Here is a 68,626-nt window from a genome sequence, read left to right as displayed (position 1 = left end):
AATATAAAAGAATCAAACATCTATCATGCGGTACTCTTGATGAAGAAGGAAACAAGAAAGGATCAAAATCAATGAGGCACAACCAGATTCAATAACAAAATGTTTCTTCCTTGGCAAAAACCTGGTGCCTACATTACCCACAATGCAACTCCACCTGTCCTGGTAGTGAGGCTGCAATACCACGTTTGACCACACTCACCGGCCGACATGTAGCAGCCGTTACAACCCAGAGGGGCGCTGTTTCGCACGTTTGAGGAAACTACGTTTCCAGTACTTGACAAAGAAAACTGATTACTAATAGCAGTGGTGGAGGAAGTATCCAGATCCTTTACTTAAGTAAAAGTAAAAATACCACAAGGTAAAAAAAGTACTTCATTGCAAGTAAAAGTCTTGCATTGAAAGTATATAGTATCTATATATAATAAAGAAAATGTACTTAAAGTAATAAAAGTAAAAGTACTCAGGGCAGAAAAATGTCCCTGTATTATTTACATATATTATATTAATAGATTTTTTAAACGTATGTATTAATGTAAACTCAGAGTTTTCCTGTTTACTTATTTTTTAACTATTATTATTATTATTATTTTTTTGTTTATTCTGCAGATTATTGTCTTAATTTCTATCGACTGCAACTTCAACATTATTTTAAAAATAGGAATTAATAAAAGGAAAAGCATAAAAGCTTCTCTCATTAGTGAAGCTGGAGCCATGAAATATTTTGGGCATTTTAAATGACTAAAACAATCAAATATAGTTTATTATTTAATGTATATATATATATTATATCAATATATATTGTTTTACTCATGTATTAATGTAAAAGCTGAATTTAACTGTTGTAGTTGGTTGAGCTGAACTCCTTTTGAACTATTAACTAGTGATTATGTTTACAATTAATCTGCTGATTATTTCCAAGATTTCTATCGACTGCAAGCTCCAAATTATAAATAATAATAATAATAATAAAAGGAAAAATCTTAACATGAGTGAAACTGGAACCATGAAATATTTGTTTACATGACAAATGACTAAAACAATCAAGATAGTTTTATTATTTCATTTTCTGTTTATAAACTTATCAATTCATTTGACTAATCATTTCAGCTTTACTTGTACATGTTGCACGTGTGGCATTAACTGTCAACCAGGAAATATATTATTGGTCATACCTAATAGGGATTTATATAATACATATGGATCTATATGAGAGGAGTTCATAGAGAAGACAAAACTGTTTATTATATATTGATTTCAAGCTGTGTTGTTATTACAGTAAAGGATCTGAGTACTTCTTTCTTTATTGACTACGTGTTTAAGAAACTTACAATGGACAGAAAAACAGCATGAAAAAGGTTTATTACATTTTATTTTTGATACAGAATACACGTTTCCATAATTTGACACAGAGAACAAAACCAAATCCAGGAATCTGTGTATGAAAACCGATTGTTGTCATTGGTTTGAGCTCAGGTCTGTGTGACGTCATCGGTTCATAACGCAGCGACACCAGTTCAGAGGAGACGGGAAAAGGGAACCCAGTGAGCATTTTTCCGTTGAAAAGACATCTAAAAGTGGTTCAAAAGTGAAAGTTTATTCAACGTCTATTTGTAGACGTCTAATAGACGTTCACGTTTAGACCACATTTCAACGTGATTTGCAATAGTGCATTTGTAATCCTTTACGTTGTGCTCCACGTTTAACAGCTGCCACACTAATCAGGATAATCTAGTGATTTAATAAGAAGACAGTGATTCTCTGGAGAACATTGAGGAGCAGAGCCAGTGTTAATGGAACAGAAATGAGTCTGACCTGAGAGCAGCTGGCGATGGTGCTGGTGGGGAGACCAATAGAAGGAGCCCAGCCGACGTCTCTCACCCAATCACTGTGAGCCTCCAGCTTCTGGTCCTCCTTCCACTGACCGTCCTCCTCTCTGGAGGCAGGAGGTGAGAAGTTAAGACATAACTCTCCTCCAACAAGAGAAGTCAAACGAGTCAGCGTTTCTCTCCTCTAACGTCGTCTGACTCTTCATGGACAGTTTAAAACTAAAAGGACATAAAGCGAAGCAGCAGAACCAGAGACTTCCTCTTTTTTATTCTGTTCAACTTCCTCCTCAAAGCCTGACACCTACATTACCCACAATCCAACTCTACCACAGACAAAAGGCTTTTCTAACATATGAAGACATTCTCCTTACGACCTGTAGACAGACTGATGTGTAATGCTGTGCAGCACACAATCTATGCGTTTAAATTAACTTCCAAAATGACCTTTTTCCAACATGTTTTTATTTTATTGACACATTTATGTTTGCTGCACATAAACAAACATCCATCACATTATTGATGCTTTCAACTACGTTTCTGTTAAAGCTGTGAAAACTATATATATATATATATATATATATTATATATATATATACACACACACATATACATATATACACATACATATACACATACACATATATATACACATACATACATATATATACATATAGATATATATACATACACATATATATATATATATATATATATATATATATATATAATGTTAAATAAACAGTCTGTGAGTCTGAGTCTATTATTCTCTGCCCTTTAAATATTCATCAAAATAAGCAACAAATACATTTCGTATTTTTGGTTATTTTAACTTCTTCCATATTTTATTTGTTTGATTCTTAGACTTTTTTACTTGTGTGATTTTCTTTTTATTCATATTTAATTAGCGTTGCTTGAGGGATATGAATATTACGGCTGCTTCTCTGCAGCAGCTGTGCACATGGCAATAAACACATAACTTCTATTGATAGTTAATAGTCTGTTGAACATGAACTTACTTCCAGAGTTTCTGAAGCACAATGACAGCGGGGTTAATGAACCTGTGAACCAGCAGGAGACGGACAGCTGGACGGAGGAAAGAACAGCATGAAGGAACAGGTGAACTGGACAGTATGTCACTCAGTTGCTGTTTATGTTGAACAGGTGAACTGGACAGTATGTCACTCAGTTCTGTTTATGTTGAACAGGTGAACTGGACAGTATGTCACTCAGTTCTGTTCATGTTGAACAGGTGAACTGGACAGTATGTCACTCAGTTCTGTTCATGTTGAACAGGTGAACTGGACAGTATGTCACTCAGTTCTGTTCATGTTGAACAGGTGAACTGGACAGTATGTCACGCATTCATGGAAGGAACCTCTGAGACTCCGAGGTGTCTCTCAGACTCAGTGTGTGTGTCGCTGATCTTCTTGACGTCACACTGACGTCACAGCGTGTCTGACCTGCTGGACGGTCATCTTGATGGGACCACTACACCACCACTACAGGACAGAGAGCTAGCGTTAGCTGGTTAGCATTAGCTGGTTAGCATTAGCTGGTTAGCATGGGTGGCTGGTTAGCATTAGCTTGTTAGCATTAGCTTGTTAGCATGGGTAGCTGGTTAGGGTGGCTTCAGATGTAAATTAAACAAGAATTAGAAAAACATATTCACTCTTGAACCAGTCTGTTCACCGGTGACCATAGTCGTTTTTTAAAAGTCTTTTCGAAAAGGTAACTTGTGTACTTCAGTAACGCAGTTCCATGTTTTTTTTAAAAACCAAACTAAGATCTTTTCCTTAACCTAACTAAGCGGTGTTGTTGCCTAAACTGAGATTCCTGTGAAGAAGGAAGTTTATTTTGAAAAGAAACGTATGCATGTTCAAAGTGTAAATTGACACGTGTTACTGAAGTTTCGTAGTAAAACTCAGATCATAAGAACCGTTGTTTGAGGATACGTTGCAGGCAGAGGTGCTTGTCATTAATCAATTCATTAAAAGTCACTTTATGATTCAACAAAACCAAGAAACTTTCATCAATCCATTAATTATTACATGTGAACCCTTACAGACATTATTCATTACTGCACATACAACCCTTCAGTAACAATATTCCACATTAACCCTTTCCCTTGATGTTCCACGGTTCCTCATTCAAAGAATACTCTCAGGAGTTTACTATATTATATTTTAACTCCTCCTCTACATTCTAAATACGTTCAGACTTCCTTTGAACACAAACATAAATGTTGTAACAGCCTGCTGCACTCTATCAGTCCACATATCCAGCAATAAATCAGTACTTTGGACTGAGACACACCCACCCCTCACCTGACTCACCTGAAACAAACCAGGAAACAGTTTATTATTCGTCCTCACTAAAGAGAGACACACAGACTGAAAACCAGACGATCAGATTCATCTTCAGAACAAACTAACAACTTCATCTGAGTGAGTTCAGCTACAGGAGAGAAAAGAGGAAAACTACAACACTGCTGCTTCAACCTGCTGACACTCCACACACTGAACGTGAGTTTGACTAAAAACACGACTCAAAGTGAAAGTAGATTTCAGTGAAGTTAGTAGAGGAGGGAGGTGGAGCCATGACTGACTGTTCTTTCTGTCTGCTGTGTTTTCAGCTTCACTCAGAGACAAAATGGCTTCCAGATCAGAGGAGGATCTCTGCTGTCCGGTCTGTCATGAAGTCTTTAGAGATCCTGTTCTTCTGTCATGTAGCCACAGCTTCTGTAAAGACTGTCTGAAGAGCTGGTGGAGAGAGAAACCAACACAGGAGTGTCCAGTTTGTAAGAGAAGATCTTCAAAGGAATATCCACCTTGTAACCTGGTGTTAAAGAACCTGTGTGAGAGTTTCTTACAGGAGAGAGATCAGAGAGCTTCAGAGGCTCTCTGCAGTCTGCACTCTGAGAAACTCAAACTCTTCTGTCTGGACCATCAGCAGCCAGTGTGTCACATCTGCAGAGATTCAGAAAAACACACCAACCACAGATTCAGACCCATCGATGAAGCTGCTCAACAACACAAGAAGAAACTTCAGGAAACTCTGGAGCCCTTAAAGGAGAAGTTAAAGGTTTCTGAACAAGTTAAAGTGAAGTTTGATCAAACAGCAGAACACATGAAGGTCCAGGCCCGACGCACAGAGAGGCAGATTCAGGATCAGTTTAAGAAGCTCCACCAGTTTCTAGAGGAGGAAGAGGAGGCCAGGATGGCTGCACTGAGGGAGGAAGAGGAGCAGAAGAGTCAGATGATGAAGGAGAAGATGGAGGCTCTGAGCAGAGAGATAGCAGCTCTTTCAGACACAGTCAGAGCCACAGAGGACGAGCTGAGAGCTGAAGACGTCTCATTCCTCAACAACTACAAGGCTGCAGTGGAAAGAGTCCAGCAGCGCCCCCTGCTGGAGGATCCACAGCTGCTCTCAGGAGCTCTGATAGACGAGGCCAAACACCTGGGCAACCTGACCTTCAACATCTGGAACAAGATGAAGGACATGGTCTCCTACACTCCTCTGGTTCTGGACCCAAACACTGCTGATCCAGAACTCATCCTGTCTGAAGGTCTGACCAGTGTGAGAGGAGGAGAGAGACAGCAGCTTCCTGATAATCCAGAGAGGATTGATAAATACTGGTCTGTTCTGGGCTCTGAGGGCTTTAACTCAGGGACTCACAGCTGGGATGTTGATGTTGGAGACAGTATATACTGGTTTCTGGGTGTGTTAGCAGAGTCTGTCCAGAGGAAGGGAGACATAGAGTCTGGATTATGGAGAATATGGTTCTATGAAGGTAAATACTCAGCATGGTCACTACCAGGTCCATCCACTGATCTCAAAGTGCAGAAGAAGTTCCAGAGGATCAGAGTGAATCTGGACTGGAACAGAGGAAAGCTGTCGTTCTCTGATCTTGATACTAACACACACATACACACCTTCACACACACTTTCACTGAGAGGATGTTTCCATACATTTACACTGTTGATGAACTGAAGATATTACCGATGAAGATCAGTGTGACAGTGGAACAGAGCAGTTAGAGATAAAGAGGATGATTATTATCACTATGTTTATGTTTTAAAGCCTTAAAGGGTTATTATTGTTTTCATTCTCTTTTAGTTTTTTATATTGACAATCAGCTTTTTATTTCTATTGTCTACCTTTTAATACGTAACAATATATCACTTAGTTTCTCATGTTGTGGTTTGTTTAGCCGTTCTCGTCCTCGACAGCCGAGGTCAGAGACTTTATGTTGTTTTATTGTTTTCATGTTGTTCGTCCGGTCCATTCTCATGAATGTGAAATATCAGAAACTTCCATTCATTGGTTTAAGAAAAAAAACAGCATGGCTTTAAATTGCTTTTCAGACAATCATAATCATAACCGCTGCTCTTATTCTTCAAGAAACACCTTTTTTGCTCTTGTTTGATAAATTCTGACTTGCTTTCAGCTTGGGGTTAATTATGAGTATGATGATATACTTTAACGTTTAATTCCATAACCTTTTAGAGTTTAAAATTCATGAAGGCAAACAATTGTTTAAACATTCATTTTTGTATTATTTTGCTGCATTGCTCAGTCTTTTGAAAAAATAAATTTGACTCTTACTGCAAAAACCTGTGTTATTTTATTGACTACTTTAATATCTCCAGTGAAATGAACAGGAAACATATTCTACTTAAATACAGTTTTTGGTACTTGTACTTGAGTATTCATAATAATAATAAATAATAAAAAATAATATATATGTATGTAAGATAAATATCATAAGGGGAGGTAGTAGCCTATATGAATAAATTAAACTGATCACCAAGTGATGAACACATTAATGCATCAATAATTATAATACAATAATATCAAACATTATTAAACTGAAATGGGCCTTTTTGCTTAATATATTGTTTTTCTTACTTAAGGTACTCTGAGTGTAGTTTGATGCTAATACTTTTGTACTGTTACGTAAGTAAACCAAGATCTTATTATTTCCATCGCTGCAGTAAATATATAAATAGGGAGGAAATAAAAACAATCTTTACAATATAAAAGTTTAATTAAGCAGTAGAAAGTATTCTTAGCACCAAAGAAATTTGAAAAAAAATGTTCTTGCTTTGTATGGAAGCCCATTTCTTTCACTTGTTTCTCGAACAAACAATGAAAAACTTTCTCATTATTTTGAGATATTTTGTCATTAAAATGAACTATAGGATCTTTTTTTTCATCCCAGTGGCAGAAATGGGTTTCAATAGCAAACAGATGAACGGTAAGTTTCATAAATATAACTGGTTAACAGAACGGTGAATATTCAAAATATACACATGCCAAAAAGTAAACGCAAATATCTCTTTATTATCCAACAAAACCAAACAATGTTCTTCAATCCATTAATTATTATGTGGGAACCATTCCTTGTTACCACTTACATACATTATTCATTACTGCACGTACAACCTTTCTGCAATAATATTCCACATTAACCCTTTCCTTTGATGTTCCACGGTCCCCCATTGTCAGAATATTGCCAGGATTTCATTTAAATCGTTTTTAACAGTTTTACTGGTCTATATACAACCGTCGTTCAAACTACAGTAGAACCTGAACATAAGTTTTGCAACAGTCTGCTGCAGGCTTATCAGTCAACATATCCAGCTATAAACCTATACTTTGGACTGAGACACTCCTCAGTCCTCACCTGACTCACCTGAGACAAACCAGGAAACAGTTAGTTATTCTTCCTCACTAAAGAGAGACACACAGACTGAAAACCAGACGATCAGAACATGTTGTTGGGTGAATGCACAAAGAATATGTACCACGTCCATTATTACCTAAAAGAAATACGTACAAAATAAAGGGTAAACGAATGCACTAATAAAGCACTTCTCTACTTTAACAGACGAGCGTAGCAACCTTCATTTCTACCTCTCCAACGATTCACACACACATAACCAAAGACTTCATCCTCTGATGTGCACACTCATGGCAATCAATCAAAAGAGTTGTTGAGATACGTCAGTCTGGAGCAGCAGGAGGTGAAGAAGAGGCAGAGACCAGAGACACTGCTGCTTCTGGGTCTGCTGGTGTGGATTTCTGCTGCGTTTGATGTCGATGTGGGATTTATATAATTATGAAACAGGTTTAGAATGTGTTTTTTACCATTAGGACAGTAATAAAAACTATTTTTTATAATTATTTAAAATGAAGCAATTCTTAATCTTTGTTTAAACTAAGTCCCCACTGCAGGACTAATAAAGGGTTATCTTATCTTATCTTATCTTAAGTTTATTTTATATTTTTTTATTTGTTTGCACTTATTAAATAAAAATAAAGTGTAAATATGATTTAATTCAAATGTATTATATTAGCATAGCCCAATATCACAAATTTGCCTCAGAGAGTTTACAATCTGTACAACGTCTGACATCCTCTGTACTTGGTTCCTCCAATCGGAAGAGGAACAACTTCCCAAAATAAAACTTTAACAGGATAAATATGATGCCAGAGTGAATAAAAAAGCATAAAAATAGACCAATTAAGATAGTTATATCAAAAAAGCATGCCCCGGACCCCACAACAGAGATGACTATAAGCTGAAGAGGAGCAAAAGTTGCACAGGAATTAAGATAAATCTATTATTATTATTATTATTATTATTATTATTATTATTATTATTATTATTATTATTATTATTATTATTAAACATTATTTACTCCTCCAGTAAGTAAGACGGACCTTAGATATGACGAAGCTTTGGCTGAGCTGAGAGCCACAATGCTAACGTTATGCTAGCAGCATTCAAAGTCAGTAAAATTGCGTGGGGTTGACAAAGAGTAAATGTTAGTCAGAGTCAGTCTGTTTAACATAAAGACAAACTAGATATCCAGCCGATTCATTGTCCCCAAATCAACATCGAGATTTTCACTAAATCTTGATTAGCATAACATTAGCATAATAATTCATTTAAGACGGTTAACTGACAGACCATAAAGCAGGGTATGCTTTAGGGCGGGGCTACACAGTGATTGACAGGTCTCTACCAGAGGCCTATACGTCGTCTATACGTCACTCCTCCTCAGACCAAATATGGTCACTTCCTGTTCACTGGTTGCAAAAAGTCAAGATGGCGACGGCCGTAATCACTCAAAGGTGGCCGTAACTCGAGGCTTCATAACGTCAGTCCAGTAACCAATGGGTGACGTCGTGATGACTACGTCCACTGCTTATCTACAGTCTATGGTTAGAACTGAATACAGTTGTACAGTACAGCTGAGGCTCCACCCAGTTCAGTTTCATTCCACCTGGGTTGGCTGAGGCCCCTCCTCCTGCACTGTGGCGGCCCAGGTAATGAAGAAGTAGGTTGGCTGTGGAGAATAACCTGTAACAACCAGAGATATTTCAGCCAGGAGACAACTCTTTGTTCCCCGTGAGTAACAAGAAGTCAGAAGTCAACCTAACTGAGGTTCCTGTGAAGACGGAAGTTTGTTTTGAAAAAGAAAACATATGCATGTTCCGAGTGGAAATTGACACATGATGCCGAACCTTTGTTGGAAAACGCGCCAAAATTGGTGGAATAACTTTTGGTAGGATATCGTTGAATGAGGAGACGTTTCATGCTGAGTTACTTTTCATTCATCAATTTAGCAAAAATTGCTAATCAAACAAAACCAACCTAACAAAGTATTTCAATTAACAACAGCAGGTGCAAGCTGTGAAATATGATCACTTCTTAAGTTGAAATGGGATATGGAGGAACATGTATGATTGTAAGTTCAATATTCACCCTCCTCTGAAGCAGTTTTTTTGTTTGCTACTAGCTTCTGGGGAAAAACAGGCGTACGCAGTCATGACTCCTATTGATAATCATGCAGATAGTTGACTGATATATGATAGAGAGATGTACAATAACACTGTATATATGTCTCTCTAGTTTATCCAGGTCACCATGAGAATATGAAGAGGAAAAGACAAATCAGAGGGGACACACCAGCCTTTTAAAATCGTCTCGTATTAACAGCATGTACTTTAATTTCGTGTTTTTTTATTGCTTAATCATTGTTGTAAAAAAAGGATCAACGTGTCACTCTCACATTCCCTTTTACAAGGATTTCTTTTGAAACAAAGTCATGTGTATTGTAACAAACTAAAAAGACTTGAGTAACCTAACCTCTGTACCAATGAAAGAAAACACTGCATTAACCGATAGAGCTCCATGTATGAAATAAATAAACATGTTCAACACAAACTGGCTCCTTTTTTACTCCCTTCAAGAATAGTTGAGTTGTATTGTTTTTGTTTGTTTGTATTTTTGAACTCTGATGCAGAATGATTAAAACATGACAACAAAAATCTCCCTTGTCTGTCAAACCTTTGTGCAACCTCTAAAGTTCCTGTCAAAATATCCGCTGTCCTAAATGAAGTAACAACTCATTTCGGTAGTCATAGCAACAGTAATTCTGCTTTTTTTAACAAGTGGATCTAAACTGATTAAACATAGATTCAGCGGACATATTTAATCCTTTGATAATTGGCTGAGCTATAAGGTAAAAATAGATGAACTTTTATTGATTTGTTGCAGCAACACAAACACAGCGATGCAGATATATAGAAGAATATTAATTAATAATAAGAGGTATATTAAAAATAAAACTATAATGCATATAGAAGAAAATGAACAAAATAAAAAGCCAATGTGGAGACAAAAATGTCAAGATGAAGCGATTAATATAGAGATGTTATATATTATATATTTCTTTCTACATAATTATTACAATATTTGTCTACCATTTATATATATATATAATATATATATTTATATTTATTTAACAGCCCTTTATTAATATAGAGATGTTATATATTATTATAAATAAATAACATGTAAAATGTATAACATATATATATTCAAATAAAATAAGGATTATGATCAGTAACATAGAAACAACACAGTTTAATAAGTAAATTATGATATGAAGTATAGCATAAGGTCCAAGGTATTAATATAATATTACATATCATAATAATACTACAAATACAAAATACAGACTTCTCCCATGAGATACTGAGCAGCACATCTTTGATTTAACGGTTGTTTGACTGATTTTGAGTTAATTCAGATCAATCCTGTATTTCTTACTTTACACCAGACTGGAAATCATTAATATTTAGCTCCCTAAGAAGACGACTATTACTCCAACGGGTTATATGTTGAAACTAATTCACATGACTTATTTTGTTTATGCCTTTTCATATCTCGTTGTGTCAGAATCAGATAGAAGTGATGAACAAACCTCCCCCTCATGTCCTCTCATACTTTCACTTTCTCCCTCCTCCGGGTCTCGCAGCATAACACAACTGCTTACATAAAGAAAAGGTAATGTAACACACATTTAAATGTTTCCTCTTTGATTTCTCTGACTTACTACGTATTTAATGACACTGTCGCTGCACTGCGTCGGTTATCAAGTTTAATAACACTTTAATATAATAAGAAGGTTTATGACCTTTATGTTTTTTTGTGTATTCAATGGAAGAAATCTAATTTATTAAACACACGTCGAGTGAAGGTTAACGTCAAGCCTACTGACGGCGTTCCTGTAGAAGTAAACTTGGAGGTTAATCTTTATTTCATGCGTCACTTTTGGATACATAACTCATGAAGCTTCGTCTGACAGATTGAGAAGCTTGTTTTAAAAATAGAACGGTTGGTAACAATGATAATAATATAATATTTTAATACCACATAAAAACATACATATTCGTCTAAACTTGCGACGATAATGGAAATTCATTTCCATCGATGCCATAACTCACATGCTTTCACTTGATTAACATTTTGATTTAAACGCAGGACTTTTACTTGTAACAGAGTATTTCTACACTGTGGTTACACTATGGATACTTTATTTATAAGAACAAAATCTGGGTTCTTCCACCCAGATGTGTGTGCTTAATGTCCACTTTATTTAGTTAGCAAACCGGACAAACAAGTTAATAAAAGCAGTGTGGGTCTCAACACACAGAGAAAATGTATTAATTATTATGTTTAAGAAGTGAGAAGTCACAAGAAAAAATGATAAAGAAAACAGAGAGGAAATGTGAACATGGAGACCGGACATGATGACAGACGCACAGATAATCACAGACAGGAATGAAAAGCATGCAGGACTAAAAAAAGGATGAAAACTTCACATGGTTAGTCATTATTATGAGTTAAAAGTCATAATTATGAAATAAAGTTATAATAATGAGATAAAAAGTCATAATATTGAGATAAAAGTCTAATAATGAGTTAAAAAAGTCATAATTATGAGATGAAAAGTCATAATAATGAGCAGGAGATAGCAGATAATAATTATAAAAAGCAGTGAAGAGCTTTGTCATTGAAGTAGACAATTTCTACCAGAAGATGGCAGTAATGTCACTGTGAGATCACTGCAGTAAATACAGGAAGAAGAAGAGTTTCAGTTCTGTAATGCTTTATTTACGGCAATGAACACATGATTCATCACTTCTGCAATATTAGGGGATGTTTTGTTGTTCGGGAAGTTGTTGAATTAACTCAATCAGTAATTCCTCTCCTGGTCAGCAGGTTTTTATATTTTCCTTTATTTTCTTGATTGTTTTAATTGTAATATAAATGAGTCATGATTTTTATTAACATTATTAACCGGGAGACAACCGAGGTCGGTAAAACTTAAGAGCACCAGTCTGTATAACTAAGTACTTTTACATTGAATTTTGAGGTGCTTTCTACTTTACTTTAAGGGTAATACTACAAATACGTACAACTAAAAACTACTGAATGTAATCCACTACACATAATCTATAGTTGCAATAGACTGTTACTTTGCAGTTAAAGAGTTTAGGTACGAAACCTATATTCAGTTTATAAAGTTTACTTGAAACTTTGACAATATTGTCCTTGTTTGATTCATGCCAAAAAAGCTTATATGTTATTGACTATATAAAATATCTAACGTCAGCTACATTATTATGCAACCATAATCATAATCCCGGAGCTGGAACTGATAAATATCCTGAATATTTTTGGCACAAAACAACCACAAAGAGACACAAACCAGGAAACAGTTTCATATTTGACCTCATCAAAGACACACCGACTGAAAATTAGATGATCAGATTCACCTTTAGGACAAAATAACAACTTCATCTGAGTGAGTTCAGCTACAGGAGAGAAAAGAGAGCGTGAGTTTGACTAAAAACACGACTCAAAGTTAAAGTAGATTTCAGTGAAGTTAGTAGAGGAGGGAGGTGGAGCCATGACTGACTGTTCTTTCTGTCTGCTGTGTTTTCAGCTTCACTCAGAGACAAAATGGCTTCCAGATTAGAGGAGGATCTCTGCTGTCCGGTCTGTCATGAAGTCTTTCGAGATCCTGTTCTTCTGTCATGTAGCCACAGCTTCTGTAAAGACTGTCTGAAGAGCTGGTGGAGAGAGAAACCAACACAGGAGTGTCCAGTTTGTAAGAGAAGATCTTCAAAGGAAAAACCACCTTTAAGTCTGGCGTTAAAGAACCTGTGTGAGAGTTTCTTACAGGAGAGAGATCAGAGAGCTTCAGAGGCTCTCTGCAGTCTGCACTCTGAGAAACTCAAACTCTTCTGTCTGGACCATCAGCAGCCAGTGTGTGTCGTCTGCAGAGATTCAGAGAAACACACCAACCACAGATTCAGACCCATCGATGAAGCTGCTCAACAACACAAGAAGAAACTTCAGGAAACTCTGGAGCCCTTAAAGGAGAAGTTAAAGGTTTGTGAACAAGTTAAAGTGAAGTTTGATCAAACAGCAGAACACATGAAGGTCCAGGCCCGACGCACAGAGAGGCAGATTCAGGATCAGTTTAAGAAGCTCCACCAGTTTCTAGAGGAGGAAGAGGAGGCCAGGATGGCTGCACTGAGGGAGGAAGAGGAGCAGAAGAGTCAGATGATGAAGGAGAAGATGGAGGCTCTGAGCAGAGAGATAGCAGCTCTTTCAGACACAGTCAGAGCCACAGAGGACGAGCTGAGAGCTGAAGACGTCTCATTCCTCAACAACTACAAGGCTGCAGTGGAAAGAGTCCAGCAGCGCCCCCTGCTGGAGGATCCACAGCTGCTCTCAGGAGCTCTGATAGACGAGGCCAAACACCTGGGCAACCTGACCTTCAACATCTGGAACAAGATGAAGGACATGGTCTCCTACACTCCTCTGGTTCTGGACCCAAACACTGCTGATCCAGAACTCATCCTGTCTGAAGATCTGACCAGTGTGAGACGAGGAGAGAGACAGCAGCTTCCTGATAATCCAGAGAGGTTTGATAAATACTGCTCTGTTCTGGGCTCTGAGGGCTTTAACTCAGGGACTCACAGCTGGGATGTTGATGTTGGAGACAGTATATACTGGTTTCTGGGTGTGTTAGCAGAGTCTGTCCAGAGGAAGGGATTCATACAGTCTGGATTATGGATAATAGGGTTCTATGAAGGTAAATACTCAGCATGGTCACCACCAGGTCTACTCACTGATCTCAAAGTGCAGAAGAAGCTCCAGAGGATCAGAGTGAATCTGGACTGGAACAGAGGAAAGCTGTCGTTCTCTGATCCTGATACTAACACACACATACACACCTTCACACACACTTTCACTGAGAGGATGTTTCCATTCATTAACACTGATGATAAACTGAAGATATTACCGATGAAGATCAGTGTGACAGTGGAACAGAGCAGTTAGAGATAAAGAGGATGATTATTATCATTATGTTTATGTTTTAAAGCCTTAAAGGGTTATTATTGTTTTCATTCTCTTTTAGTTTTTTATATTGACAATCAGCTTTTTATTTCTATTGTCTACCTTTTAATACGTAACAATATATCACTTAGTTTCTCATGTTTTGGTTTGTTTAGCCGTTCTCGTCCTCGACAGCCGAGGTCAGAGACTTTATGTTGTTTTATTGTTTTCATGTTGTTCGTCCGGTCCATTCTCATGAATGTGAAATATCAGAAACTTCCATTCATTGGTTTAAGAAAAAAACCAGCATGGCTTTGAATTGCTTTTGAGACAATCATAATCATAACCGCTGCTCTTATTCTTCAAGAAACACCTTTTTTACTCTAGTTTGATCAATTCTGACTTGCTTTCAGCTTGGGGTTAATTATGAGTATGATGATATACTTTAACGTTTAATTCCATAACCTTTTAGAGTTTAAAATTAATGACGGCAAACAATTGTGTAAACATTCATTTTTGTATTAATTTGTTTCATCTTCTGCATTGCTCAGTCTTTTGAAAAAATAAATTTGACTCTTACTGCAAAAACCTGTGTTATTTTATTTGACTACTTTAATATCTCCAGTGAAATGAACAGGAAACATATTGAACTTAAATACAGTTTTAGGTACTTGAACTTGAAATAATATATAAGTATGTAAAACATTTCTGTTTAATGTAAAAATAATTATAATAAATAACAAAAAAGAATGTATACTGTATGTATGTAAAATAAATATAAGGGGAGGTAGTAGCCTATATAAATAAATTAAACTGATCACCAAGTGATGAACACATTAATGCATCAATAATTATAATCCAATAACATCAAACATTATTACACTGAAATGGGCCTTTTTGCTTAATATATATACATGTTTTACTTATGGTACTTTGACTGTAGTTTGATGCTAATACTTTTGTACTTTTACATAAGTTCCATCGCTGCAGTAAATATATAAATAGGGAGGAAATAAAAACAATCTTCAGAATATAAAAGAATCAAACATCTATCATGCGGTACTCTTGATGAAGAAGGAAACAAGAAAGGATCAAAATCAATGAGGCACAACCAGATTAAATAACAAAATGTTTCTTCCTTGGCAAAAACCTGGTGCCTACATTACCCACAATGCAACTCCACCTGTCCTGGTTGTGAGGCTGCAATACCACGTTTGACCACACTCACCGGCCGACATGTAGCAGCCGTTACAACCCAGAGGGGCGCTGTTTCGCACGTTTGAGGAAACTACGTTTCCAGTACTTGACAAAGAAAACTGATTACTAATAGCAGTGGTGGAGGAAGTATCCAGATCCTTTACTTAAGTAAAAGTAAAAATACCACAAGGTAAAAAAGATACTTCATTGCAAGTAAATGTCTTGTATTGAAAGTATAAAGTATCTATGTATAATCAGGAAAATGTACTTAAAGTAATAAAAGTAAAAGTACTCAGGGCAGAAAAATGTCCCTGTATTATTTACATATATTATATTAATAGATTTTTTAAATTTGTGTATTAATGTAAACGCAGAGTTTTCCTGTTTACTTATTTTTTAACTATTATTATTATTATTATTATTATTTTATTCTGCAGATTATTTTCTTGATTTCTATCGACTGGAACCTCAACATTATTTCAAAAATAGGAATTAATAAAAGGAAAAGCATAAAAGCTTCTCTCATTAGTGAAGCTGGAGCCATGAAATATTTTGGGCATTTCAAATGACTAAAACAATCAAATATAGTTTATTATTTAATGTATATATATTATATCAATAGATATTGTTTTACTCATGTATTAATGTAAAAGCTGAATTTAACTGTTGTAGTTGGTTGAGCTGAACTCCTTTTGAACTATTAACTAGTGATTATGTTTACAAGTAATCTGATGATTATTTCCAAGATTTCTATCGACTGCAAGCTCCAAATTATAAAAATAATTATAAATAAAATGAAAGCAAAAAAAAGGAAATATCTAAACATTAGTGAAACTGGAACCATGAAATATTTGTTTACATAACAAATGACTAAAACAATCAAGATAGCTTTATTATTTAATTTTCTGTTAATAAACTTATCAATTCATTTGACTAATCATTTCAGCTTTACTTGTACATGTTGCACGTGTGGCATTAACTGTCAGCCAGGAAATGTATTATTGGTCATACCTAATAGGGATTTATATAATATATATGGATCTATAGATTATAAGAATATGAGAGGAGTTCATAGAGAAGAGAAAACTGTTTATTATCTATTGATTTCAAGCTGTGTTGTTATTACAGTAAAGGATCTGAGTACTTCTTTCTTTATTGACTACGTGTTAAAGAAACTTACAATGGACAGAAAAATAGCATGAAAAATGTTTATTACATTTTCTTTTTGATACAGAATACACGTTTCTATATGTTGACACAGAGAACAAAACCAAATCCAGGAATCTGTGTATGAAAACCGATTGTTGTCGTTGGTTTGAGCTCAGGTCTGTGTGACGTCAGTTCAGAGGAGACGGGAAAAGGGAAGTGTATTCTGGGTATAAAAAGGGTTATTTTTTTATTTTCTTCAACAGTATTTTGTACAAAACTTGTATATTTAAAGGCTGTGATTGGTGCCGTGATGAACAATCAGCATGTTATGTTACATGACCACATTTATTTATTTATTTTCATTTCCATCTGGGTTTCAGGAGGACAAGTCGAAGCTTTTCAGCTGATTATCGTTCACAGTTTCAACCAGTCCACATTGTTTTTATTCATATATTCTTCATAACTATTTTTTTTTAAATCAAAACACAAATTTGCGCCACAGATCCATAACCGCTGGAGCAACTTTCAAACCAAAAACAAAAAAATTAGACACTGCATGTGTTGAGGTGACTACAACAAAAAGAGAAGTCAGAAGATAATAATTAATTAATTATTCAGAAATAAACTAAAAACATCAATCCATCTGTGAAAATGGTACTTCCAGTGGTGGAAGAAGTGGTATTACTTCAATTTAATATTACTTCTTCATAAGTAAAACCCATAAAATCTTACTGTTATTATGAATTACAGGATTATCAGAGATTAATTTATCTGTGAGTAAGATTGTTTGTTGCAGTTTGTCAAAGTTTTAACGATCAATAAAGTTTTTCATCTGCAGTAGCTTTATTCTTATGAAGACTTTTCTGTCTGTAATTGAGTCCTGAAACTTTATTCTTGCAGTGAGAATATTTCAACCTGTTTCATCAACGTGTTTTCAAAATGATTGTTTTTAAAATTGATTTTTACAAAATTATTCCAGTTGATTTATAATGAAAAACAGATTGAAATATTCCAACTACACTCAGCAGATGTTAACATTTTTCTATGGGAAAACTTTAAGACTCATTTCCAGACTAAAAGTTCTTACTTTTTTCCACTGAAACATCCTTTTTTTTTATAAGCATTTGTGTTTATATGACAAATAATCTGCAAAAACAATTAACAACTATTTCTGTGAGATAAACAAAGAGGATTAAAAAAAAGTACAATTAGTACCTCTGAAATGTAATGAAGTAGAAAACTGAAATACCAAAATTACAAATATCCAAAAGCTGTAATTAAATATAGCAAATTATTTTCCACCACTGGCAGTAAACTCTGACTGTAGCAGACGGGGTGTTAATTAATTAACACTTTGAAAAAACTGAATGAAAAATGGAAAATTGATGTTCATAATTAAGATATCCATTAACAACAGTGACATTGCTTCCAGTTCAACTTGTCTACATGAAGATTTGAGAGCTGCAACTAACGGTTATTGTTGATTATTTTCTCATTTGATCTATAAAATGTCAGAAAATGTTGAAAAATGTGGATCAGTGTTTCTCCAAAGTCCAGCATGACGTCATCAAATGTCTTTTATTATCCACAACTCAAAGATATTCAGTGAACCGTCACAGAGGAGGAACGAAACCAGAAGATATTCAGAAGCTGGACTCCAAGAATTTTGACTTATTTTCTTTAAAAAAAGTTTGTAAACCGATGAATCAATTATCAAAACAGTTGATCAATTTAATATCTGACAACTAATGGATTAGTTGTTGCAAATCTAGAGAATATTACTTCAAATGTTTATTTAAATCTTGTCGCTGTAATGTAATTCCTATCCTCCTGTTACTGCTTATTTTTATGTTTTATTTCTATTAAACTCTTATAAATTACATCTTTTAATGTTGCCTTGTTTTTTTTTTCACTTCTGAAAGCCTCATTATGTTTCATGTGAAGCATTTTGATTTGTACCTTTGTTTTATGGAAATTATGATGGGCAAAATGCACTTTTCTTCTGACATTTAATGACAAATCAATTAAAAAAGATAAATGTTTAATACTAACAGTTGCAGCCCGAGTCCTTTATTATTTGTCAGAAAACATGAACGTTAAACTCTAGATGTGTTGTTTGTTTTTAAGCTCATCATACAAGTCTTCTCTACTAAATAAAAGAACAGCAAATATGGGGAATCTATAAAAAACATGTTTAACTTCAGTCCAATTCTTCTTTATTCTTTTTTTAATCACTGAACAGAAACAGTGTTTACTGATAAAAACAGACTAAACTGTTAAAATTTGATTCATTTTCCTCGTGAGTTTTAACAGAACCAACCTGGCTTTTGTAAGAAACAAAACAATAAATGTAGTAAACAACATCACATGTAGCTGAAAAGCAGCCGTGTGACGAGAGCTGTCACACGTCTTCTATACGAACTACATACATTCTCATTGAGTTGGTGCAAACTGCAAACCACACGGAACGATATAGTGTCAAGGATCATTACATTTGAATTGTATTTCTCTGAGATTTCATTCATTATCATCTGGCTGGGAGTATTTCTGTTTTTGTGTCTAAAATATCATCTTGGAACAAACATTTTAACATTGAAGTTAAAAAAAGGAGCTCAGCGTCGGGTCAGTTACAGAAATCCCAAAAGATTAGTGATGAAGACAAAACTTTCTCTGGAGGGGTTTCAAAAAGACTTTGTGAATTCCTGGAGTGAGTTTGATTGAAATGACCACGCATGTGTTGTTTGAATAATTCTAGAGCTAATTAAAGAGCTTTTCAGGTGTGAATGATGTTTGCATTAAAAGGGTGAGTTGTGATGTTTTTAAGGTGTGTTTGTATGATGGTTCTTCTCCATAGTCAGTGTTTTACTACAGAAGATGGAGCAAAGCAAAGTGCTGCTGTGGACGTATTTAAGACGCCTAAAAGAATCAATATCAGTTCAACTGTACACTATATTCAAACTATATTCACCTCTTTACCTTGTTGTCTGACGGGGAACATAAGCCATCTCATCAATCTATACTCTCTTTAAAACCAGCAGACTCCTTTGACAAAAACACTCATTTTAGCGTGCAGAACACAGACGTTGCTGGTCTACTGATGCCTCCATCAGTTAGTTTGTTGGTGTTATTTTGTGACTTTGGTGAATCTGACTTAACCCTTTAAAAACACCAACGTCACACAATAACACAAACAAACTAACCGATGGAGGCAGCAGTACACCAGCAACTTTGAGCTTAAATCACTGTTTTTCTCAATGGAGTCTGGTGGCTGTGAAAATATCCTAAATACAGCGTACACTCACACTGATATTGATTCTTTTAGTTGTCTAAAATATGTCCACAGCTCCATCTACTGTAGTGAAACACTGACTATGGAGAAGTTCCTCTTACAAACACTTCTACACATCACTACTAACTTTTTAGGAAACAAAGTAAAGACATTGCTGGATCTGAAGTAATGGCAGATGAAAATAAAAAAAGGAGCAAGGATGGATAAGAGATGGATGGATCGATGTATTCAAATCAATTAAAAGTCTGTATACAATATAAAATCCGAACCAGTCAATATGATCAGACCTCGCACCAGTATGACAGATGAACACGTTATCGCCAAAAAAAAGACAAAAACTTTTTTTTTCTTCTTCCTCTTTTCCTGCATGCAAACAGAACGAAAACACACTCACACACCTTTCAAAAAACAACTGGAATGGTTCAATTGATAAAAAACAAACACCTAGCTATGTCAAATATACAGTCACAGAGGACGGGGGGGGGTCTCAACCTGCCGAGTAGAAGCCAGTAGAGGAGACAGATGTCACGATCCCATCCAGCTTACAATCACTTTGTATAAAAAACCTCAGAGTATATATTGGATACACAGAACAACTTGGTATCTTCGGATAAAAAGGGAAAAAAGAAATAAAGTAAACGAGCATATAAACAAAAGGTTTAGTGTTTTGTACGTTACAGCTTAAGAGTATAAAAGCGACAGTGCTGCCTGTGTGTGCGTGTAGGCCTGCACATCAACGTCCTCTCTCCTTGAAGTGTTTTTAAAACGACCCGTCATGTAAAATCATTTCCTGTAAATGTGACAATAAGTTCAGTGAGAGATAAAGTAACAAAAGAGAGATGTAGTGTCCTCTGTCATATTTCATGTGTAAGATGAATAAAAACAACATGGAAGTATTTCATAGTAAAGCGTCTGTTCACCAAAGTGTCAGTTAGTGTCATTGACGATAACGATGACCATGTGCTCCTCGTCCAGATTACCCACAGTCCTCTTGGCGGCCTGCAGGTACTGCTGGGAGAACACCCCGGGGGGGAAGGCGTACAGCATCGCCCCGGGCCCCCCCTCTTTGGCGCCCGGCAGGCTCACGACGCCGGCCGCCTCCTTGTTGCGCAGGTAGGTCACCAGGTGGCGAAGCAGTCGGGCCTGGAGGCCCGGCTCGGGGCCCGCGGCCTGGCGGTCGATGGGGCCCTGGAGGGCGAGCAGGACGGCGTACCCGTCGGGCCGCCCGAGCTTGACGCGCCGCGACACCTCGTCCAGTCGCGTCTGGTCCATGCGGAGCCGCTGGGCGATCTTCAGCTGGCCCGGCTGGCTCTTCAGGGTGTCCTCATCACGGCGCCGAAGAACGACGACCCCCTCCAGCATGTACAGGTTGGTGGGGAAGCTGCTGTTCTTCAGCGCGAAGAAGCCGTGCCACGATTTGGCGAGCGAGGCCTGGGCGAACTCGGACAGCGTGCCGGGAGGGGAGGAGGCGTTGTCCGTGTGGACAGCGGGGGAGACGGCGACGACGGCGGCGGCGGTGGCGGGGGCGACGGCGGCGACGACCTCGCTGTTCCGATGGTGGTGGTTGTTGAGATGCTCGCCGGACCGTTTGCTGTGGTGGCGGCTGGACGGAGGGTCGTCCTCGGTGGCGGCGGAGTGTCGCCCACCTCCGCCGTTCTCGGGGTGTGGTCTGTCGGCTCGGTGGTGGAGTCGGGGCTCGGACCCGTGCTCGGTCCGGGCTCGCGTCGGGGGAGACGGCCCCCCCGCCCTGACCTCGAACCCTCGACCTCCCCCTCTCCTTCTCCCTCTCTCGCTCCCTCTCCTCCGTCAGCCGGTCGGTCGACGCGCTCCTGCTCCTCCTCCTGCTCCTGCTCCTCCTCTCCTCCCTCTCCTTCAGCCAGCGCTCCCTGCTCCTGCTGCGGCTCCGCGCTCCCCTCCCGCTCCGCCCGAACGCCTCCACGCCGCCCGTCCTCCTCTCCAGGCTGCGGGTCGGGCTGGCCGGGTACTCCCTCTCCAGCAGCGCCCGCTCCCTCTGGGTGAGGAGGCTGTGGGAGGCCGGCGGCGCGGGGGCGAGCGGTCCCTGGCTCCCCTCAGCTCTCGCTCCAGGCTGCGATGGCGGCTGTAGGCCTCCCCGAGGAGGTCGTAGTGGGAGGGGGCGACCACGGGGGCTGGTAGCCGGGGGGAACGCCCGAGTGGGGCTCTCCTCCACTTTGGCAAAGTCCACCCTCAGGCGCCGCTCTGGACCCCCAAAGGGAACCCCCTCATCTGGGTGCAGGCGGCCTGGGAGGCGTCCAGACTCTCGTACTGAATGTACGCAAAGCTGTCCCCCTTCACATAGTCGATATTCCTGATGCTCCCAAAGCGATCGAACTCCCGAGCCAAAGCGGCGAGCGAGTTCCCCGGCCCGAGCCCGCCCACCCACAGCCGCGTGGTGGGGTTGGCCTTCCCGTAGCCGATCTTGATGGGGTTGCCTCCCATCAGGCGGCCCTGCATGGCCACCTTGGCTCGGTGCGCCATGTCCAGATTCTGAAACTTCACAAAAGCGTACGCGCCGCCTTGCCCACGAGCCGGCCGTTTGATCACCACGTCCTCGATGACGCCGTACTTATCGAACCCCCGTCGCAGCTCCGCCTCCGTCACGTTGCCGTCCAAGTTCCCGATGAACAAGTTGCTGGTCGCCCTCTGATCGTCCTCCGGCTTCAGATCCTCCACCACCGGCATGGGGGGGAACCCGTACGGTCGACCCCGCTCATCCAGCATCCCGTAGTAGTCCAGCAGCCGCTCTCGCTCCCTGCTCAGCCCCTCCAGAGCGTAGTGCCGAGCCCGGATGTCCCTGATGTTGCTCCCTCCGGGCGGAGACAACGACCGCTGCCTGTACGCGTACCCAGCATGCAACGCGGGCAGGAACCCGGCATCGGGCGGCGTCACGCTCCTCCTCCTCACGTACATGGGCTCTATCTTCAGCTGCCGGTCTCCCAGCAGCAGCCTGGAGGACTTGGCGTGCCGCGCCTCCTTGGCGTCCTCGGGGTGCCTGAAGTTGACGTAGGCCACGCGGCCCAGCTCGGGCGTGTGAGACAACTTCACGCTGACGTCGCCGAACTTCTTGAACTCGTGGAACAGCGCGTCCTCCACGTCCTCGTCCGACACCTGAGAGCCCAGGTTGCTGATGAGCAGCGTCTTGTACTCCAGGGTGCCGGGGCGAGGAGGAGGAGGAGGAGGAAGAGGAAGAGGAGGAGGTGGAGGAGGAGGCTCTGTGGTGGTGGTGCGCAGCGGCGGCCTGTGGAGGAGCTCCTGGTGGTGGTGGTGGTGGTGGTGGTGCTGGTGGTGGAGCTTCTCACGCTCCCGGCTGCGGCTGCGGCGGTGGTGGTAGCTCCTGCTCTCCGCCAGCAGGAGAGCCAGAGGAGGAGGAGGAGGAGGAGGAGGAGGAAGAGGAGGAGGGTGGAGGAGCTCCTCTCTGCGCTCACGCTCCCTGACCCGTTTGGCGGAGGCCCTGGACGGACTGGCCTCCCGCCCGGCCTGCCTCTTCATCCTGGAGGAGGATGGAGGAGGAGGAGGAAGAGGAGGAGGAGGAAGAGGAGGAGGTGATATCAGATCAAACCTTCACTCGTGGTGTCAGCGGTGCAGACGTGGCCGCAGGCGGCTTCCGTAACGTTGGATATTCGCGCACACGTCCGAATGAAAGCGTGAACGCGCTCAGGAACATCAGCCTCGGAGCGTCCGCGTCTGCGCCGCCATCTTGGACAATAGGAATGTGCGCTCTCTCTCTCTCTCTCTCAGGGGGCGGGGCCTGCTGCGATGACGCGGCTGACGTCAGGACGCGACATAAAAACGCGACGGACGGACGACGTCGTGACGCGAATGACGGAGGACGTCGTGACGCGACTGACGGACGACGTCATGACGTTACATAAAGACAATGCCTTTGTTGAGTCGTTTAAAAAATATATATTATTATTATTATTATTATTATTATTATTATTATTATTATTGTTATTATTATTATTATTATATTACTATTTTTGTTTTTTAAAATGCATTTATTTTATTACTTATGTGAAAAGTAGAGTCGTTTAAAAAATATATATTATTATTATTATTGTTATTATTATTATTATCATTTTTATTATTATTATTATTATTATATTACTAATTTTGTTTTTAAAAAAATGAAATTTTGACAGAAAACGTGTTTTAAATGTCAACTTTTTAAAATGCCTTTATTTTATTACTTATGTGAAAAGTAGTCGTTTAAAAATATATATCATTATTATTATTATTATATGACTATTTTTGTTTTTTAATAAATAAGATTTTGACTTTTATATTATTATTATTATTATTATTGTTATTATTATTATTGTTATTATTATTATTATTATATTACTATTTTTGTTTTTTAAAATGCCTTTATTTTATTACTTATGTGAAAAGTAGAGTCGTTTAAAAAATATATATTATTATTATTATTGTTATTATTATTATTATCATTTTTATTATTATTATTATTATTATATTACTAATTTTGTTTTTAAAAAAATGAAATTTTGACAGAAAACGTGTTTTAAATGTCAACTTTTTAAAATGCCTTTATTTTATTACTTATGTGAAAAGTAGTCGTTTAAAAATATATATCATTATTATTATTATTATATGACTATTTTTGTTTTTTAATAAATAAGATTTTGACTTTTATATTATTATTATTATTATTATTATTATTATTATTGTTATTATTATTATTATATTACTATTTTTGTTTTTTAAAATGCCTTTATTTTATTACTTATGTGAAAAGTAGAGTCGTTTAAAAAATATATATTATTATTATTATTATCATATTACTATTTTTGTTTTTTAATAAATAAGACTTTGACTTGATTTTATAAATATATAGTTTTAAATGTCAACTTTTTAAAATGCATTTATTTTATTACTTATGTGAAATGTAGAGTCGTTTAAAAAATATATATTATCATATTAATATTTTTATTTAATTATATTTTTGGGGTTTTAAATGTCAACTTTTGAAAATGAATTTATTTTATTACTTTAGAATCGTTTAAGAATATATTATTATTATTATATTAATATTTTAGTCTTTTAATAAATAAGATTTTGACAGAAAACGTGTTTTGTTTTTATAAATATATAGTTTTAAATGTCAACTTTTTAAAATGCCTTTATTTTATTACTTTACTTTAGTGAAAAGTAGTAGTTTAAAAAAAAAATATTATTATCATATTAATATTTTTATTTAATTATTATATATTTTTTGGACAGAAAACCTGTTTTGTTTTTATAAATATATTGTTTTAAATGTCAACTTTTTAAAATGCATTTATTTTATTACTTTCCTTATATGAAAAGTAAAGTCGTTTATTATTATATTAATATTTTATTTAATTATTATATATTTTTTGTTTTTTAAGAAAATACGATTTTGACAGAAAACATGTATCGTTTTTATAAATATATAGTTTTAAATGTCAACTTTTATAACCATAATAAATGCAAAAGGTCTCAAAGGATTATTTTTGAAACAATACATGAAAAAACAAAAGAAGAAAGCTATCAGGATTATGATTATCTACATTGCCTGAAATCCTCATTTTCATTAAAATATTCTTGCACCCTTTTTTTCTTGTTTTTCCTTCAGGGTTTTGTATGACACCGCTCTAAACAAATACAGTTGGAAACAAAATTATAACAATAAGAAAACATCAAATGTTCTCCTGACCAAAGGATGTCAGTTCACGAAGATGGTGACAACAACTCACATGACAAGAAACATTTCATTATCACAATAAAAACAAAACAACCAGTGGGTGGAGAAGTATTTAGTTGGTACTCGTAAAAGTACTACATTCAAAGTAGTACAAGTATTATCAGCAAAAGCATCAAAATAAGTCAATATGCAGAATGATACCTGTCGGTGTTAATAATGGATGGAGGGATACTCGATTTTTTATTGTATTATTAGTACTTTTGTATTTATGTTCAAGCAGCTGGATCTACTTATTTTGAACAATGTATTGGTTGTCAAAATCAGATCATATGGTTTGTACGTAAATATTAATCTGTTAAGAAACTAGTCAAACTAGTCAGTAAAGTATCTTACAATTGTACCTAAGTATAGTAATTGAGTAAATATACTTTACACCACTGTGAATATTGAAAATATTAAATATTGTTCATAACAAGTTTGTGGCCCATTAAGCTTTTATTTATTATAATGCAATTTTTGCTCTAAAAAGAATTCCTTATTGTTGATATTAAATATGTTTATGCAGAAAATGATTTAAGGTAGTTCAAAGCTATTAGGAATAATTATTTTAGACAATATTGTATTCAATTAAATTCAAGTGCTAACACATGTAATTACAACTTGTCACTTAACTGAAATGTTTAATGAGATGTTTAATGAGATGTTTAATGAAATGATACGATCCTCTACACCACATGGGCTTTTTTTTTTCATATTTTAATGAAAAAGTATAATAGTACAGTTTTAACAAATAAAGGGGCTTTACATTTAAAAAAAAAAAGTGTGTAAATGTGAAACAGCATATTTTAAGTTTTCATTTAACCGTTTCAAGTCAAGACAAACCTGTCATTGTGTTTCAAACAATAAAATATGTATCCTCCCTTCTGAACAACATAATCGTGTGTGTGTGTGTGTGTGTCACCCGTCACTGCAATATGTGGAACAAAATACATATAGTGATATTTCCCTCCATGTTCAAAAACCATAAATATTCTTGCAACAGCTGAACCCAAACATTTTGAATTTCTTTCTTTATTTTATTCATTGTAAATTTGAATCAATCCTATTATCCAATTCCTGATTGGATCACGCTGCAAGTGATCGACCGGCGCTGCTCAGAGGAGGAAAGTCGGACAGCAGCAGAGCCGAGGAGGATTCCACAAGTTACGTAACGTTCACAACACTCACGTGAGCACAACAGAAACCATCAGATTTAAAAACAAAGACCCCCAAAACCATAATCACCTATTAGAAACGGTAAATCTTGAATAAATATCTTACCATAATATTTCTGAGAGAAGGATTGATGCACCTTCTCGTGTCAAAGATTACTTCAATGTTCTTTAACATAAGTCACCCACACTCAGAGGCCTCGGGGACGGGTTCATTTTTGTGCACAAATATGAAAGTAATTAAGAGCCGGTACAAAAAGATCACGTAACTTGATTAAAATCCCTCCTCGTTTCACCATGATTAACTAAATAAATTCATCCTTTTTGGAACATTAAAATGCATCTTGATCAGACCACATTCATTCTACTTAATCAATAATCACTTCTAAAAAGCCATTTTTACAGAGTGGCTTTCATGTGACGCCGGTTTTTTTTGCTTTATTTTATTAGCATTATTATTATTTAATTGTTTTTTTATTGTACTGATTTAATCAGGTTTTAATTTGTAACTAAGTCCACCTTGCTGTATTTGGGCCTCACTGTTGATCTTTCTTTTGTTAGATTACTCAGCTTTGAAGGCTCTTTTTTTTTAAAAAGGTGCTATATCAATAAAGTTGTTATTATTACTTGCTGGCCTATGACATCATACTTTCCAGTCGTGCACGCTAGCTTTGTCCACAACGTCTGAATACATTTCACAAACAGTTGTATTATAAGTTTGTTGTAAAACATCTGTTTGAACTGAATATTTATCCCGTTTTAGCAGAGCACCGCCGCTGCTTCCTGGTGTTTTCTTTTTAAACGATTGTGATTGGTTTAAAGAAACAGAGACAAGCCAGAGCGTTCCTCCCACCCCTGAACCAGAATGAGAATATGTGGCGACAGAGCTTTCTTTCATTTTTAGCTGTCCCAAAGTCGTCTTCATAAACTTCTCATGTAGCTCCTGCTTTTAATTAATGCACTCATTATTTGCTGCTTGTCTTAAAAATGACAATTTTGAGAATTCAGGCACATTTCCATAAAAGTTTAACTGGTTGTGGATTATTGGACGGGACACACGGTTTCAAAAAGAGTTGAAATGAAACAGAAAACAAGAAGTTAAGTATCTTTAAAAAAATAAATAATGGCACAGTTTGTTTGACTATGACTCTCGGTAGAAATATGGGTGACTATGTTAACTATAAATTGAAACAAAAATACTGATGTTTAAGATCTGAACTCAGGCCTTTAAGGGTGGGTTCACATTATTTTTCTCCAAGTCTATCTTTATACAACACACACACGTATATCAAAAGTTATTTGGTCGCTGTAATCATTTCACCACTTCATACACAACACCAAGAATATGATTCAAAGGACAATTTAGTTCTCATTATTGTAAAAATGTGCTCTATTGTTCAGCTTGTAAGAGTAATTAACATCGCTCACATTAGAGAGGGAATTATGGGGGTTCTGCATAGATTGACAGCAGGAATCGCAGCGACTGTTAATTTATTTTGATGCACAAAATATGTCGTTGTTGTTGTTTTAAGATAGACTTGAAAAAAAGAAAAAGTGAGCCTTTCCTTCAAGTTTAAGTTGAACAACCTCGTGTTCACTTATCCTCCTCGACGGGACGTCACAGAAAACCAGAGAGTGAAGTTGAGAGGAGATTAAATAAAGTTCTTCGAAACATGACCACTTTCCCAAAAAGCATATTGGCGTTAATATCTGGTGGGCGTTGGCTGGAGGAGTGAAGGCGGGTTTGTGAAGCAGGAAGCCGTTCACACTCGAGCTGTCACTTTAACCTCCAACTGCTCATCGATCAAAGACTCCCCTTAAGTTCTAAAGACATTTGTTTGTACCGACATCGTTGGCGAATCAGCCGACGTACTGTGAAACCGTATTGACGACATAAGCAGAAAACCCAATGCTCGTATTTCCCCTTTAATGAGTTCATTCTTGACACTTGATTTGATTTAGAAGTATAATAAAGGACTTACACCGATATCTATTCTCCTGAGGCAGTGTAGGATTACCAGATGAGCGCAACACCTCCCAAAAAAAAAAAAAAAACCACACTGAGACAAACTCTTCCTCTTCCTCTCCTGGTCCTCCTCTTCCTCGATAGCGGTCTGGTCCAATTCAAGTCCAAAGTTGTGTGGTTGTGATTTTGGTCCCTCGTCACAGATCTGTCCGTGCTTTGGCGGCTGCGGGGGCGTACTTGGGCATGAGCTCTGTGATTTTGCGGATGAAGTCGGACTTTTCGGCGCAGCCCTTGCAGGACTCGCCCCACTCCTCCAGGATCTTCTTCAGGTCCTTCACCTTCAGCTTCTTCAGGTCCACCGTGGTGAGGTCCAGCTGTTTGTCTGCACAGGAAACACAAGACACTGAGTTATGACCTGGCTTCTGTAATCCCTTTAAAAGAAAGTCACCCAGTGGAGTTTTTACCCTTTTGTTTGTCTCAAGAAACACAAGTTGTGAATGTTTTATGAAAAAGGAAATGCCTTTGTTGCACCTCACCTTCTCATCACCTTCCTTTTTAAAACACGGTGCTTTGCAAGTGTCAGCAGTCAAATTGAATGTCCTAACATCCAGCTCAGCTTGTATAAACTCGCTCTAATTATTATCCTGCATTCATAAATGCATTTGGAGGAATACCAGATTTAGATTTAAATTGGTGGTGGCATAATTAAACGTTACTTGATGTTGATATAGCACACTGATTAACGAAAAAAGTTTTTTGAAATACCTTTTTTATGGCTCAAAAATGGTGCCAGCCCCTGTGCTAGCACTTAATTAGGTCTTGTTTTTAAAATGAAATGAAATATACGTCTCTAAGTACTTTTTAATGTTAAGATGTCGAGAGAATTGTTTTGTCACATTCCTCTTGATGCAAACACAAAACAAAATGCACATTCTTTTTGTTTCGTGGTGCATTTCTTTGTGCAACCGTTTGTTGCATAATGACGGTAAATTATCCTTAAATCAAGCTCCCTTTGGACAATAAATAATGTAATGTTTGTGATTCTTATAGTTTGGAGAGATGCAACATCTGACCGTGAGCGCTCCAGTGAAATATAGAACTTTTGTTCTCACCGTATTTCAGTTCACAGATCTGACTGTCCTTCTTCTTGAGTTTCTCACAGATCTTCTCCACCGGGACGTGGTAGCTGAGGGGCTTGGACACCTCGTTGATGATCTTGGTGGCGGCGTCACTCGTCGCCCCGATGTAGTAACACTAGATCATGTGAAATGGTAAGGAATGAAAAAAAGTTTTTACATTACATTACATTACAGTCATTTAGCAGACGCTTTTATCCAAAGCGACTTACAGTCAGTAGTATATTACATATCATTCACCCATTCACACACTGATGACAGGCTACCATCAAGGTGCCACCATCAGACTCTAACTAACATTCATCATCCAGTCCACACCGATGGCAAGCCTTCAGGAGCAACTTGGGGTTAAGTGTCTTGCCCAAGGACACATCGACTGCCGAAGCCGGGTATCGAACCACCGACCCTCTGATTGGAGAACTACCTTGCTCTCCACTACGCCACAGGGTTAACCACGTATAAAGGGGCTCCAGTGGTTTTCAGTTTACCTTCGTTTCATTGGCTCACTAACTCTCCAGAACCGAAGAACATGAACACAAGCTGATATGACGCCCACAGCTTCCACCTGGTTCACTACTGCGACTAGAAACTAAAGATTTAGTGGCTTCATTAAAGAGCCCAATGTCACTGCAGCGGTCCATCCCCACTACGTTCTAACGTTCTGCCAGCAGGAAGAAATGATCACAAACAATCGGAAAAAATCGTATAAAAGTGAGGATCAGATCATAAACTCTGACTTTAAGAAGGACCAAAAAACCCTGCACACTTAAATTAAATTAATGAAATTTACCTGATGATCGTGTGAAGATATTTGATATTGTAAAAAATATTTAATTATAATAATAATAATATATAATAATAATAATAATATCTACGGTGTGAGTTTTGTTTTTTTTACTCTTTCACAGCTCTAAACACCCAAAGAAATAACGACTTGGATAATACTTTTTACTCCAACAAAGCATGAACATTTGATATCACCAGATCAGCAGTTGCTGTCAAGGATGAATATCAAAACATTTAACTCAAATTCGCAGTTTTGTCCTGAAACAAATAAGAAATAGATCTGATTAACATGAATAATTATATTTTAACCATCCCTCTATCCACATCTTAAGCCCAAAACATTCTGTAGTTTACTTACAAAGCGGTTTTCTTTGCCTTTAGCATCTTTGCAGGTCTTTACGATGGCCTTCTCTATATCCGCACTATTGAAGTTTACGTTGTTGTCCTCTAGCGACTGGTAGAACTTCCCGAGGAAAGTCATACAAACTGAAACAAAAGAGGAAAATGTGTTTTAAACAACATCACTGAGGCAGCTATTGCAGGTGGAAAAATTACCTAATAGGCAGGAATAACAAAGACATCCACCTGAAGCAAACTACGTAAAGATACTTAGATGGGCGTTCATTTCCTGTCCTAAATAAATGCTCTGCTTTTTTACAGCAAATACAAACACTTTTCTGCAGAATGACAAACAAACAATATCTACAAATGACCACCTACTTTAAACAAACATTGATATCTGAGGCAGTCACCAAAATGGGTTTGAAACGAGGATGTTAAGTCAATATGATGCCTTGAGATCAAACAATTAGGCAAATACTTGATAAGTCAATCATACAATTAATCGGCAGCTATTTCAATAGTCAATAACATATTTCAATTTATTTTTTCCAGGTAAAAGAAACTAGTTCTATCTGCTAACGAGAGAGAATTTGACACTTTTTCTTGTCATATATGAGAAACCTTTAAAGTTTGGGCGTTTTGCATTGCAGGACTGTAAACTAGCCCTTCAGGAGAAGCTTTACTGAGTTTAATGTCCAAACAGACGAGTAGGTCTTCAAACTTACTCCACTATTTAATGCGTCTAATGTTACATATTTAACCAATGTTTAGGGTGTAAGGACAGAGGAGGTGAGGAGGTGAGGACAGAGGATGTGAGGACAGAGGAGGTGAGGGTGTAAGGACAGAGGAGGTGAGGACAGAGGAGGTGAGGACAGAGGATGTAAGGACAGAGGATGTAAGGACAGAGGATGTAAGGACAGAGGACAGAGGAGGTGAGGACAGAGGATGTAAGGACAGAGGAGGTGAGGACAGAGGATGTAAGGACAGAGGACAGAGAAGGTGAGGACAGAGGATGTGAGGACAGAGGAGGTGAGGACAGAGGACAGAGGAGGTGAGGACAGAGGATGTAAGGACAGAGGAGGTGAGGACAGAGGATGTAAGGACAGAGGACAGAGGATAGAGGAGGTGAGGACAGAGGATGTGAGGACAGAGGATGTAAGGACAGAGGAGGTGAGGACAGAGGAGGTGAAGACAGAGGAGGTGAGGACGTGAGGATAGAGGAGGTGAGGACAGAGGATGTGAGGACAGAGGATGTAAGGACAGAGGAGGTGAGGACAGAGGATGTGAGGACAGAGGAGGTGAGGACAGAGGAGGTGAGGACAGAGGATGTAAGGACAGAGGAGGTGAGGACAGAGGATGTAAGGACAGAGGAGGTGAGGACAGAGGACATTTACAGACAAAGAGGACATAATCATACATATAATCACATAAACATACATATAATCACATTATTATGACGTCATCAGCACTGTAGTTGGGGTTTCCATCACGGTCAATTAAAATTGTAATAATTATTATAAATTTTAATTATGAACTATATAATTTTTTTAAATACTCTCTGGACATCTGTGAGCATCACACACATGTAAACAAAGCACCCTCCATCAGCAGCAGCAGCTCTGTCACTGTTCTTCTTTGTCTGTTTTAAATAAAGTTTTTTATTCAAACAGGAGCTAGCTTAGCTGATGCTAACAGGAGCTAGCTCAACCTACCGTCACACTCCCCGTCCCTCAGGGCCTCACCGGGACCGGGGACCAGGGCCAGCGCCAGAGCCACCGACAGCACCGACAACATGTTCGGTTCTTGTTTCAAACCCGCTGCTGGGAATCGAACGCACGGCTCCGTCTCTGTGTGTGTGCGTGTGCTCTGCAGACGCCGGTACACTCAATGTACTTCCGGTGCCGCGTCACTACTGTGTCAGGCGCCTCTGATTGGTCGAGAGCGGCGGGCACTTCCTGGAGCCCTCCACGCATTCTCCTCTGATTGGACGAGAGCAGCGAGTCCAGTTGGCGGCGTCTGATTGGGCCGCGACCGCCACGTGGTCTAACACAGCGTTCACACGTAGGAGAAGTTTGTTTCCTTCTTTTTTATTAAAGAATTAAAATAAACTGATGATTGCAGATCAAATAAATGCGTTAAAATGGATGAATACATAAATTATATCTATATATCTTTATCTATATATATCTTTATCTATATATATATATATATATATATATATATATATATATATATATATATATATATATATATATATATATATATATCTATCTATTTATCTATCTATCTATCTATCTATCTATCTATCTATCTATCTATCTATCTATCTATCTATCTATCTATCTATCTATCTATCTATCTATCCATCTATCTTAAAAATACCTACATTTTTTAAGGCATCATCTCATCAATAGAGAATTTGCCAATAATGATATAAAGGTTTACAATCAATGAACTTAATGAAGTTTGGATCAAACTGCCAGTCGTTCATTTCTGTTATTGTTATGCCGGCTGTTGAAGCTGATTAAATGTATTCTGACTTTATTGTGATAAATGACTTCTTGTTGAGATGGAATCATATCTGTGGGAAGGTCAGAGGCAGCTGAAGTTAGTTTTCATATTTGATAGTCCCATATAGCTTGATATTATTCCATATAAGAAAAGTTCTGTGTGTTAAATGAATAAAAACTGCTCGGCTACTGATAGTTTATGTACTAATATTGACATTTGGAAAGCCATACAAGCCAAAAATTATTATTTTTATAGTTAATATGCTAAATTCAACCTGAAGGTGTTTCTCATTTACATAAGATCTGCAGATGAAAAGTAAATTCATCAACGCTTTTATATTTGATAATATTACTATGCAAAACTTTTTCTTTTCCGTCACATGTATACTATTATTTTGTATTTTTTCACCTATTATAGCAAAATGTTACATTTATAACATCAGAGCCACTCGTCACCTTCAAAAACAAACAATACATATTTGTAACATTTAACAAGTTTTTATCTAAATTGCTTTTCTTGCTCTTATCTTTATATATATGTCCTACTCTATTTTAATATTTGTTTTCTATTATTTCTTTATTTAATATAAATAGCTTATTTTCCTCTATTGTCACTTGATGTCACTGTTTCCTTCTTTGTGTTTTTCTCTTGATTTCATCTAGTCAAGGGGAATACAAGTATTAACATTTAGTTTATGTGTCTCTTTACACACAATACAGTTATTTGGAGGAACAGATTATATTTCTATTAATAAGAAATATTCTTAAGAGGTTGATTCACATTCTACCTTTAACACTTTGTTACCTGTTGATACACAAGAAAATCTACCAAAAAATATTCAGATGATTATTTGTGTATAATATGAATATTCACCTTTCTGTTAACCAGTTATATTTATGAAACTTACCGTTCATGTTTGCTATTGAAGCCCATTTCTTGGGAGTAATATCATTGGGATCTTGTTTCATTCACGTAAAAGTACAAAAGTATGAGCATCAAACTACACTCAAAAAACCATAAGTAAAACATACTCATTCAGCAAAAATGGCCCATTTCAGTTTAAAATGTTTTGATATTATTGGATTATAATTATTGATGCATTAATGTGTTCATCACTTGGTGATCAGTTTAATATATTTATATAAGCTACTACCTCCCCTTATGATATTTATTTTTACATACATTTAAATAATTTATTATTATTATTTTTACATGAAACAGAAATGCTCAAGTACCTAAAACTGTATTTAAGTTCAATATGTTTCCTGTTAATTTCACTGGAGATATTAAAGTAGTCAATAAAATAACACAGGTTTTTGCAGTAAGAGTCAAATTTATTTTTTCAAAAGACTGAGCAATGCAGCAAAATAATACAAAAATGAATGTTTACACAACTGTTTGCGTTATTAATTTTAAACTCTAAAAGGTTATGGAATTAAACGTTAAAGTATATCATCATACTCATAATTAACCCCAAGCTGAAAGCAAGTTAGAATTTATCAAACAAGAGCAAAAAAGGTGTTTCTTGAAGAATAAGAGCAGCGGTTATGATTATGATTGTCTCAAAAGCAATTCAAAGCCATGCTGGTTTTTTTCTCAAACCAATGAATGGAAGTTTCTGATATTTCACATTCATGACAATGGACCGGACGAACAACATGAAAACAATAAAACAACATAAAGTCTCTGACCTCGGCTGTCGAGGACGAGAACGGCTAAACAAACCAAAACATGAGAAACTAAGTGACATATTGTTACGTATTAAAAGGTAGACAATAGAAATAAAAAGCTGATTGTCAATATAAAAAACTAAAAGAGAATGAAAACAATAATAACCCTTTAAGGCTTTAAAACATAAACATAATGATAATAATCATCCTCTTTATCTCTAACTGCTCTGTTCCACTGTCACACTGATCTTCATCGGTAATATCTTCAGTTTATCAACAGTTCTAATGATTGGAAACATCCTCTCAGTGAAAGTGTGAGTGAAGGTGTGTATGTGTGTGTTAGTATCAGGATCAGAGAACGACAGCTTTCCTCTGTTCCAGTCCAGATTCACTCTGATCCTCTGGAGCTTCTTCTGCACTTGGAGAACAGTGAGTAGACCTGGTAGTGACCGTGCTGAGTATTTACCTCCATAGAACCGTATTCTCCATAATCCAGACTTCATGCGTCCCTTCCTCTGGACAGACTCTGCTAACACACCCAGTAACCAGTCTGTACTGTCTCCAACATCAACATCCCAGCTGTGAGTCCCTGAGTTAAAGCCCTCAGAGCCCAGAACAGAGCAGTGAAGATCAAACCTCTCTGGATTATCAGGAAGCTGCTGTACCTCTCCACGTCTCACACTGGTCAGATCTTCAGACAGGATGAGTTCTGGATCAGCAGTGTTTGGGTCCAGAACCAGAGGAGTGTAGGAGACCATGTCCTTCATCTTGTTCCAGATGTTGAAGGTCAGGTTGCCCAGGTGTTTGGCCTCGTCTATCAGAGCTCCTGAGAGCAGCTGTGGATCCTCCAGCAGGGGGCGCTGCTGGACTCTTTCCACTGCAGCCTTGTAGTTGTTGAGGAATGAGACGTCTTCAGCTCTCAGCTCGTCCTCTGTGGCTCTGACTGTGTCTGAAAGAGCTGCTATCTCTCTGCTCAGAGCCTCCATCTTCTCCTTCATCATCTGACTCTTCTGCTCCTCTTCCTCCCTCAGTGCAGCCATCCTGGCCTCCTCTTCCTCCTCTAGAAACTGGTGGAGCTTCTTAAACTGATCCTGAATCTGCCTCTCTGTGCGTCGGGCCTGGACCTTCATGTGTTCTGCTGTTTGATCAAACTCCACTTTAACTTGTTCACAAACCTTTAACTTCTTCTTTAAGGGCTCCAGAGTTTCCTGAAGTTTCTTCTTGTGTTGTTGAGCAGCTTCATCGATGGGTCTGAATCTGTGGTTGGTGTGTTTCTCTGAATCTCTGCAGACGACACACACTGGCTGCTGATGGTCCAGACAGAAGAGTTTGAGTTTCTCAGAGTGCAGACTGCAGAGAGCCTCTGAAGCTCTCTGATCTCTCTCCTGTAAGAAGGACTCACACAGGTTCTTTAACACCAGGTTACAAGGTGGATGTGACTTTGAAGATCTTCTCTTACAAACTGGACACTCCTGTGTTGGTTTCTCTCTCCACCAGCTCTTCAGACAGTCTTTACAGAAGCTGTGGCTACATGACAGAACAACAGGATCTGTAAAGACTTCATGACAGACCGGACAGCAGAGATCCTCCTCTAATCTGGAAGCCATTTTGTCTCTGAGTGAAGCTGGAAACACAGCAGACAGAAAGAACAGTCAGTCATGGCTCCACCTCCATCCTCTACTAACTTCACTGAAATCTACTTTAACTTTGAGTCGTGTTTTTAGTCAAACTCACATTCAGTGTGTGGAGTGTCAGCAGGTTGAAGCAGCAGTGTTGTAGTTTTCCTCTTTTCTCTCCTGTAGCTGAACTCACTCAGATGAAGTTGTTAGTTTGTTCTGAAGATGAATCTGATCGTCTGGTTTTCAGTCTGTGTGTCTCTCTTTAGTGAGGACGAATAATAAACTGTTTCCTGGTTTGTTTCAGGTGAGTCAGGTGAGGGGTGGGTGTCACACCTCCTCTGCTGAATGTTGTGTCTCAGTCCAAAGTACTGATTTATTGCTGGATATGTAGACTGATAGAGTGCAGCAGGCTGTTGCAACATTTATGTTTGTGTTCAAAGGAAGTCTGAACGTATTTAGAATGTAGAGGAGGAGTTAAAATATAATATAGTAAACTCCTGAGAGTATTCTTTGAATGAGGAACCGTGGAACATCAAGGGAAAGGGTTAATGTGGAATATTGTTACTGAAGGGTTGTATGTGCAGTAATGAATAATGTATGTAAGGGTTCACATGTAATAATTAATGGATCGATGAAAGTTTCTTGGTTTTGTTGAATCATAAAGTGATTTTTGATGAATTGATTAATGACAAGCACCTCTGCCTGCAACGTATCCTCAAACAACGGTTCTTATGATCTGAGTTTTACTACGAAACTTCAGTAACACGTGTCAATTTACACTTTGAACATGCATACGTTTCTTTTCAAAATAAACTTCCTTCTTCACAGGAAACTCAGTTAAGTCAACAACACCGCTTAGTTAAGTTAAGGAAAAGATCTTAGTTTGATTAAAGAAAAAACATGGAACTGCATTACTGAAGTACTTAGTTACCTTAACGCTGACTGGAGGCGGGGCAGGCAGCCACCATCACATGGCAGACTGACATCAGACTTCTGAGGCTGGGGTGAAGATAGAGTGTGCAGAGACTTGGGAAACCAGCCACCGACAGCAACTGAACAGAGAAGTGAAACACACACACAACATGAGCAAAGAAGAACAGCTCACACACACACATGCTACACGCAATGAAGGAAATGCTTTGCCTACTCACACTGATTTGGCACAGACCATTCAAAAAACTATTACATTTTTAGAAAAGTGTAAAAAAGCCTCTTGTACAAACATATGCTAAATATAAGAATGATGCTCATAAAACTAAGCCTATGACCAAGGTCGGTGTTGATGGTACCAAATTAGAATTTCTAGTAGACTCCGGAGCAACAAATTCAGTTATAATGCCTACAGCTAAAATAAGTGGCAGAAACACCTATTCTCAAGGTGTGTCTGGCCTCACTGTTAAAGAACATTTTACCACTCCTTAAAAGTGTCATTACTCTGATGACGTCGGAGAGGTAAAAACAAAACAAGCATTTCTTTTGTCCCCATGCTGTCCCATTAACCTCATGGGCAGAGATGTGATGTGTCTAAAGGGGGGATGCTGTCTATGATAACTGAACATTGGATTTGAGACACCACTGTGCTTACCACCCAGCAAGTAGAGGCGCTGTTGAGCGTGAAAATGGCACGCTAAAGCAAAAACTGGGTGTTGTGTTGTGAAGACACAGGTCTTCCCTGGCCCAAAGCCTTTCCTGTTGTCCTGATGCACATGGGAATGAGAAAACGGGCTGGGACTAACTTAACACCCTATGAGTGTCTTTTTGCAGCCCCTCCCCACGTTGGAATCCATCCACCAGGAGGCCCTCCTCCTGACACTGCTCTCTGTGAAGATGCCATGCTAACCTATTGCATTAACAATCGGTTTTCTGATATCAGAAAACTGGATTTGGCCCTGTTCTCTGCACACCTTTCAAATTATCCAACCAGGTGATTATGTGGCAGTGAAAGACTTCAGGAGGAAACACTGGAAGGCAAAACGTTGGCAGGGTCCATTCCAGGTGCTCCTAGTTACCCACACAGCTGTCAAGGTAGCTGAGAGAGCCACATGGATCCACGCCAGCCACTGCAAACCAGTACCTCCACCTAGTGAACCTCCACAGACACCTGCTACAACAGAGAGAACAGACTCTGATAAAAAGGCACATATGACCATAATAAAGTCATGTTTGTGACCAGATACACTTGCTCAGACACAAAGTTGACTAAACTTAGTTAGGTGTGAGCCGAGCTGCCGCTTGTTCCTGCTCCATTGAAAACACACTGATACGGTTCCTGAGGGCACAAATTACAGATGAACGCGTTGGAACAAGCTCAATGACATGCAAGCGCAGTTCTTGTGTCGCCACCCGGGATCATTCTTACTCCATCATGGAAGATCCATGGCATCCATTATCGTCTAGGCTGCGGTCTGACACTTGTTTCTGTAATCATTGTGTCCCAGATTCTCTTTCCCCATCCCACCACCCAAGTGACACTGATGCTAGTGATTCTGATGAAGAAACCTGTGCATGAATAGCTTGCTCTGAGTAAAGTATTATTAACAATACACAAAAACAGCTAAACCTGCACTTCCTGACTGTAGCATTATGATGATATAACTTGAATCCTCTTGAACTGTTATGTTTGACCTGAACTTGTTTACAGCACTTTATATACTATGTTTGATCAATAGAATGATCAAAAGGGGGAAATGTAATGGACATTTTCTGTGTGAATGTTTGGAAATTTAATGTGAAGGTTTCATTGAAAACATTTATGTTCTTCACTCTTTACCTTCACGCCTGCCTCATCATCCACTTTCAGCCTTGCCTTATTACTCAAGGCTTCTCACAAAGTAAAAAGCAGACATAACAAAACATTTTTATCATGTCTGCTTTAAAAAACATTCTTGTTACATATATATATATCAAGTGTGCAGCCTTTAATCTTCAGTGTATATTTGATTGTTTTAGTCATTTGAAATGCCCAAAATATTTCATGGCTCCAGCTTCACTAATGAGAGAAGCTTTTATACTTTTCCTTTTATTAATTCCTATTTTTAAAATAATGTTGAGGTTGCAGTCGATAGAAATCAAGAAAATAATCTGCAGAATAAAATAAAAATAATAATAATAATAGTTAAAAAATAAGTAAACAGGAAAACTCTGCGTTTACATTAATACACAAGTTTAAAAAATCTATTAATATAATATATGTAAATAATACAGGGACATTTTTCTGCCCTGAGTACTTTTACTTTTATTACTTTAAGTACATTTTCTTGATTTATATATAGATACTTTTACTTTCAATACAAGACATTTACTTGCAATGAAGTATTTTTTTTACCTTGTGGTATTTTTACTTTTACTTAAGTAAAGGATCTGGATACTTCCTCCACCACTGCTATTAGTAATCAGTTTTCTTTGTCAAGTACTGGAAACGTAGTTTCCTCAAACGTGCGAAACAGCGCCCCTCTGGGTTGTAACGGCTGCTACATGTCGGCCGGTGAGTGTGGTCAAACGTGGTATTGCAGCCTCACTACCAGGACAGGTGGAACACAGGTGACGTCCGCATACTTCTATTAAAAGCTGCTAGCTAACGGCTAAAGCTAACGAGCTGTGTTTTTATCTCCTTTACGCCGAGAAAAGAATAACAAAGAGTCCGTTTCTGTCGGTCCGGTCAGTAGGCTCTGGTCCAGGTCCGGTCCTTCTCAGTCACAACCAAACTGTCAATCAGTGTGCAGCCCCGCCCTAAAGCATCCCCTGCTTTATGGTCTGTTTGACTCTAAATGGAGCATCATTCACTAAATGAACATCATGCTGTATTGAAGAAGACTTGAAACTAGAGATTGAGACCATAAACTCATGTTTACAATGTTTACTGAGGGAATAAATCAAGAGAGAAGTAGAGTCATTTTCTCATAGACTTCTATACAACCAGAGGAGTCGCCCCCTGCTGGACACTAGAGAGAATGCAGCTCTGACACATGAAGCTTGGGATTCACTCGACAGAACATGAAGTTGCCGCCTATTTGGATCTGAAGACGACAAGGTTGAAACGTGAATAAATCTGAAGGTGTGGAGTTAGGTAGCTTACCAGACCTATGTAGGCTGCTGCTCATCTCAGAGTTGCATTGTGGGTAATGTAGGCACCAGGTTTTTGTCAAGGAAGAAAAATCTTGTTATTTAATCTGGTTGTGCCTGATCGATTTTGATCCTTTCTTGTTTCCTTCTTCATCAAGAGTACCGCATGATAGATGTTTGATTCTTTTATATTCTGAAGATTGTTTTTATTATCTCCCTATTTATATATTTACTGCAGCGATGGAAGTAATAAGATCTTGTTTTACTTACGTACAAGTACAACAGTATGAGCATCAAACTACACTCAAAGTACCATAAGTAAAACATGTATATATATTAAGCAAAAAGGCCCATTTCAGTGTAATAATGTTTGATATGATTGGATTATAATTATTGATGCATTAATGTGTTCATGACTTTGGTGATCAGTTTAATTTCTTCATATAGGCTACTACCTCCCCTTATATTTATTTTACATACATATATATTCTTTTTTATTATTTATTATAATTATTATAAGTTCAAGTACCTAAAACTGTATTTAAGTTCAATATGTTTTCTGTTCATTTCACTGGAGATATTAAAGTAGTCAAATAAAATAACACAGGTTTTTGCAGTAAGAGTCAAATTTATTTTTTCAAAAGACTGAGCAATGCAGCAGATGAAACAAATTAATACAAAAATAAATGTTTAAACAAATGTTTGCCGTCATGAATTTTAAACTCTAAAAGGTTATGGAATTAAACGTTAAAGTATATCATCATTCTCATAATTAACCCCAAGCTGAAAGCAAGTCAGAATTTATCAAACTAGAGTAAAAAAGGTGTTTCTTGAAGAATAAGAGCAGCGGTTATGATTATGATTGTCTGAAAAGCAATTTAAAGCCATGCTGTTTTTTTTTCTTAAACAAATGAATAGAAATTTCTGATGTTTCACATTCATGAGAATGGACCGGACGAACAACATGAAAACAATAAAACAACATAAAGTCTCTGACCTCGGCTGTCGAGGACGAGAACGGCTAAACAAACCAAAACATGAGAAACTAAGTGATATATTGTTACGTATTAAAAGGTAGACAATAGAAATAAAAAGCTGATTGTCAATATAAAAAACAAAAAGAGAATGAAATCAATAATAACCCTTTAAGGCTTTAAAACATAAACATAATGATAATAATCATCCTCTTTATCTCTAACTGCTCTGTTCCACTGTCACACTGATCTTCATCGGTAATATCTTCAGTTTATCAGCAGTGTAAATGTATGGAAACATCCTCTCAGTGAAAGTGTGTGTGAAGGTGTGTATGTGTGTGTTAGTATCAGGATCAGAGAACGACAGCTTTCCTCTGTTCCAGTCCAGATTCACTCTGATCCTCTGGAGCTTCTTCTGCACTTTGAGATCAGTGACTGGACCTGGTGGTGACCATGCTGAGTATTTACCTCCATATAACCATATTCTCCATAATCCAGACAGTATGTTTCCCTTCCTCTGGACAGACTCTGCTAACATACCAAGATCCCAGACTGTACTGTCTTCAACATCAACATCCCAGCTGTGAGTCCCTGAGTTAAAGCCCTCAGAGCCCAGAACAGAGCGGTAATAATCAAACCTCTCTGGATTATCAGGAAGCTGCTGTCTCTCTCCTGGTCTCACACTGGTCAGATCTTCAGACAGGATGAGTCTTGGACCAGCAGTGTTTGGGTCCAGAACCAGAGGAGTGTAGGAGACCATGTCCTTCATCTTGTTCCAGATGTTGAAGGTCAGGTTGCCCAGGTGTTTGGCCTCGTCTATCAGAGCTCCTGAGAGCAGCTGTGGATCCTCCAGCAGGGGGCGCTGCTGGACTCTTTCCACTGCAGCCTTGTAGTTGTTGAGGAATGAGACGTCTTCAGCTCTCAGCTCGTCCTCTGTGGCTCTGACTGTGTCTGAAAGAGCTGCTATCTCTCTGCTCAGAGCCTCCATCTTCTCCTTCATCATCTGACTCTTCTGCTCCTCTTCCTCCCTCAGTGCAGCCATCCTGGCCTCCTCTTCCTCCTCTAGAAACTGGTGGAGCTTCTTAAACTGATCCTGAATCTGCCTCTCTGTGCGTTGGGCCTGGACCTTCATGTGTTCTGCTGTTTGATCAAACTTCACTTTAACTTGTTCACAAACCTTTAACTTCTCCTTTAAGGGCTCCAGAGTTTCCTGAAGTTTCTTCTTGTGTTGTTGAGCAGCTTCATCGATGGGTCTGAATCTGTGGTTGGTGTGTTTCTCTGAATCTCTGCAGACGAGACACACTGGCTGCTGATGGTCCAGACAGAAGAGTTTGAGTTTCTCAGAGTGCAGACTGCAGAGAGCCTCTGAAGCTCTCTGATCTCTCTCCAGTAAGAAACTCTCACACAGGTTCTTTAACACCAGGTTACAAGGTGGTTCATTCTTTGAAGATCTTCTGTTCAAACTGGACACTCCTGTGTTGGTTTCTCTCTCCACCAGCTCTTCAGACAGTCTTTACAGAAGCTGTGGCTACATGACAGAAGAACAGGATCTCTAAAGACTTCATGACAGACCGGACAGCAGAGATCCTCCTCTAATCTGGAAGCCATTTTGTCTCTGAGTGAAGCTGGAAACACAGCAGACAGAAAGAACAGTCAGTCATGGCTCCACCTCCCTCCTCTACTAACTTCACTGAAATCTACTTTCACTTTGAGTCGTGTTTTTAGTCAAACTCACGTTCAGTGTGTGGAGTGTCAGCAGGTTGAAGCAGCAGTGTTGTAGTTTTCCTCTTTTCTCTCCTGTAGCTGAACTCACTCAGATGAAGTTGTTAGTTTGTTCTGAAGATGAATCTGATCGTCTGGTTTTCAGTCTGTGTGTCTCTCTTTAGTGAGGACGAATAATAAACTGTTTCCTGGTTTGTTTCAGGTGAGTCAGGTGAGGGGTGGAGCTTTGTCACACCTCCTCTGCTGAATGTTGTTGGATCACTTGTAACACTGAGGTGTGTCTCATTCCAAAGTATTGATTCATTGCTGGTTATGTGGACTGATAGAGTGCAGCAGGCTCCACCACTGCTATTAGTAATCAGTTTTCTTTGTCAAGTACTGGAAACGTAGTTTCCTCAAACGTGCGAAACAGCGCCCCTCTGGGTTGTAACGGCTGCTACATGTCGGCCGGTGAGTGTGGTCAAACGTGGTATTGCAGCCTCACTACCAGGACAGGTGGAACACAGGTGACGTCCGCATACTTCTATTAAAAGCTGCTAGCTAACGGCTAAAGCTAACGAGATGTGTTTTTATCTCCTTTACACCAGCATATAATGCACTGTGATGTGATTTTATTTATTTTAATTATTTTTAAATCCACAATGTGCGGTCATAAATAATCTAGAAGCTGAGTAACATAAACTAACACTGTCAGAAGGAGGATGAATCACCTCTGTGGTTCTTTTTGAGAATGCAGTTTGTAGTGTTGCAGTGCATTGCATTTTTCCTGCAGCGTGTTCACATTATTGTGTCCACTCCCATGTTTGATCTCCTACTTGTAACTGATATCAGTACAGGACATGAGTGACCACTAGGGGGCAGTGCAGGCAAAGGAAAGGAAACAGACTGCAGTCATCTTCCACAGGATTTAACTGGCAAATTACTGTTTAGTTTTTTTGTCTGAACCCTTGTGGCAAAGTTGAAAAGTTGATTTTATACATTTGCATTTCCTGGATTTTTGTATTTAGTTTATTAAGACACACTTGTTTTCCCACCAGAGGTTTTTTTTCCCTTAAAGCTTGTTGCAGGGCTCTGCTTGTGATCATGTCTTTATGGGTTCAAGCACCTTAATGTGAAGTTTCTTTGTAGAATTAGTGCAGAAAATGAGCAAACTGTACATGCAGATTGATAACATGCAACAACGTTGAATTATCAAACAGGACATTTGCCAGATGCATTCATTTTATTGTTAGAATTGTCATTTTCTGCTACTTTTATTTGCTTTTACATTATTTCATTTCACTTTTATTGTCCTTTTATTTCGGTTTTTTATTGAATCATGAAAAAGTTATTGGAATTGATTTTAGGCTACTTGTAAAAAATCCAGACTCACCTCAAACTTCTAATTTGATGTCAGATTTTAAATTTTTCCTGACACACTGTGTGTTCTCGTGTTATTAGTGTTTGTTGTGTCACCTGGATTAACCCTGCAGTGGAAACCAGGTTTCTAATGGACTGAACTCAACTCTTTAGATGCTCTACGGGTGACTCAGAGGTTCCTCAGTGTGTGGCCTTTGATTATTAAAAACTATCTCTCTCTTTCTCGATCACTCTCTTCCTTTTCTTTACAGCCTCTCTCTGCTGTTTGCAGTAATCCGACTGCAGAATTAGCAGCAGCGATGATGATGATGTTGATGATGATGATGTTTTTACAGCCATATAGGCAGGAAATAGAGGGCTGATGAAATATTAATCTGGAATCATTGGAGGTTCGATGTAATATGAAATCCATTAGGAGGCTCAAATCAATGAGAGGAGTAAGCAATGTCAGACTTTTGTGTTTTTAATAAAGATTCCCGGTAATATAGATTTTAAAATTAATGTTTTTCATTGAATAACGCATTATGGAGCTCTAACAAACCTCTCAAATGGGTTTAAAGATACATCTGAGGGTGACTAAGAGGAGAAAACATTTCTGCAACACTAAATTATTCTTGTTTTGCTCCGTGTTTTCTTAAATATTAGCTTTTACTTTCAAAACTAGTGGATACTTTCACTTCTTCAGGTGTTTAAAAGCTTTTAAAAGGAAGCAATCTGAGAGAGGAACATCACTGTTTGGATGAACTGCTTATAGTCGGGAGGGTTTGTGAAAAGAAAAAGACCACAGAGGCCAGTTAATAAACCAACATTAATAGTTTTATTCATCATTTAATAAACATTAAAAAGGCTCATAACTTATTTTCTTTTAAATTGTTATTTTTTAAATTAACTCTACTTAATTAAAATGAACAAGGAATGACACTAGACCATTATGATTGATAAAATGATATTTTTGTTAATAGCTGCAGCTGCATTGAGGTTATAAATACTTTGGTTAAATTTAAAAAAAGAATAACTGGAACCTTTTCCATCATATCACTCAAACGTTGTAATTATTCATAAACTTTAACCATAAACATAAACTGCTCCTGCAGGGACAGATGCTCTTTAAGCTTGAAATAGGATTTTAATAATAATAATAATAATAATAATAATAATAATAATAATAATAATAATAATAATAATAATAATGATAATAGATTTATCTTAATTCCTGTGTTACTTTTGCAGCTTATAGTCATCTCTGTTGTGGGGTCTGGAGCATGCTTTTTTGATATAACTATCTTAATTAGTCTATTTTTATGCTTTTTTATTCACTAAAATGCAAAAATGGCCCATTTCAGTGTAATAATGTTTGATATTATTGGATTATAATTATTGATGCATTAACGTATTCATCACTTGGTGATCAGTTTAATTTATTTATATAGGCTACTACCTCCCCTTATGATATTTATTTTACAAACATATATATTATTTTTTACTATTTATTATAATTATTACAAGTACAAGTACCTAAAACTGTATTTAAGTAGAATATGTTTCCTGTTCATTTCACTGGAGATATTAAAGTAGTCAAATAAAATAACACAGGTTTTTGCAGTAAGAGTCAAATTTCAAAAGACTGAGCAATGCAGCAGATGAAATAATGAATACAAAAATGAATGTTTAAACAATTGTTTGCCTTCATGAATTTTAAACTCTAAAGGGTTATGGAATTAAACGTTAAAGTATATCATCATACTCATAATTAACCCCAAGCTGAAAGCAAGTCAGAATTTATCAAACTACAGTAAAAAAAAAAAGGTGTTTCTTGAAGAATAAGAGCAGCGGTTATGATTATGATTGTCTGAAAAGCAATTCAAAGCCATGCTGGTTTTTTTCGCAAACCAATGAATGGAAGTTTCTGATATTTCACATTCATGAGAATGGACCGGACGAACAACATGAAAACAATAAAACAACATAAAGTCTCTGACCTCGGCTGTCGAGGACGAGAACGGCTAAACAAACCAAAACATGAGAAACTAAGTGATATATTGTTACGTATTAAAAGGTAGACAATAGAAATAAAAAGCTGATTGTTAATATAAAAAACTAAAAGAGAATGAAATCAATAATAACCCTTTAAGGCTTTAAAACATAAACATAATGATAATAATCATCCTCTTTATCTCTAACTGCTCTGTTCCACTGTCACACTGATCTTCATCGGTAACATCTTCAGTTTATCAGCAGGGTTCATATATGGAAACATCCTCTCAGTGAAAGTGTGTGTGAAGGTGTGTATGTGTGTGTTAGTATCAAGATCAGAGAACGACAGCTTTCCTCTGTTCCAGTCTAGATTCACTCTGATCCTCTGGAGCTTCTTCTGCACTTTGAGATCAGTGACTAGACCTGGTAGTGACAGTGCTGAGTATTTACCTTCATAGAACTGTATTCTCCATAATCCAGACTGTATGAATCTCTTCCTCTGGACAGACTCTGCTAACACACCCAGAAACCAGAGTGTACTGTCTCCAACATCAACATCCCAGCTGTGAGTCCCTGAGTTAAAGCCCTCAGAGCCCAGAACAGAGCAGAAACCATCAAACCTCTCTGGATTATCAGGAAGCTGCTGTCTCTCTCCTGGTCTCACACTGGTCAGATCTTCAGACAGGATGAGTTCTGAACCAGCAGTGTTTGGGTCCAGAACCAGAGGAGTGTAGGAGACCATGTCCTTCATCTTGTTCCAGATGTTGAAGGTCAGGTTGCCCAGGTGTTTGGCCTCGTCTATCAGAGCTCCTGAGAGCAGCTGTGGATCCTCCAGCAGGGGGCGCTGCTGGACTCTTTCCACTGCAGCCTTGTAGTTGTTGAGGAATGAGACGTCTTCAGCTCTCAGCTCGTCCTCTGTGGCTCTGACTGTGTCTGAAAGAGCTGCTATCTCTCTGCTCAGAGCCTCCATCTTCTCCTTCATCATCTGACTCTTCTGCTCCTCTTCCTCCCTCAGTGCAGCCATCCTGGCCTCCTCTTCCTCCTCTAGAAACTGGTGGAGCTTCTTAAACTGATCCTGAATCTGCCTCTCTGTGCGTCGGGCCTGGACCTTCATGTGTTCTGCTGTTTGATCAAACTTCACTTTAACTTGTTCAGAAACCTTTAACTTCTCCTTTAAGGGCTCCAGAGTTTCCTGAAGTTTCTTCTTGTGTTGTTGAGCAGCTTCATCGATGGGTCTGAATCTGTGGTTGGTGTGTTTTTCTGAATCTCTGCAGACGACACACACTGGCTGCTGATGGTCCAGACAGAAGAGTTTGAGTTTCTCAGAGTGCAGACTGCAGAGATCATCCTCTGATCTGGAAGCCATTTTGTCTCTGAGTGAAGCTGAAAACACAGCAGACAGAAAGAACACTCAGTCATGGCTCCACCTCCCTCCTCTACTAACTTCACTGAAATCTACTTTAACTCTGAGTCGTGTTTTTAGTCAAACTCACGTTCAGTGTGTGGAGTGTCAGCAGGTTGAAGCAGCAGTGTTGTAGTTTTCCTCTTTTCTCTCCTGTAGCTGAACTCACTCAGATGAAGTTGTTAGTTTGTTCTGAAGATGAATCTGATCGTCTGGTTTTCAGTCTGTGTGTCTCTCTTTAGTGAGGACGAATAATAAACTGTTTCCTGGTTTGTCTCAGGTGAGTCAGGTGAGGGGTGGAGCTTTGTCACACCTCCTCTGCTGAATGTTGTTGGATCACTTGTAACACTGAGGTGTGTCTCATTCCAAAGTATTGATTCATTGCTGTTATGTGGACTGATAGAATGCAGCAGGCTGTTGTAATAGTTATGTTTGTGTTTAAAGGAAGTCTGAACGTATGTAGAATGTAGAGGAGGAGTTAAAATATAATATAGTAAACTCCTGAGAGTATTCTTTGAATGAGGAACCGTGGAACATCAAGGGAAAGGGTTAATGTGGGATATTGTTGGAGAAGGGTTGTATGTGCAGTAATGAATAATGTATGTAAGGGTTCACATGTAATAATTAATGGACTGATGAAAGTTTCTTGGTTTTGTTGAATCATAAAGTGATTTTTAATGAATTGATTAATGACAAGCACCTCTGCCTGCAACGTATCCTCAAACAACGGTTCTTATGATCTGAGTTTTACTACGAAACTTCAGTAACACGTGTCAATTTACACTTTGAACATGCATACGTTTCTTTTCAAAATGAACTTCCTTCTTCACAGGAAACTCAGTTTAGGCAACAACACCTCTTAGTTAGGTTAAGGAAAAGGTCTTAGTTTGGTTTAAAAAAAACAAAAAACATGGAACTGCGTTACTGAAGTACACAAGTTACCTTTTCGAAAAGACTTTTAAAAAACGACTATGGTTGTATGAATAAAAACAAATGAATTGTTGCCTGTGTCAGATGGTCTTATTTTTCCTGTCAGTGTAAACTGTTAATGTGTTACTATGACTACGTATTTACAGTTTTTTTCCATCGCTAACGAGCGCTTACCTATACTTAAAATACTTTTTCTAAACTCTTAACACAGACTTACACCTACAAAACACAATTGGCCAAATAGATCATTTTCTTCTCAAAAGCACATTTTGTTAACTATATACTAACTCTTCATTTCAAAATAGAAGACATCTTTCTCTGCACACACTAACTTTACCAAAACACTGGACATCTGACTCAAAATGAAATTATTCTTTCAAAGAATAACTCTTGTTTTCACTTCACAAGGAACATGCAGCCAATCAAAGTACACCAGGTTTCAAAATACTGGCTATTGTGGACATTACAAAAACTGCATAGACTTTTATGTTTCAGTTTTACAGGTATTTGCATGCAAAACATGCAATCCACTGTTTTTTACGCCAAATTTTTTGGTTGGGAACTGTACTGTATATCCACATGTAATGTTCACATTCAAAAGCATTCCAGTAAAAAGCGAATCAGTTTTTTTTTCTTTACTGTTTACTACAGGAGGTATAGTAGAAATACTGTTTACAGTATGATACAACAGAAAACGTTTTACAGTATTGTTTAAAGTTAACAAAATATCCATGAACAAAAAAGCAACAGCAAAAAGCCCAGTAAAAAGGGAGAACTAAAAAAAAGCACAAAATTCCTTTATCTAATCCCTGCGATCTTCAGGGTTAGGCCACAAGTTTTCATCCACATCGCATCTGATGTTATCCAAGGCGATACACCTTGGATAAAACCAACATACATCAGCTGTGTGTCAATTATTCAATTGTTTGTTTATTATCAGCTGAGATATATTGTTTTAGAACTGATATTACTGTATTACAGAAGCAGAGGTTTTTATACTGTATCTAAGGTTTGGAATATTGTGTTTGCAATTGTGGGATGTTGTGTGTTAACATTTGTAAATAATACAAAAACAATCCATAATTTTGTTTGGAGGTATAGCTTGTCTGTTAAGAAAATGTAAGCATTATATAAATGTGTTCACTGACTGCATATTGTGTGAAAACAACATGAAATGTGTGAATGGTATGGCCACAAAGGACCGATGTTGTGCTAATCGTGTTTAGAGTTTTGAAAATGTGACTACTGTTTAGAAAAACGCTTGTTAGAGACTGAAAAAAACTGTAAATGCTACATATTTTACTGTGAGCATTTTGAGGTTGAAAAGATGTTGAAAAGATGTTTATGTCTAAAAGACGTTGAGAAGTGGTTCAAAAGTGAAAGTTTATTCGACGTCTATTTGTAGACGTCTATTAGACGTTCACGTTTGGACCATATTAAAAATATTGGCTTTCAACTGAGAAATGTGGATGTGGTTTCATAGTAAGTTTCGAAAATGATGATGTAACATTATTAGCACAACGTAAAGGATTACAAATGCACTATTGCAAATCACGTTGAAATGTGGTCTAAACGTGAACTATCTATTAGACGTCTACAAATAGACGTCGGATGAACTTTCACTTTTGAACCACTTTTAGATGTCTTTTCAACGGAAAAATGCTCACTGGGTTCTCTTTTCCCGTCTCCTCTGAACTGGTGTCGCTGCGTTATGAACCGATGACATCACACAGACCTGAGCTCAAACCAATGACAACAATCGGTTTTCATACACAGATTCCTGGATTTGGTTTTGTTCTCTGTGTCAAATTATGGAAACGTGTATTCTGTATCAAAAATAAAATGTAATAAACCTTTTTCATGCTGTTTTTCTGTCCATTATATGTTTGTTAAACACGCAATAAAGGAAGAAGTACTCAGATCCTTTACTGTAGTAAAGGTAGAGATAAAAAATACTTAATTACAACCAAAAGTCTGGAATTCAAAATATTACAAGAGTAAAATATTTCTTTAGAGAACTCTTTCTAGTTTCACAAGATTGCCAACCCTGCTTTCAAGTACATTAGTTGACTAAATGTACTTAGTTACATTACACTACTGAATGCAGTACATTAAGCATATTCATCTGTGCAGCTTATTGAATTACTAAATTCAACACAGCTTGAAATCAATATATAATAAACAGTTTTCTCTTCTCTATGAACTCCTCTCATATTCTTATAATCTATAGATCCATATATATATTATATAAATCCCTATTAGGTATGACCAATAATATATTTCCTGGTTGACAGTTAATGCCACACGTGCAACATGTACAAGTAAAGCTGAAATGATTAGTCAAATGAATTGATAAGTTTATTAAGAGAAAATTAAATAATAAAACTATCTTGATTGTTTTAGTCATTTGTTATGTAAACAAATATTTCATGGTTCCAGTTTCACTAATGTTAAGATTTTTCCTTTTATTATTATTATTATTTTTTATAATTTGGAGCTTGCAGTCGATAGAAATCTTGGAAATAATCAGCAGATTAATTGTAAACATAATCACTAGTTAATAGTTCAAAAGGAGTTTAGCTCAACCAACTACAACAGTTAAATTCAGCTTTTACATTAATACATGAGTAAAAAAATATCTATTGATATAATATATATACATAAAATAATAAACTATATTTGATTGTTTTAGTCATTTGAAATGCCCAAAATATTTCATGGCTCCAGCTTCACTAATGAGAGAAGCTTTTCTGCTTTTCAATTTTTATTAATTCCTATTTTTAAAATGATGTTGAGGTTGCAGTCGATAGAAATTAAGAAAATAATCTGCAGAATAAAATAAAAGTAATAATAATAATAGCTAAAAAATAAGTAAACAGGAAAACTCTGAGTTTACATTAATACACAAGTTTAAAAAATCTATTAATATAATATATGGAAATAATACAGGGACATTTGTCTGCCCTGAGTACTTTTACTTTTATTACTTTAAGTACATTTTCTTTATTATATATAGATACTTTTTACTTTCAATACAAGACATTTACTTGCAATGAAGTATTTTTTTTACCTTGTGGTATTTTTACTTTTACTTAAGTAAAGGATCTGAATAATTCCTCCACCACTGCTATTAGTAATCAGTTGTCTTTGTCAAGTACTGGAAACGTAGTTTCCTCAAACGTGCGAAACAGCGCCCCTCTGGGTTGTAACGGCTGCTACATGTCGGCCGGTGAGTGTGGTCAAACGTGGTATTGCAGCCTCACTACCAGGACAGGTGGAACACAGGTGACGTCCGCATACTTCTATTAAAAGCTGCTAGCTAACGGCTAAAGCTAACGAGCTGTGTATTTATCTCCTTTACACCAGCATATAATGCACTGTGATGTAATTTTATTTATTTTAATTATTTTTAAATCCACAATGTGCGGTCATAAATAATCTAGAAGCTGAGTAACATAAACCAACACTGTCAGAAGGAGGATGAATCACCTCTGTGGTTCTTTTTGAGAATGCAGTTTGTAGTGTTGCAGTGCATTGCATTTTTCCTGCAGCGTGTTCACATTATTGTGTCCACTCCCATGTTTGATCTCCTACTTGTAACTGATATCAGTACAGACATGAGTGAACACTAGGGGGCAGTGCAGGCAAAGGAAAGGAAACAGACTGCAGTCATCTTACACAGGATTTAACTGGCAAATTACTGTTTAGTTTTTTTGTCTGAACCCTTGTGGCAAAGTTGAAAAGTTGATTTTATACATTTGCATTCCCTGGATTTTTGTATTTAGTTTATTAAGACACACTTGTTTTCCCACCAGAGGTTTTTTTTCCTTAAAGCTTGTTGCAGGGCTCTGCTTGTGATCATGTCTTTGTGGGTTCAAGCACCTTAATGTGAAGTTTCTTTGTGGAATTAGTGCAGAAAATGAGCAAACTGTACATGCAGATTGATAAGATGCAACAACTTTGAATCATCAAACAGGACATTTGCCAGATGCATTCATTTTATTGTTAGAATTGTCATTTTCTGCTACTTTTATTTGCTTATACATTATTTCATTTTACTTTTATTGTCCTTTTATTTCAGTTTTTTAATGAATCATGAAAAAAAAGTTATTGGAATTGATTTTAGGCTACTTGTAAAAAATCCAGCTCACCTCAAACTTCTAATTTGATCTTAGATTTTAAATTTTTCCTGACACACTGTGTGTTCTCGTGTTATTAGTGTTTGTTGTGTCACCTGGATTAACCCTGCAGTGGAAACCAGGTTTCTAATGGACTGAACTCAACTCTTTAGATGCTCTACGGGTGACTCAGAGGTTCCTCAATCTCCTACTTGTAACTGATATCAGTACAGGACATGAGTGAACACTAGGTCAGACGTTGTACAGATTGTAAACTCTCTGAGGCAAATTTGTAAGTAAAAGATATTAATTTAGCAAAAATGGCCCATTTCAGTGTAATAATGTTTGATATTATTGGATTATAATTATTGATGCATTAACGTCTTCATCACTTGGTGATCAGTTTAATTTATTCATATAGGCTACTACCTCCCCTTATGATATTTATTTTACAAACATATATATTATTTTTTACTATTTATTATAATTATTATGAGTACAAGTACCTAAAACTGTATTTAAGTAGAATATGTTTCCTGTTCATTTCACTGGAGATATTAAAGTAGTCAAATAAAATAACACAGGTTTTTGCAGTAAGAGTCAAATTTATTTTTTCAAAAGACTGAGCAATGCAGCAGATGAAAAAAATTGATACAAAAATTAATGTTTAAACAATTGTTTGCCGTCATTCATTTTAAACTCTAAAAGGTTATGGAATTAAACGTTAAAGTCTATCATCATACTCATAATTAACCCCAAGCTGAAAGCAAGTTAGAATTGATCAAACTACAGTAAAAAAAAAGGTGTTTCTTGAAGAATAAGAGCAGCGGTTATGATTATGATTGTTTCAAAAGCAATTCAAAGCCATGCTGGTTTTTTTCTCAAACCAATGAATGGAAGTTTCTGATATTTCACCTTCATGAGAATGAACCGGACGAACAACATGAAAACAATAAAACAACATAAAGTCTCTGACCTCGGCTGTCGAGGACGAGAACGGCTAAACAAACCAAAACATGAGAAACTAAGTGATATATTGTTATGTATTAAAAGGTAGACAATAGAAATAAAAAGCTGATTGTCAATATAAAAAACAAAAAGAGAATGAAAACAATAATAACCCTTTAAGGCTTTAAAACATAAACATAATGATAATAGTCATCCTCTTTATCTCTAACTGCTCTGTTCCACTGTCACACTGATCTTCATCGGTAACATCTTCAGTTTATCAAGAGAGCTAATGATTGGAAACATCCTCTCAGTGAAAGTGTGTGTGAAGGTGTGTATGTGTGTGTTAGTATCAGGATCAGAGAAAGACAGCTTTCCTCTGTTCCAGTCCAGATTCACTCTGATCCTCTGGAGCTTCTTCTGCACTTGGAGATCAGTGGATGGACCTGGTGGTGACCATGCAACGTATTTACCTTCATAGAACGCTATTCTCCATAATCCAGGCAGTATGTCTCCTTCCTCTGGACAGACTCTGCTAACACACCCAGAAACCAGAATGTACTGTCTCCAACATCAACATCCCAGCTGTGAGTCCCTGAGTTAAAGCCCTCAGAGCCCAGAACAGAGCCGTAATAATCAATCCTCTCTGGATTATCAGGAAGCTGCTGTCTCTCTCCTGGTCTCACACTGGTCAGATCTTCAGACAGGATGAGTTCTGGATAAGCAGTGTTTGGGTCCAGAACCAGAGGAGTGTAGGAGACCATGTCCTTCATCTTGTTCCAGATGTTGAAGGTCAGGTTGCCCAGGTGTTTGGCCTCGTCTATCAGAGCTCCTGAGAGCAGCTGTGGATCCTCCAGCAGGGGGCGCTGCTGGACTCTTTCCACTGCAGCCTTGTAGTTGTTGAGGAATGAGACGTCTTCAGCTCTCAGCTCGTCCTCTGTGGCTCTGACTGTGTCTGAAAGAGCTGCTATCTCTCTGCTCAGAGCCTCCATCTTCTCCTTCATCATCTGACTCTTCTGCTCCTCTTCCTCCCTCAGTGCAGCCATCCTGGCCTCCTCTTCATCCTCTAGAAACTGGTGGAGCTTCTTAAACTGATCCTGAATCTGCCTCTCTGTGCGTCGGGCCTGGACCTTCATGTGTTCTGCTGTTTGATCAAACTTCACTTTAACTTGTCCAGAAACCTTTAACTTCTCCTTTAAGGGCTCCAGAGTTTCCTGAAGTTTCTTCTTGTGTTGTTGAGCAGCTTCATCGATGGGTCTGAATCTGTGGTTGGTGTGTTTTTCTGAATCTCTGCAGACGACACACACTGGCTGCTGATGGTCCAGACAGAAGAGTTTGAGTTTCTCAGAGTGCAGACTGCAGAGAGCCTCTGAAGCTCTCTGATCTCTCTCCTGTAAGAAACTCTCACACAGGTTCTTTAACACCAGGTTACGAGGTGGTTCTTCCTTTGAAGATCTTCTGTTACAAACTGGACACTCCTGTGTTGGTTTCTCTCTCCACCAGCTCTTCAGACAGTCTTTACAGAAGCTGTGGCTACATGACAGAACAACAGGATCTCTAAAGACTTCATGACAGACCGGACAGCAGAGATCCTCCTCTGATCTGGAGGCCATTTTGTCTCTGAGTGAAGCTGAAAACACCGCAGACAGAAAGAACAGTCAGTCATGGCTCCACCTCCCTCCTCTACTAACTTCACTGAAATCTACTTTAACTTTGAGTCGTGCTTTTAGTCAAACTCACGTTCAGTGTGTGGAGTGTCAGCAGGTTGAAGCAGCAGTGTTGTAGTTTTCCTCTTTTCTCTCCTGTAGCTGAACTCACTCAGATGAAGTTGTTAGTTTGTTCTGAAGATGAATCTGATCGTCTGGTTTTCAGTCTGTGTGTCTCTCTTTACTGAGGACGAATAATAAACTGTTTCCTGGTTTGTCTCAGGTGAGTCAGGTGAGGGGTGGAGCTTTGTCACACCTCCTCTGCTGAATGTTGTTGGATCACTTGTAACACTGAGGTGTGTCTCATTCCAAAGTATTGATTCATTGCTGTTATGTGGACTGATAGAGTGCAGCAGGCTGTTGCAACATTTATGTTTGTGTTCAAAGGAAGTCTGAACGTATGTAGAATGTAGAGGAGGAGTTAAAATATAATATAGTAAACTCCTGAGAGTATTCTTTGAATGAGGAACCGTGGAACATCAAGGGAAAGGGTTAATGTGGAATATTGTTACTGAAGGGTTGTATGTGCAGTAATGAATAATGTATGTAAGGGTTCACATGTAATAATTAATGGATTGATGAAAGTTTCTTGGTTTTGTTGAATCATAAAGTGATTTTTAATGAATTGATTAATGACAAGCACCTCTGCCTGCAACGTATCCTCAAACAACGGTTCGTATGATCTGAGTTTTACTACGAAACTTCAGTAACACGTGCCATTCAAAAAACTATTACATTTTTAGAAAAGAAAACAGTAAAAAAGCCTATTGTACAAACATATGCTAAATATAAGAATGATGCTCATAAAACTAAGCCTATGACCAAGGTCGGTGTTGATGGTACCAAATTAGAATTTTTAGAGCAACAAATTCAGTTATAATGCCTACAGCTAAAATAAGTGGCAGAAACACCTATTCTCAAGGTGTGTCTGGCCTCACTGTTAAAGAACATTTTACCACTCCTTTAAAGTGTCATTACTCTGATGACGTCGGAGAGGTAAAAACAAAACAAGCATTTCTTTTGTCCCCATGCTGTCCCATTAACCTCATGGGCAAAGATTTGATGTGTCTAAAGGGAGGATGCTGTCTATGATAACTGAACATTGGATTTGAGACACCACTGTGCTTACCACCCAGCAAGTAGAGGCGCTGTTGAGCGTGAAAATGGCACGCTAAAGCAAAAACTGGGTGTTGTGTTGTGAAGACACAGGTCTTCCCTGGCCCAAAGCCTTTCCTGTTGTCCTGATGCACATGGGAATGAGAAAACGGGCTGGGACTAACTTAACACCCTATGAGTGTCTTTTTGCAGCCCCTCCCCACGTTGGAATCCATCCACCAGGAGGCCCTCCTCCTGACACTGCTCTCTGTGAAGATGCCATGCTAACCTATTGCATTAACCTTTCTCGTACCCTTTCTGATATCAGAAAACAGGTTGTTAAAGCCTTTTCTCTCCTGTAACTGAACTCACTCAGATGAAGTTGTTAGTTTGTTCTGAAGATGAATCTGATCGTCTGGTTTTCAGTCTGTGTGTCTCTCTTTAGTGAGGACGAATAATAAACTGTTTCCTGGTTTGTCTCAGGTGAGTCAGGTGAGGGGTGGAGCTTTGTCACACCTCCTCTGCTGAATGTTGTTGGATCACTTGTAACACTGAGGTGTGTCTCATTCCAAAGTATTGATTCATTGCTGGTTATGTGGACTGATAGAGTGCAGCAGGCTGTTGTAATAGTTATGTTTGTGTTTAAAGGAAGTCTGAATGTATTTAGAATGTAGAGGAGGAGTTAAAATATAATATAGTAAACTCCTGAGAGTATTCTTTGAATGAGGAACCGTGGAACATCAAGGGAAAGGGTTGATGTGGGATATTGTTACGGAAGGGTTGTATGTGCAGTAATGAATAATGTATGTAACGGTTCACATGTAATAATTAATGGATTGATGAAAGTTTCTTGGTTTTGTTGAATCATAAAGTGACTTTTAATCAATTGATTAATGACAAGCACCTCTGCCTGCAACGTATCCTCAAACAACGGTTCGTATGATCTGAGTTTTACTACGAAACTTCAGTAACACGTGTCAATTTACACTTTGAACATGCATACGTTTCTTTTCAAAATTAACTTCCTTCTTCACAGGAAACTCAGTTTAGGCAACAACACCACTTAGTTAGGTTAAGGAAAAGATCATAGTTTGGTTTAAAAAAAAAAAAAAGACATGGAACTGCGTTACTGAAGTACACAAGTTACCTTTTCGAAAAGACTTTTAAAAAACGACTATGGTCACCGGTGAACAGACTGGTTCAAGAGTGAATATGTTTTTCTAATTCTTGTTTAATTTACAGACATCTGAATTATGACAGATCATCTGAAACCGGCTGCTGGGAGGCTTTGACAACGACATTTAAAGAAGAAATGGGAGATTTTTTTGCGTGCATTTTCAATTTCATTGTAGTTGTATGAATAAAAACAAATGAATTGTTGCCTGTGTCAGATGGTCTTGTTTTTCCTGTCAGTGTAAACTGTTAATGTGTTACTGTGACTACGTATTTAAAAGCTACATATTTTACTGTGAGCATTTTGAGGTTGAAAAGATGTTTAAAAGATGTTTATGTCTAAAAGACGTTTAGAAGTGGTTCAAAAGTGAAAGTTTATTCGACGTCTATTTGTAGACGTCTATTAGACGTTCACGTTTAGACCATATTTAAAATATTGGCTTTCAACTGAGAAATGTGGATGTGGTTTCATAGTAAGTTTCGAAAATGATGATGTAACATCATGAGCACAACGTAAAGGATTACAAATGCACTATTGCAAATCACGTTGAAATGTGGTCTAAACGTGAACGTCTATTAGACGTCTACAAATAGACGTTGAATAAACTTTCACTTTTGAACCACTTTTAGATGTCTTTTCAACGGAAAAATGCTCACTGGGTTCCCTCTTCCCGTCTCCTCTGAACTGGTGTCGCTGCGTTATGAACCGATGACGTCACACAGACCTGAGCTCAAACCAACGACAACAATCGGTTTTCATACACAGATTCCTGGATTTGGTTTTGTTCTCTGTCAAATTATGGAAACATGTATTCTGTATCAAAAATAAAATGTAATAAACCTTTTTCATGCTGTTTTTCTGTCCATTATATGTTTGTTAAACACGTAGTCAATAAAGGAAGAAGTACTCAGATCCTTTACTGTCGTAAAAGTAGAGATAAAAAATACTTAATTACAACCAAAAGTCTGGAATTCAAAATATTACAAGAGTAAAATATTTCTTTAGAGAACTCTTTCTAGTTTCACAAGATTGCCAACCCTGCTTTCAAGTACATTAGTTGACTAAATGTACTTAGTTACATTACACTACTGAATGCAGTACATTAAGCATATTCATCTGTGCAGCTTATTGAATTACTAAACACAGCTTAAAATCAATAGATGATGAGAACAGTTTTCTCTTCTCTATGAACTCCTCTCATATTCTTATAATCTATAGATCCATATATATATATTTTATAAATCCCTATTAGGTATGACCAATAATATATTTCCTGGTTGACAGTTAATGCCACACGTGCAACATGTACAAGTAAAGCTGAAATGATTAGTCAAATGAATTGATAAGTTTATAAACAGAAAATGAAATAATAAAACTATCTTGATTGTTTTAGTCATTTGTCATGTAAACAAATATTTCATGGTTCCAGTTTCACTAATGTTAAGATTTTTCCTTTTATTATTATTATTATTATTTATAATTTGGAGCTTGCAGTCGATAGAAATCTTGGAAATAATCAGCAGATTAATTGTAAACATAATCACTAGTTAATAGTTCAAAAGGAGTTCAGCTCAACCAACTACAACAGTTAAATTCAGCTTTCACATTTATACATGAGTAAAAAAATATCTATTGATATGATATATATAAATTTAATAATAAACTATATTTGATTGTTTTAGTCATTTGAAATGCCCAACATATTTCATGACTCCAGCTTCACTAATGAGTGAAGCTTTTATGCTTTTCCTTTTATTCATTTTTATTTTTAAGTAATGTTGAGCTTGCAGTCGATAGAAATTAAGAAAATAATCTGCAGAATAAAATAAAAATAATCATTAATAATTCAAAATAAGTAAACAGGAAAACTCTGCGTTTACATTAATACACAAGTTTAAAAAATCTATTAATATAATATATGTAAATAATACAGGGACATTTTTCTGCCCTGAGTACTTTTACTTTTATTACTTTAAGTACATTTTCCTGATTATACATAGATACTTTATACTTTCAATGCAAGACATTTACTTGCAATGAAGTATTTTTTTTACCTTGTGGTATTTTTACTTTTACTTAAGTAAAGGATCTGGATACTTCCTCCACCACTGCTATTAGTAATCAGTTTTCTTTGTCAAGTACTGGAAACGTAGTTTCCTCAAACGTGCGAAACAGCGCCCCTCTGGGTTGTAACGGCTGCTACATGTCGGCCGGTGAGTGTGGTCAAACGTGGTATTGCAGCCTCACTACCAGGACAGGTGGAACACAGGTGACGTCCGCATACTTCTATTAAAAGCTGCTAGCTAACGGCTAAAGCTAACGAGATGTGTTTTTATCTCCTTTACACCAGCATATAATGCACTGTGATGTAATTTTATTTATTTTAATTATTTTTAAATCCACAATGTGCGGTCATAAATAATCTAGAAGCTGAGTAACATAAACTAACACTGTCAGAAGGAGGATGAATCACCTCTGTGGTTCTTTTTGAGAATGCAGTTTGTAGTGTTGCAGTGCATTGCATTTTTCCTGCAGCGTGTTCACATTATTGTGTCCACTCCCATGTTTGATCTCCTACTTGTAACTGATATCAGTACAGACATGAGTGACCACTAGGGGGCAGTGCAGGCAAAGGAAAGGAAACAGACTGCAGTCATCTTCCACAGGATTTAACTGGCAAATTACTGTTTAGTTTTTTGTCTGAACCCTTGTGGCAAAGTTGAAAAGTTGATTTTATACATTTGCATTTCCTGGATTTTTGTATTGAGTTTATTAAGACACACTTGTTTTCCCACCAGAGGTTTTTTTTCCTTAAAGCTTGTTGCAGGGCTCTGCTTGTGATCATGTCTTTGTGGGTTCAAGCACCTTAATGTGAAGTTTCTTTGTAGAATTAGTGCAGAAAATGAGCAAACTGTACATTCAGATTAATAAGATGCAACAACTTTGAATTATCAAACAGGTGCATTTTGATGCACCTGTTTGCCAGGTGCATTCATTGTATTGCTAGAATTAGCATTTATTTTCTACTTTTATTTGCTTTTACATTATTTCATTTTACTTTTATTGTCCTTTTATTTCAGTTTTTTAATGAATCAGAAAAAAAGTTATTGGAATTGTTAGTGATAGTTAATTTCCTGACACACTGTGTGTTCTCGTGTTATTAGTGTTTGTTGTGTCACCTGGATTAACCCTGCAGTGGAAACCAGGTTTCTAATGGACTGAACTCAACTCTTTAGATGCTCTACGGGTGACTCAGAGGTTCCTCAGTGTGTGGCCTTTGATTATTAAAAACTATCTCTCTCTTTCTCGATCGCTCCCTTCCTTTTCTTTTACAGCCTCTCTCTGCTGTTTGCAGTAATCCGACTGCAGCATTAGCAGCAGCGATGATGATGATGTAGCGGTTATTAATAACTACGTTCAAATTAAAATCTTGCTCACGTTAAAAATTGCGGGTCACCACTCCTAAATAGGAGAAAATAATAAAAATACAATCAATAATTTGGTAACAAATTATCCAGTCTCAATATCTCAGGCGTAAGCCCTGATTTCAGTGACCTTATAGTTCCCCTTTTGAAACAATATGACAGACAACGACTTGCCGATAAATGGGTAATTTATTTAAAAGGGAATTAAATGAATGGATGACAAGTAAAAAAAAGCACAGGCTCCGCCCCCTTCTGGACTCTACGGGTAAAGTGGGTGGAGCCTGGTGAATGCACGGCCTGCTGAGACATAACATCGACCCAACCACACTGATACTGACTGCTTACATGTTAGTCGCCACAGCCAACCTACTCTTATCACCTGGGCCCCCACATTGAGGAGGAGGGGCCCCAGCCAACTCAGGTAGAATGAAACAGAACTGGGTGGAGCCTGAGCTGTATTGTACAACTGAATTTAGTTGGTCTATTGACTCTAAATTGAGCATAATTTACTAAATGAACATCATGATGTATTGAAGAAGACTTGAAACTAGAGATTGAGACCATAAACTCATGTTTACAATGTTTACTGAGGGAATAAATCAAGAGAGAAGTAGAGTCATTTTCTCATAGACTTCTATACAACCAGAGGAGTCGCCCCCTGGTGGACATTAGAGAGAATGCAGCTTTAAGACAGGAAGCATTGACTTCACTTTAAAGAACTGGAGACCGCTGCCTGGTTGGATCTGAAGACCACTGACTATCTGAAGGTGTGGAGTTAGGTAGCTTACCAGACCTATGTAGGCTGCTGCTCATCTCAGAGTTGCATTGTGGGTAATGTAGGCACCAGGTTTTTGTCAAGGAAGAAAAATCTTGTTATTTAATCTGGTTGTTCCTCATCGATTTTGATCCTTTCTTGTTTCCTTCTTCATCAAGAGTACCGCATGATAGATGTTTGATTCTTTTATATTCTGAAGATTGTTTTTATTTCCTCCCTATTTATATATTTACTGCAGCGATGGAAGTAATAAGATCTTGTTTTACTTACGTACAAGTACAAAAGTATTAGCATCAAACTACAGTCAAAGTACCATAAGTAAAACATGTATATATATTAAGCAAAAAGGCCCATTTCAGTGTAATAATGTTTGATATGATTGGATTATAATTATTGTGCATTAATGTGTTCATGACTTTGGTGATCATCTTTTTTTGAGAATTGTTTTGTATATAAAAATATAGAATTATCTTTCTTTCCTCTCATGCTGCAAAAAGACCCAACAACCTCCTGAAAACTGGATTCAACTCGCTGCTGCTCATTCGTTTATTGGTCTGAGCTCACCTTAATATCTGCAGGCGAATCAGATGAACATATGAAAATTAAGGCTAGATCTAATAATAAAAGAGGAAAGAAGAGCTTAACAACCTCAAATGTTGTCTTATTGGATCCCATCTGGACGTAAACAAGAAGATGTGCATTTGTGAATGGGTCAGGAGAAGTAAACACAGACAGTGGGAGACATTTTCTGAATTGAGAAAGCTTTGAAGTAGCTTTTCCTCAGACATGTTGCTCCAAGCGGAGAAACAAGTTGCTTGACAGCATGGCGCCCAAAACTGAGAGACACAACAGACATCTATGGAGCCCTTAAGAGGGATGGGTTCACTGCTGATGCTGATGAACGCTCACTAAATATCACAGCTGTCTGTGGTGCAGAGCAGAGGATGATGAAGGAGGAGGTGAGGGAATAATGTAGGAAGGAAGAGAGTGAAGTGAGAAGATGAATGAAACGAGGTGTGATGATGTGGAGGAGGAGAGGGAGAGATTCTGAGGAGCAAAGTGACGGCATTCTTCTGGAATGAGGAGGAGATGTTGTTAGAGGAAGAATTAAGAAAAGGAAGAAGTGGATGAGGAGGTTGCAGCCTGGTCGTGCACCTCTGAATATTTGTAAATTGACTGTCACAAATAGTTCACAGATAAAAGCACTATTTACACTTCAAGGGATTATTCAAAGTAGACCAATTTGTTATAAGATGCTTTAGAAACAGGAAGTCTTTAAAAAAATCTATATTTGAGTAAATATTTTGCAGCCAAATCAAATAATTTACAGGATAATCAACCTTGTTTTATTTAAATAACGCATTTGATTCTTGACTTCTTTCTTTACAATGAACATGAGATATGAGTTTACAGATAATTACAATCCCTCCTCGGCATAGTGGAGGTTGATTTATGGCTTTTTGACGGTTACTCCTACAGTCTATGGGCAGATCTGCAGAGGTGTGGGCTACGTCAAGTCAGACTTAAAACATGCATCTGCAAAAGCTACGTTAGAGCTTCATCAGAAGTAATCGAATACATAAAGAACCTTGGAAAATGTAATTGTTGGATGATGAGAAGAAAACGCACTTTAAATTCTTGTGTATTGGGTAAATCAGCCCGCACATGAACGTAATGTGGCATTCATTTTGATTTGAGGATGCAAGTTTTATTTCAAACCGAAAATAAAAATATAAAAGTCATACTATGTAAATAAAATTATAGTATAGGATGTAAAAAAAAATCATAGTATATTATGTCGAAAAGTAGTCAGAGTATAGTATGAAAAAAATATAGTATAGGATGTCATAAAAGTCATAGTATGTAAAAAAAGAAAAAAGTCATAGTATGTCAAAAAAAAGTCATAGTATGTCAAAAAAAAGTCAGTATAGTATGTTGAAGAAAGTCATAGTATAGTATGTCTAAAAATAATTCATAGTATAGTATGTCTAAAAAAATAAATCACAATAAAGTCATAGTACAATATGTCAGAAAAGTCACAAAAAAGTCTTAGTACAGTTCGTTGTAAAAATAACTGTCAGAAAAGTCACAAGTAAAGCAAGAGGAAAAATCAAAAAATCATAAAATGTCATGGAGTAGTAAATCAAAAAGAAGTCAAAGTAAATCTTGTCCAAAAAGTCATACATTTTTGAAAAGGATGTTGAAATAGGATGTTGAAATAATAAATAATATATTATTAAATTGAATATAATTAAATTGTAATTAAGTATGTTGAAAAAAATTATAAAAGATCATAGCATAAAAAGTAGAAGGAACTCATAAAAAGTGTTTTTTTTAAATGCTGAAAAGTCATAGTTCAGTACATCGTTAATAGTTATTGTATAGTAAGTCAAAAAGAGTTTTAATTTACAATGTTAAAAAAACGAAAGTCATAGTATAGTACATATTTAAAAAGTAATTAAAACGTATATCATGTTGAAAACTTAAAAAGAAATGTAGAAGATCACACTACAGTAGGTCGAAAAAAGTCATAGAAAACCCATAGTATATTGGAAAAGTCATAAAAAAAAGTCATAGTATGGTGTCAGAAAAATGTCATTAAAACATCATAGAATATTTTGTCTTTTATAAATGTCATAGTGTAATATGTCACTACAGTTTTATGTGAACAAACATTCATGTAAACACAACAAGCAATATTAAGGTCAGCAAAAGTGATCAAGGTCATGTCTTTATATCATACGATAAGTCGTTAATGTAATTATCCTGACAGGCCGAGATGAAACAAAAAGGAGGAGGAGGAGGAGGAAGAGTGTGGAAGGCTACTGATCAAAGGAAGGAGAGAAAATGGAGTATGCTTTGAAGCTGGTGATGAGGCTGAGGAGGGAAGAAAGGCAGCAGCTACACCTGTTATTTTTATTTAATCTATACTTTGCTATTCTTCTGCTGCTATCTGCATGTAGATTATTTTAAATACTGAGCATAGTTGTATGTGTTAGCTTGTGCATGACACAGAAAATATTATGCATACATAATTTTTTTTAAATATATTTTTAATTCACCTTAAGTTTTATATCATCAAGGGGCTCAAGTCAATGTAAGCACTTATCATTTAATATTTCTTTAATTTATGTAGAGTTATCGAATTATCAAATAGTCAGTACTGCCCTAAATAAGACCGTGGAGATAATAAGAAAAAAATGTTGAGGAGGAGACGAGGACGAGCTGATGGCGGAAGAAAAATAAGTGGGATAAACAGCTGAAGAGTTTCATCCTCTTCAGCTGCATGATGGGATGTGGAAGTGGAAATATTTTGAAGCGAGGGAGGCAGGAGGATGACATTTGAGCAAAGGGAAGACAGAGACCTCGTGGAGAAGGAGGAGGATTATTGGATCGGGTGGTGGAGGAGGAAAAGATGGGATTAGTTTTGGAAAGAGGAGGAAAGGAGGATGAGGAGCACGATTGGAAGCCAAAGAGAAGGGGATACCAGGAAGGAGTGGGGAGGATAAGACTGATTGCTCACAGCGTGGTGTGATCCGACAAAACAACACAACAGATTTCTCAGAGAGCTAGAGAGAGACGGGTCAAGACGCTGATGAACGGTAGTTAAATGTCACATCTGTCTGCAGCGCTGAGGAGAATGGAAAAACAGGTGATGCAGAAGGGAAACATAATCCAGGAAGAGATGGAGGGAGACATTTGAGGCGTGATTATCCAAGCTTAGCTTCAGAGAGAGAAGACAAGATGGTTGGGGAAACTTACGGGAGGAATATACAATTAGGAGAAAACATAGACAAGTAGAGAGAATTGGGAGGAGGAGTTGGTTGTTAGGAGGAATAGGAAGGAGTAGGAGTTAGCGACCGCTTGCTGCTCACAGCATGGTGTACAGTCAGAACAATAGGGGAGATTTCTTCTAACCAGCCTGGAGAAAGATATGTTTAGATGTTCAATAATGGTGGTTAAATGTCACTGCTGTCTGCAGGATAGGAGGAGGAGGAGGATGAGGAGAGGAGGAAGAAGTGTTGGGGAACTTGTTGGAGTCAGACAGAAGAAGCTGTAAGAATGTTAATCTAAAAACTTCTTAATCAAGCAATCATTTATTAAAAACATAACAACCAAGGTGAGTGGAATTTGCTTTCAGTACAGCATGGAGGATGAGCGCAATACAGCAGCGCCAGTAACATTAAAACATAGACATCTATATCACAACTGACCCTAAACTAAGTTAGATGAGGCAAACACTGTTTCTATTATATTGAGAAAAAATATAAAACACCATCCAAACTCTTAAAATACAAATGGAAGAAGGGTAACATCAGTAATATATTTTTTGGGTGACTTCTTCTTTTTTGTTATACATCCACAGATTTCAGATTTAGTTGCGGAGGCTTTAAGATCTTCACTGCTGATATTTCATTCAGTACTGAGATGAATGCGATTTTGGATAGAAGTAACAAATATATAAATGAGCTTTTCAACTTGTACAGCATACAACATCCTCTGTCCCAGGACCCTTGGATTGGTTCAGGAAAAACTCACTAAAAACCCCTATAACAGGGGAAAAAATTGAAGAAAGAATAGGTAGAGCAACAAAGGACGGATCCCTCTCCCAGGATTCTATTTAGTTGATTAAAACATGTGGTTTGGCAACATTTACCTAGAAGAAAAAGAGGAACAGCTGGAATGTATCTTGAGAATACAGGGTGGGTCCAATAATGGTCCAATGATGCCCAGGTGTGATTCTACAAACATCTGTAAACAATGTAGTGTTAAGTAGAGAGATAGTACAGATGTTCAGAGAGTGTACAGATGAGTGAGACCAGTAATAAAAAAACAGGGTCAACTATGATATTAGCATGTGGTGAGAGGGTCACAGGGCTGTCAGAAGAACCACCCTGCTTTACATAATTAGTCATTATATCAGACATAATAAATGTTTGAGCTTTTCCAGGCCATTTCCCACCATGAATAAAATTTACCGTTGCCAATTAAGAGTGCTGCAAATCTCTCATCGGAGTCATCGGTCCAAAAGAATGCACCCTTATACTCATTACCTCAGCAGGAGGCCAACGACGTGACCAGAAAAAATCTGTTCTTTAATGCAGGGAAACAAAATGGCAATAATCAAAAAAATGATGCTCACAGACTGTGATAAATGGCTTCATGTATTCATTTTAACCCTTTCAGCCTCCTTTCATACTCGGGACAATGGTTTCCTGAGAGAAGAACCAGCAGGGTCAAGTACAAAAGGGCCAAAAACATCAATGCATTCATTGGTTGAAAGCAGCTCTTTGCTTAGCCGATCTGAAGGGAGGTCAGCCATCTTGTTCCTTGATGTCTTACCTCAGAGCTCGTTACGTATTAAACAATGTCTTGCAATGCAGATGTTGGCTCCAGCAATCCAGATGCCATATGAGCGTAGATCCCCCTCCGTGAAGACAAAGCTTTGGTGCTTGACTCTCTTGTTGTGGTAGTTGATGATGTGAGGGTTGAGTCATAAACCGGCCCACGATTCGCAGGAGTCCATCATCATAAGGGACAGGGTCCAACTTCTTTAACGGACTGTTATTCCTGATGTCCATCCCTTGCTTCCAACAAGTCAGTTCAGTCTGATATGCTTTACGTTGGGCGCGATGAAGACCTGTTTTCCTTTTGACAGATTTTCAGGCGTGTTGGCTTTTCGAACATTGATGCCAACCTGAGAGCCCAGGTCTGTGTTGTTGCATGTTTCTTGAAAAATATAGAAGTAATTCTACTGCAGGTTCAACAAGGACCAGGTATAAAAAATGTACATAATGATACAAAATGAAACCAAACAGCTGTAGCTTATGTATTCAACAAAAGAT

At 37.6% G+C, this 68,626-nt stretch overlaps 8 protein-coding genes across 8 annotated transcripts; 2 read left to right on the top strand and 6 right to left on the bottom strand.

The window, feature by feature from the left end:
• Window positions 1-4,185: 4,185 nt before the first annotated feature.
• Window positions 4,186-6,426, top strand: LOC129105693 (nuclear factor 7, ovary-like). Its single transcript, XM_054616854.1, has 2 exons — window positions 4,186-4,348; window positions 4,459-6,426. The coding sequence occupies exon 2, from the start codon at window positions 4,476-4,478 to the stop codon at window positions 5,862-5,864; it is 1,389 nt and encodes a 462-aa protein (XP_054472829.1). The 5' UTR covers window positions 4,186-4,348; window positions 4,459-4,475; the 3' UTR covers window positions 5,865-6,426.
• Window positions 6,427-11,139: 4,713 nt separating this feature from the next.
• Window positions 11,140-15,110, top strand: LOC129105324 (nuclear factor 7, ovary-like). The gene is made up of 2 exons (XM_054616272.1): window positions 11,140-11,188; window positions 13,134-15,110. The coding sequence occupies exon 2, from the start codon at window positions 13,151-13,153 to the stop codon at window positions 14,537-14,539; it is 1,389 nt and encodes a 462-aa protein (XP_054472247.1). The 5' UTR covers window positions 11,140-11,188; window positions 13,134-13,150; the 3' UTR covers window positions 14,540-15,110.
• Window positions 15,111-17,687: 2,577 nt separating this feature from the next.
• On the bottom strand, window positions 17,688-23,901 carry rbm15b (RNA binding motif protein 15B). Its single transcript, XM_054616273.1, is given in 6 exon segments — window positions 17,688-21,791; window positions 21,824-21,867; window positions 21,870-22,218; window positions 22,221-22,314; window positions 22,316-22,400; window positions 22,403-23,901. Coding segments are annotated over 6 exon segments (2,541 nt in total). The 5' UTR covers window positions 23,679-23,901; the 3' UTR covers window positions 17,688-21,098.
• Window positions 23,902-28,996: 5,095 nt separating this feature from the next.
• Window positions 28,997-33,214, bottom strand: manf (mesencephalic astrocyte-derived neurotrophic factor). The gene is made up of 4 exons (XM_054617709.1): window positions 33,029-33,214; window positions 31,333-31,460; window positions 30,165-30,306; window positions 28,997-29,434 (listed from the first exon to the last, which is right to left on the bottom strand). The coding sequence occupies exons 1-4, from the start codon at window positions 33,108-33,110 to the stop codon at window positions 29,250-29,252; spliced, it is 537 nt and encodes a 178-aa protein (XP_054473684.1). The 5' UTR covers window positions 33,111-33,214; the 3' UTR covers window positions 28,997-29,249.
• A 1,933-nt stretch (window positions 33,215-35,147) lies between these two features.
• Window positions 35,148-37,104, bottom strand: LOC129105619 (nuclear factor 7, ovary-like). Its single transcript, XM_054616755.1, has one exon. It carries the CDS (start codon window positions 37,102-37,104, stop codon window positions 35,716-35,718), a length of 1,389 nt encoding a protein of 462 aa, XP_054472730.1. The 3' UTR covers window positions 35,148-35,715.
• Window positions 37,105-41,859: 4,755 nt separating this feature from the next.
• Window positions 41,860-44,049, bottom strand: LOC129105654 (nuclear factor 7, brain-like). Its single transcript, XM_054616802.1, is given in 3 exon segments — window positions 41,860-43,613; window positions 43,616-43,777; window positions 43,888-44,049. Coding segments are annotated over 2 exon segments (1,386 nt in total). The 5' UTR covers window positions 43,761-43,777; window positions 43,888-44,049; the 3' UTR covers window positions 41,860-42,372.
• Window positions 44,050-46,899: 2,850 nt separating this feature from the next.
• On the bottom strand, window positions 46,900-48,543 carry LOC129105179 (nuclear factor 7, brain-like; the record flags this gene model as incomplete). Its single annotated transcript, XM_054616066.1, has 2 exons — window positions 46,900-47,624; window positions 47,658-48,543. Coding segments are annotated over 2 exons (1,101 nt in total), but the record flags the coding sequence as incomplete, so codon positions are not given.
• Window positions 48,544-54,830: 6,287 nt separating this feature from the next.
• On the bottom strand, window positions 54,831-56,224 carry LOC129105982 (zinc-binding protein A33-like). Its single transcript, XM_054617270.1, is given in 2 exon segments — window positions 54,831-55,117; window positions 55,120-56,224. Coding segments are annotated over 2 exon segments (1,386 nt in total). The 5' UTR covers window positions 56,219-56,224.
• Window positions 56,225-68,626: the final 12,402 nt, after the last annotated feature.

The sequence above is a fragment of the Anoplopoma fimbria genome, chromosome 17 (genome assembly GCF_027596085.1).
Source record: "Anoplopoma fimbria isolate UVic2021 breed Golden Eagle Sablefish chromosome 17, Afim_UVic_2022, whole genome shotgun sequence".
In the NCBI taxonomy this organism is placed as follows: Eukaryota; Metazoa; Chordata; class Actinopteri; order Perciformes; family Anoplopomatidae; genus Anoplopoma; species Anoplopoma fimbria.
Note: the sequence above shows the minus strand (reverse complement) of the source record. Positions and strands in the feature narration are given on the sequence as shown.

What these genes read in the sequence shown, in the direction of transcription:
- LOC129105693 (XM_054616854.1), top strand. Translation starts at nt 4,476, where the DNA reads ATGGCTTCCAGATCAGAGGAGGATCTCTGCTGTCCGGTCTGTCATGAA.
- LOC129105324 (XM_054616272.1), top strand. Translation starts at nt 13,151, where the DNA reads ATGGCTTCCAGATTAGAGGAGGATCTCTGCTGTCCGGTCTGTCATGAA.
- manf (XM_054617709.1), bottom strand. Translation starts at nt 33,110, where the DNA reads ATGTTGTCGGTGCTGTCGGTGGCTCTGGCGCTGGCCCTGGTCCCCGGT. An exon ending in GAGGGACGGGGAGTGTGACG is followed by an intron (nt 31,461 to 33,028) that starts GTAGGTTGAGCT and finishes CTTTTGTTTCAG; the next exon opens with TTTGTATGACTTTCCTCGGG. An exon ending in AAGGCAAAGAAAACCGCTTT is followed by an intron (nt 30,307 to 31,332) that starts GTAAGTAAACTA and finishes CACATGATCTAG; the next exon opens with TGTTACTACATCGGGGCGAC.
- LOC129105619 (XM_054616755.1), bottom strand. Translation starts at nt 37,104, where the DNA reads ATGGCTTCCAGATTAGAGGAGGATCTCTGCTGTCCGGTCTGTCATGAA.